The following is a 65,764-nucleotide window of genomic DNA, read 5'->3' on the forward strand; positions in this document are numbered from 1 at the left end:
TACATCTACTGTAGATCTTGTATTAATGAAATAGTGCATTGCTTACATCTACTGTAGATCTGTGTATTGATGAAGTAGTGCATTGTTTACATCTACTGTAGATCTGTACTGTGTATTGGTGTTGTACATTGCTTACATCTACTGTAGATCTGTGTATTGATGAAGTAATGCATTGCTTACATCTACAGTAGATCTGCTGTGTATTGGTGTTGTACATTGTTTACATCTACTGTAGTGTAGATCTGTGTATTGATGAAGTAGTGCATTGCTTACATCTACTGTAGATCTGTACTGTGTATTGGTGTTGTCCATTGCTTACATCTACTGTAGATCTTGTATTAATGAAATAGTGCATTGCTTACATCTACTGTAGATCTGTGTATTGATGAAGTAGTGCATTGTTTACATGTACTGTAGATCTGTACTGTGTATTGGTGTTGTACATTGCTTACATCTACAGTAACTGTAGAGTGTGTATTGAGTTGAGAATGCCCATCTGTGTAAAGTATACTATCATGCTTCATGGTATTTTCCAGCTTTTTAATGAGGGTGATCAGCAAGATTTCCATCAAATTTTAATTTTGTTATTCTTTGCTCAAAATGCTGAAGTAATATTAGTAATAACTGCCACAAAAGGTTTCTGACCATCTTAAGCCAAAATAACAAGATAATGTGAAGGAAACCACATCATGGACTATTTTGACTGTTTAATATGGAGTTCTATGGGAGACTTAATATGGGAATTATGACAGTATGTCAAAATTACTTTGTTTACCTGACAAACACATTTGATTTCATTTAAGTGTAAGTTGGAACACATGTAAACATTACAAATATGCACTCTCCAAAAAATTAACAAATTCCAAATAAAATTTGTATAAGATCGTACATTATAGCTTTAAACTTAAAACTAATTACAAACACATAATGTATTCTGTACATGGTGGCTCGGTGAGGTTTTTTTTTGTACTCAAAATTTATGTCAAATTTGATTCTAAAGTGCTGTTACATTTTAATAAGAAATAAACAGCCTTGTTTGCATATCCCCCAGATACATGTATTTAGATCATATCAATTAGCTGGTGTTACACATTGTATGAGTTGAGCATATCATCATGATTAGATGACGTTGATGGAATAACTTGTTTCATTATGCATGCATATACCATGGATGAGTAAATTGAGAAGCAATAAAATCATGATTGTGAATTTAATTTTACCAGGAAATTGTGTTGATGTGAACTCATTTGACTAATAGCATTTTATGCACAGACAGGCCTATGATTAAAATCTGTTTCATGAATAAAATCCCCAAAGTAATTGTCTGTGTTTTATTCCATTCCTCATCTGTCATGTCTGTGAAAAAGTTTTAAAACACATTCTCATTATTATTTTGGTCCTGTTAAAGGAGCATTTCGTGATCCACAGCATCACCCCCCCCCCCCACCCCCACTTTTCTCAAAAGAAGTTGAGATTTTTATACCACCGGAAACCTCTGGCTACATAATGTTTATGTACAAAAGATTTCTTGCAGACTAATTTGTTCAGCAAAAATATTGCCAAATTTGAATTATGTGTACGGAATTACAACAGTGGCCTACACATGTAATACACATAATCATGCATAGCTCGCAAACACAAAATCCAAATCAACTGAAATTTTGGAAATAAGCTTTTTTCGTGAATATCTACTGAAAATGACATAAAAAGAGGATGTTTGGTTTACGAAAAACTCCTTTCACTTTAAATTTGTAAAATCAAAGGATTTTGTACACTATCAGTAATCCCATCAAAAGTGTACAAAAATAAAATTTCAAGGCAGATAAAACCTATCAGTTTTCTTCATATTTTGTAGATATTTCTATAAAGAAAATGGTTTAAGGCGTTTTCCCGTTATATTAAACCATTGTAAAGAAAATACTTTGATTTTAACCATTATTTTACATGTTTTTATTTGGTCCTCAAGGATCTCTTGCAAGTCATTTTAAATTTCATACAAACTTATATGAGGTGGTTTGAATTCTCGGTGGATTTGGAGTATTTGCAATCAAATCAGAATCTGTTTACAATCAGATATGTATGAATGTCATATTGTCTGGTTGATAGAGAGCAGGAAATCATCAGAATAAACATGAATAGACATGACTGTCGGCTTATCTGGTGGCAAGTAACATAGCGCTTAAAAGCTCTATCGGTGATCCTAGTGTGAACGTAAATAGCAACATGTAGGTTAAAAGCTAAGTCATTAAATGTCAATAATGTGAGATTTGCATAAAGAATAGATTCTCATCTAAATGTAAGTTTTCACTGATTGTCCCTTTTAATTTCGAGCCAAACAAATGGAGGTAAAACAAAGAAAATTGCTTTTTCATTTCAGCCCGTACACTGCATGTATTAGCTCGGCGATCATATTACATGTATTATTCAGCGGAGCTTCACACACCCGGGATGTATATGTGACACAATCTGGTCCATTAGGGCCAAAGGAGGCATTTTTGAAAATTGAGTTACTGTATTATTATACATTACACATACAATAGGCTATCATTTACTGAAAACACCAAAGGTCTAGCATACTTGGTTTTAAAGTTATGAAGTTTTTTGATGTTTATTTTCTTAGGTATTTTATTGTTTTTACTCCATATTTTTACCTTTATCTCTGTTTCAAATTTGCCGCCTTTGGCCCCCATGGACCAGATCGTGTCACATATATAAGATGTACAACAAATAGCGATATGCACACAATTTATACTATACGGCAATGATTTAATGATACATGTATACTGTGCTGGCCTTCACAAGATGTGTTAGCAAGCGCTCGATCAGTGATAAAACTGGAGAGCTCCGGATTTAATATATAAAAACTAAAATTTTAACGTAATTAAGGAACTTCGGACATAGTCTTTCATATGGTATTTTAGTGCACCACTTGGCATTACAATCATGCAAAAAAGTAAAATTTCAAGAAAAATTCAGAGTGTCCCTGTTGAGCAAATCACACATTATGGCTTTAAAATTGTCATTAGGTATATTTTCAAATGAAAAAATATAAATTTTCCACCCCCCACCAAAGTATTTATGAACGTTCCCTAGAAACTCTGCTTTCTTCTAGAATCTATTTGCTATCTTCAGTAGAAAAGGTAATTGTGTTATTTTTATAGTAGATACCCTCTCTGATACCTCCATTTCATAACTATTTATTTATTTATTTATTTATTTCACAATATTTCAACAGGGTACCGTAACCTGCTCAATAAAATTGATTTTCAGCAGGGCCCTGCTTAACGTATAAAACACAGCTTTACATGTTAAGGGAGTATTTCGTGATCCTAGCATCCTCTATTTATGTCATTTTTCATTAGATATCCACGAAAAAAACCTATTCCCAAAATTTCTGTTGATTCCGATTTTTGCGTTCATGAGTTATGCATGATTATGTGTATTACACTGCTCCATAGACAATGCGTTGTAATTTCGTTCTGGTGCACCAGAACGAAATTCAAATTTCACGATATCTTTGCTAAACGAATTAATCTGCAAGAAATATTTTGTACATAAACATTATGTAGCCAGAGGTTTCCAGTGATATAAAAATCTCAACTTTTTTGAGAAAAGTGGGGGATGAGGCTGTGGATCACGAAATGCCCCTATAAAAGAAAATTAATATTTACATAAACATATAATCCATCCATAAAACCATGACGTAAAAGACATAAAAGATATGTATATACATTATTAATTATTATTTATTGCTATCTTCAGTAGATAGCAGCAAAAATAATCTCCCGCGAAAATTTAAATCCCTCTAGCTGACGAGCTGTATAATAGAATGGTGACACGCTGTATTTGCATTGGGTGTTTTCGTTTTTGACATGCGAAAGCAAACAGTGACCATTTTGACAGTTCTTGCTACGGACACTGAACTCTTTACTGTCGTGCTTTGGATGAATATTATTTGTTAAAGTATGAAGCATCTAAACAGTGGTTCAAACGACGTAAAAATATAGCCAAGTATGACTCTATGAGTATGCTTAATATCGTCAGCAGTTCGTGTGTAATTCGTTCATGTAGACATCGTAGACGTAGTACTAGTGACATGCAGATTGCAGTGCTACTGCTTGTAAACACTGAAAAGATGCATTAATAATAAGCTTACAGGCACGGAAATACAGATTGATATCACGCAGTGGTAACTCTATATACTAACTACTACGAGAAGGAGTATCATTCCAGTGCTGTAAGTATATATTTAATTCCAGTTGTGTGCATTTGGCTGAGTGGTTTTTTTTAAATGGTTACTCTGGTAATAATAATGGAGAATTTGTTTATTTTGATTACACTATACATCATGTCCATCAGAGTTTTTTTCACATTTTTGTTGACAGCACTACATTGTATGCCTGTTGTGCAGCTTTAATCAGATCAGGCCAGAACCATGCACCACCTAATAATGATCAACAATTAGAATTTATATATTGTATTTTACTTAATTAGCACCTAGTACAACATATATTAGTCATACCTAAAATATTTTCTCAATTTGAATTTTATCCTTTCTAGGTATGACTGATTGTACCGTAAAATGTGTGTCAATCCCTTATGTCATCAAACTTTCACCCGATTTTTTGGACCAATTCTGACCACAGATACATGTAGCCGTGACTATAGTCGTAGTTGTGACTATTTGCTGTCGACTAGGAAAAAAGTGATAGTTGCCCAACTCTAATGATATATGCGCCACGTTTTGTAGGGTCCGATTGCCGATTACATAGACAAATACAACTGGTAACCAGCCAAAGCCGGTTGCGTGGTGCATTGGGTGACATGTATTTTCTACGTCATTTGCCTATATGATGATCCAACCAATAAAAAAAAATCATCGTATAGATCCCTGTACTGATTAGCACCCCTTCCTATATGTATCCCATAGATAATATTTTGAATGACTGACAATTGTGTAAAGGCTAATGAAAGTCAATTTTATATGTTTCCCGTAACCCGTTCACATATGGATCATTCGGTTGCATTTGAGATGCCAAAAAATACCAAAATTCATTAATATTTTGTATAAGTATTTTGTGCATAAAATAAAGTTTTGTTTCCTCCCTCCATTTTAGTGTGATTTTCGAAGTTTTACACTAAACAAAGAATCACAAAAACATCATTGCTATTTGTACATACAATTGTATATTATGTAAATGCAAGCAGACATTCTGAATCAAGTGGGTCGATGTAAATAGAATTCCATCTTTGATCAATGATTCCTAAGTTTATTTTGGACTGCCTGCCCTACAATGTATGTGGTGCAGCATGTATTTGTATAAAATACATACATTGTACATGTACAACTGTCGGTTTACGTAAATTGGCTTATAAAAAATTGCCTGTAAATATATATTACTTAAATAAAAAAAGCTGAAATGTGGAAGCAGTTTTCTTTTTTAAAGAACACATTTAATTTGACAAAAGAAGTCTTGAAAATCAGTGATAGACGACTCGTTGACTGTTCAGATGGAAATATTAGGGTCTAGGACTTTGGGTGACATATCTAAAGGAAAAATATGGGGTCTTTGAGTGACAGAGCATGTGATGGTAATGGGGTCTTTGGGTGACAGCGATGGTGAAAAAGGAGGTCTTAATAGCCCTACATACGCGTCACGTCCAAAGTGGGAGTGCCCCAGATTTCAGCACATCATATCATAGCTCCCATTGGGCGCCCCATTCCTTTTTTAAAGGAATTTTTATTTACAAAGCCTTTTTAAAGGAAATTGGAAGTGCTTCAGGAAATGTTTGTATTGTTTATATGGTTCAATAGATCTTCTGAGAACTCATGTTCCTGCACTTTTCTGTACCCTGGATTATGTGAACTTACTTGGAAAGTATATATTCCAATATAAAACTACTCGCTAGTTCCTTATTCTCTGTAGAGAATATCTAGATTATCATGGTTATGGTTTATACTGTAGCCAGAGAAGTTGCATGGTTAGTTGGTAATAAAGCAATATTTTATTTAGATACAGAGACTCACACATAAATGGTAACATAAATGACGGAGAAAAATCAGATGACAGAGATTCTGATATGAAAACAATCAATGTATGGAAAAGAAAATGCTGACTATTCTTTCATAATAAGAAGATACATGCCTTTTCTTTCCTTTAAAATATTTAAAAATATTTTAAAGGAAAGAAATGGATACCTGGCTTGTTTTGGTGTTAGGAAAATTTCGGAATATTCATTATATTCTGTATTTTTTTACTTCAAACTTGGCATGGATTGTGTTATAATATTCCTATACGACAAGGTTAGATGTCGTTTTATGGGTTTTTTTTTACAAGAATGGAGTGTCTCATTGTCCAATATGAATGAACAAGGCATATTAGTTTTCATACATGTAGATTGCTCAGCAGAACTTTGAAACAAACCATGGTAATTACAGTGATGGTAACGTAACTAAAAGAAAAATGTTTGATAAATAATTAATAAGGTATGGTACTATTAAAAATTAAATCGCATTACTTTCGAACACATAGTTTGCACCATATCCCTCATGAGTATATTTTTATGCCTCCACCGGAGGTATTATGTTTCCTGGTTGTCCGTCCGTCCGTCCATCTGTCCGTCCGTCCGTCCGTCCGAGCTGCGGGTGCAATATCTTGTAACTGGTAAGATGTACAGTGATGCAATTTGGTGGGGGGATGGTCGTTGGCGGTCTTCAAATTCCAGTAGGTTTGGTTAGTGGGTCAAGGTCACCCAAGGTCATCTAGGGGTCATCTGAGGTCAAATTAGCAAAAACTGTTGTATGGGCATGAACCTTGGTGTACAGTGATGCAATTTGGTGGAGGGATGGTCGTTGGCGGTCTTCAAATTCCAGTAGGTTTGGTTAGTGGGTCAAGGTCACCAAGGTCATCTAGGGGTCATCTGAGGTCAAATTAGCAAAAACCGTCGTATGGGCATGAACCTTGGTGTACAGTGATGCAATTTGGTGGAGGGATGGTCGTTGGCGGTCTTCAAATTCCTGTAGGTTTGGTTAGTGGGTCAAGGTCACCCAAGGTCATCTAGGGGTCATCTTAGGTCAAATTAGCAAAAACCGTCGTATGGGCATTAACCTTGGTGGGTACTGTAAACATTTAGAATCAAATTTTTGAAGGTCATTTTGGGGTCATCTGGGGTCACACAGAGGTCATCTGAGGTCAAATAACTTAAAACTGTTGTATGGGCATGAAACTTGGTGGGTACAGTCAACATTTAGAGTCAAATTCTTGGACGGTCATTTTGGGGTCACCTAGGGGTCATCTGAGGTCAAATAATTTAAAACTGTCGTATGGGCATGAAACTTGGTGGGTACAGTCAACATTTAGAGTTAAATTCTTGGAAGGTCATTTTGGGGTCATCTGAGGTCAAATAACTTAAAACTGTCGTATGGGCATGAAACTTGGTGGATACAGTCAACATTTAAAGTTAAATTTTTGGATGGACATTTTGGGGTCATCTGGGTTCACACAGGGGTCATCTGAGGTCAAATTACTAAAAACCATCGTATGGGCATGACACTTGGTTGGGTACATTCAACATGATACGCCTCAAGGTGGAGGCATTGTGGCCGACGCTTTGCGTCGAGAACCGCGCAAGCCGAGAACCGCTCTAGTATATAATCAGTCTATCCCCACACTTACAGCATTAATGCATGTCTGTGTTGCTGCCCTAACACTCTGGCCAAATAATTATGCCATCAATAGTCACTTATAATACGGGGTAAGGACAGTGTGTGCTCTTTGGAAACACCACATCCAAAGGCAAAAGATGTCAAAAACACTCGAAAAGCAACTAATTTACATTTAAATTCTTACAATTCATTCTTTTAACAATGAACTTATAGCTTGGTGATTATCAAAGCCTAATTAATATTTGCCATTGAATGTCAAGGTTTACAAATGTATAATGATTTAGACATCTTCTAATGTTTTGCACAGATGTGAATTCTTTATGGTACCTGGTTTTATGAGGTATAGTGGAAATTAGAGTAAAGTAAAAACGACCATGTTGTGGTTTATTTTAAGACAAAATATAAACCCCAAAAATACTAATTTAAAATATCAAATTTACTAAACTTCAAACTGTAGTGAGATCTTTTAGCAGATACCAGCTGATACTATAATCTCATAAATACTGTATCATGAAAAATTCACATCCATACTCCAGGATCCATTCCATCCAAAGTAATGTATGCATCGGGGCCTGAGATTGGAATTCCAGTTTCCTTTCTCACGAAGTAAGGGCTAAGAGTAAAATTGTACAATTGTGTTTGGGAGTGGCCTTCTCTCTTTTCTCTTTTCCTAGCTATTTTCTTCCATTTCTTGCTTTGTTTATCAAAGCTATCTAGGCCAACATGCATATATTAGCCTACACTGGCTATCCAGGCTTGTGCATTTGTATGAGCTTGGAACGGTCCATGGTTTTCCATGGATTAGCATGTGTTCCTCACGGACCAACCTGGGTAAACAAACAAACATTTTTAATTCTGTCACCGGCAACCAGGTAGTTTTTTGCTTCACTGGAAACGCAGGGTAAGGATTCAATACCCACATATTTAGTGGGGAGAGCAGAAGTAAAGACAAACTTTTTGGTGACAGTTTTGAGTCACTAGCCCTTGATAATTTTATAACCACCATGTTTTTGGTTTTAAAACATTATGACCCCCTTATTTTTGGTATAAAAATTCTATAACCTCCCCATGTATATTCATACTCCCCCCCATTCTGAAGGAAATGACAGCCCCTTAGGGCCAACTTGGGACAACTAAGGAACCTAACCAGAACTGCTAGCTGCCCCCAGTAGCCATTAAGGGCTGTGCAATAATTATGAGCCCCCCCCCTCCCGGGGGTAAAATTTCCGAACGGCCCGCCAAAAATCGCTTGCCCTCCCTTTACACATGCCAAATGTTGGGGATCCCAATTTGCAAACCTTAAATGGTCTAGATGTATGTTGCGAGCAGGAAAATTTGCATGTTAGAGTGTTTCCGTACTGTTTTCCTAAGCCTTTTTAGAGCGTTTTATTAAAAAAGCGCCCCATGAATGCGTGCCAAAAATCGCTTGCCCCCCCTCTCAGCTGGCCAAAATTGCTTGCCCCCCCCCCTTCGCTGCTCGCTAATCCCCCAGGGCCATGAATGGATCCTAGGTTCTCATTTTTTTAAAATTATTTTTTATCAACCATATTTTTCAAACAACCACTCACTTTAATAATACAATTTCAATCATGTACAAATGGGAAGACAAATACTATTTGTGATGCGATCAAGCAAAATCAGTCGGAAGTAGGCCCAGGTTCAGGTTGTTACATTTTCATTTTCAGCATATTCAAAGCTCCATATTAGTGAAAACCCCATTACAACAAGTTACAATAATTTGAACAGAGATTTAGTTTAAAGTTAGCATACTTTAATTGAGTCATTTTTAGCACACCTAATATATACATGTAAATATTATAGTCAACTTAGCAAATCCACCAAGCACAAGAGCTACTGCAAAGGGTTGAATCATCTGTTGGAAAAGTAGGCCTCAAAATGAACGCTTCAAAAACTAAGTTCATGTCTTTCAACCACAATCAACAGATATCTATATACAGACAAACAATGGCACCAAACTAGAAGAGGTGAGCGACTTCAAGTATCTGGGTACATGGATTGCTAGTACGGAAAAAGATGTAAAAACACGCAAAGCAGCTGCATGGAGAGCATGTAACAGCCTCAACAAAATCTGGAGGTCAACTCTCCCAAAGAAATTCAAAACCCATTTGCTGCTACCGTCGAATCCGTTCTAACCTATGGATGTGAAGCGTGGACTATGTCTCCCAGACTATGTAAAGAACTTGATGGTTGCTACACAAGAATGCTTAGATCAGTATACAACATCAATTGGAAGCAGCACATCACGAACAGAGAACTGTATGGCGACCTACCGAAACTTTCACAGAAGATCAGAGAGAGGAGGACACGTTTCACTGGGCACGCATACAGAAGCAAAAATGAACCTGTAGCTAAGCTGATCCATTGGACACCAAAACATGGAAACAGAAAACCTGGTAGACCCCCTCTAACATGCATGTACGTGGATGTATTGAAACAGGACACTGGACTGGATGTTATGGATTTGGGAACGGCCATGCAGGACAGAAGGGTTTGGCGTGCTGTTGTAGTTCGAGGACACCACTCATCTTAAGCAAGTAAGTAAGCAACTTAGCAACGATACCTTTGGTTTAAGATATGGCTACGAAATTTGGCATAACAAAACACTAAATCCGAGCTTCTTCAATAATTGCATGATTTTTGACAATAATCGATGTTGGATGGGGGTAAAAAAAAAGTCACTTTTTTAACATTTTTCCTTTGGAATTTCATCAAAAAATATTTTCATTTGAAAGAAGAATGTTTTCCCTTCCATTTTTGCAACAAAAAAAACAAAAAAATAATTGATTTTCCCACCCCTACACACATTATTTGTCGCATATCTCAAAACTAGGATTGTCAAGTTACAACTAATTTTGCTTGATCGCATCACATGATGCAGAAGTATGAGAGAAAACTCGGCTCTCAAGAGGATAGCACAAGGTAATTATTTAAGCGTTTAATGTTTGATGTCCAATTTCTCTCAGTGCTGTTAAACTGATGGATTTAGTGACTGATGTAACACAGGAGTTATAAATATTTAAAAACACAATCTTGTATAAAGAGTGAGCAAAATAAATTGCAATACATACATTTTATAAATATTTTAAAACACGATCTTGTATAAAGAGTGAGCAAAATGATGTAATAGGACTTGCAAGTACCGTAACAGGAAAAAATAATACACTTGTACTGGCAGGTTGCAATTTAATAGCCAGGGTGTACCATAATTAGAGGTTAATAAATGAGCATCGTTTGTTTGGAGGGCATTGCGAAAAATCTAAAAATTTTGCTTTGGAACGGAGGTCCAAAGCAAAATGTTTAGATTTTTCACAATGCCCGACATATATCTGATGCAAAGTTATTGACCAAATTCATAACTATCGTTTAACTCATCGCTTCACAAAATAATAAGATTTTATTGTCTAACATTGGTAAAAATAAAAAAAATTAATCTTAACATTTTGCCCTACAAAAATCAATCAGGCTAAATGGATTTACTGCTAATGACCAATAATTGGTCAAAATCATGCAATGCGTAAATATGGTAGTTGCGCATGCGCGAGCGTGAACTGATCTGGCCAATGTCATGTCACGTACAGAAAAATTGTGAATGAAATTGAATTTTACATAAAAATTTTGTGTTTTTATGTTGGTACCCGCCTTTTTTATTTATTTATTTTTTGCTCTTCACTTTTTCAAACCATGCAAAAATTTTGGGTCAACAAATCACAAAAAATGTTTCGGTCGGTACATTTACAAGTTGTGCCCCCTCGGTTCCAAAATCCTGGCTACGCCACTGATTTATACCATTCAAAATCCACAATTTTGGTTGAAATATTGTAAGCCTTAATTTGTATGAAAAATATCCAGTGTGACTTTCAAAATGTAGGTACAATTAAAGGTAAAGTGTCCCATTTAAAGTGAATTAAGCACCACCTCTTCTCATTTTCATGCCCCAGTTACCTGTATACATAAGCTGATCACATTATTTACCTACACACAATATCTGGCCCTGATTCTTGATGCTTGTAGGATTTCTATAGTTTGATCAGCTCGCAATCGGCAGGATTTGTCAGGCTTTTACTACTACGCCGAAAAGTAAATCCACGTTAAGAGTGCTATAGCTGACTAGTCTGGTTTATCATGTGCGTATTAAAGAAAGTAGACAAAGTATAGGGCTTGAATTAAAAATTTGTGATGCTTCTGAAGAGATATCACAAGAAAAATTTCGAAATAAAGTATGCTGATATTAACCGGCGCTGTTATAAGGCTTGTCGATTACAAGCTGATCAAACTATAGCAACAAATAAGTAGGGTATATCTAACCCCTAATGGCAGTTACATTCACCCCATTCCACAATACATCATATGCTAGGTGTGCTGCCTGTAGCGCACTTTGTCCAATACAATCAAATTTTATGAAAGCTCATTTAGTGATTACTTTTAGACATGTATGATGCGTATACCTACTAGAATTTATCTCAACAAATATGCTCCAACAATGAGTCTCATAGGGAACAAACAAAACAATTGTTGAAGCCCTAGTTTCACGATGGATGGAGGCGTTAAAATGCAGTTCTACTTTTCTTGTACATACTCTTAATAAAAATTCCTTTAAAAAAGGAATGGGTGCCCAATGGGAGCTCTGATATGATCCCGGATATGATATGCTGAAATGTAACCGTTTGGATACAAGTTTCTTCTTTAAAACAATGATGTAACATTAGCATAGTAAGCAAAGAAAGATTAGGAAATGTAAAGCATATTTATTGCATGCAGTGAGAGAGGTGTAAAATCATACTACATGGAATGTAAGGGGATTGTTTGCAAATAAAAAGGAATAAAGATCAGATACTGGTACATCATTTTTTTCCGTGGGGGGGGGGGGGGTTGTTGGAGCAGAATTATTTTATTCAGAATAGAGGTTTGCATATTTAATTCTTAGGGATTGTTTTCCAAGTGAACATATGATATAACGGTCGGTTGTAATACCTGACATTACTGCATGCCTGGTTATTTATTTAATGGAAAGTCACCGCGGATATCAGGCCCGGATATCAGGTTTTAAGAGCCTTTATACTTGTTTAACATGTTTAAGAGATACAAAGGTCACGGTATATTGGGTGTTTTTATTAACCCATTCAATTTGTATTTCAAACAAAGATGACAAGCTTATACGCAAGGATTTTTAAAAGGTAAATGTATTAAATAACGCTTACAACGAATGTCAAATGCAACTCTCCAAACGTTATACAATCATGGGAATTATAATTAGGAGCAATTCTAGAAACGTCAAAAATGTATACCACGCTAGATTTTCTAGGGATATGAGACCATCCTGCTTTTACTCTTAAAAACAATGATGTAATTTTGATTTATTTCCACTTCAGGATGGAGAGGGAAGGGGCAAAGCTTAAAACTGATTTAAAAGGGCTTCATGGATATTCTGATGCACATACTCTTATTCTGTGTGGATTTGCGCAGGCCATCTTTCTGGGTACTAATTAGCATGCATTTGAACAAAAGTCCGACTTTTTCTTTGCATTAGAACTATCTTTTTAAAATTACAAGGGTGTTTTTTTTAAGCCTAAAAGCTTTTCTGACAACAAAATTATTCTTTGGATGCACTAATCTGTGTAACAAACGAAAAAGGATATACATATACAGCAATTTGAGTAATTTATTGCATTTTACATGTCACCTCAATTTATTTTCAACCAAGATTTTCCGGGAACTGCTTTCTCGTGTTCCTGTTTTCTATACCCTGGATATGCATAAGAACTTTACTTGGAGAGTTATGAGTATTTTACTCTAAAATGAAAGTAGTCCTACTTGATAGGGCCTTAATCTCTCTAGAAAATATCTATACTTATACATAGAACTACCCACCTTCAATGTTGATACAAATACAAATTGCATTAATCTACCGATTATGCGAAACACAAAAACCCTCTCACACAGAGATTTTTCTGACCTGTCCCTAAGACCGACCTATCGGCGCCCTTTGAGTTGAGCGCATCGCGCGCAATCGATCCCTGTTCAAAATTTTTGTCACCGCCAAGAAAGACGTGTTGCTTATGAGCTCCGACGGTCGTGCTTGTTGGTGAACGATTTTGTGTACTAAAACAGCCGTATTGCAATCGGAAGGATAGCAGTTATAGCGGAGAGTGTTAAGTATCATGGGGAACTTTTAAACTCATTAAACTATCGGGATGTGTCCTTTAGTCGAATTTTTCGATTCCCGCGATCGCCCAAAACATGGCGGTCGCTAATCTAAGGATACGCCCTTTGTTACCGTGTGATTGCCTAGCTTTTCGGAAGGCATTGCTAGAGCGTCCGCTGTATAGTTTAATCACACAATTTATTCTATATATGATATCCGTAACTTGTTATACTCATATAGCGTTTTCCTGTTGTTCTTGGCAGTTGTTAGAATTAGACTAGTGACAACATACCAGAGACGCATACAGTAGGTGAAAGTTGTGTGATGGTGGATTGCTACTATCAGTGAAGCTATATCGAAGTCGAAAGTGACGGGTTTTATAGTCATATTTTATAGAGATATATTCTATATAATCTCTATTTTGTGCCGTTCTCTGTGTAGATTGAATAAAATTTAATTGAAATCTAATTACCATAATAAAGATTATACCATCTTACTAGTACTTTGAAGTGACCTGTATCCTCTATATATTATATAACTGGTCTTGTTTATATATAGTGTTTGATTTGCCGGGGAGGACACCATATTATGTCTTCCCGTCGATGTGCTAAGTGCCCATCACCGGTTCCTGGCTGGGACCCTCATTTACTTTGTTATGTTCATCGTGAGTGTTCGCGTTCCGCCAGATGTACCATATGTATAGGGATTTCAGAGGAGCAGTTTAACGCTTTGGAGCGAGGTCAGCAGTTGGGAATTAGACCATCCAAGCAGAGACCTTCAAAAGGTGGTAAGTCGGGTAAGTTAGTTGAAAAACGAGTGCGTGATAGCAAAGGAGGCCCGCTACCGCTTAAGTTAGGGCGGCAAGGGGCTACCGATGCTAGGGCTCCTGCCCTTTTCTCTGGTTCAGGTTCCCCCGGGAATCCTGAATTGGGGTCTAAAGGCTCAGACACGAGTAGGGGTGCGACTGTAGTGCCACAGAAAATGTCAGAGTTGGGACCAGCAGTTAGTACAGGTGCGCAAGTGCCGGGAACACAGCTGGTCTCGATACAATGAACCCAGTTATTAGTACAGGGGAAACCCCAGGAAAGTGCAGGGTTCATCGAACTTACTCATGAGTACAGGGTCACCCCGAAAGTAGTTGGTTCCAAAGATCTACCCATTAGTACAGGGTGAATAACCCCGGAAAATAGGAGGATCTGATACTGGTTCTCTCGCTAGTAAACAGTATGTTCTGTTGAACACGGGGGGGGGGGCAGGATCTAGTGGTGCTACGAGTAAGGGAGCGATCCCGAAAGTGACAAGGGACCCACTAGGCTTAGTTCGAGTACAGGGGAAACCTCTCGAAAGAAACGGAGCCAGTGGTAGACCCAATTTCTAGTAACGGGGTCCCCGTGAACGAGACTAGATCAGTAATGAAAGGATCGGTAGATGCGGAAGGTGCTACTCGAGCCTATCATTGGCACCCCGCTACATGCAACCCGGGATATCCAGGGTAGCGTGGACATGGGCGGAGCCCCCTGATAAGTTATTATCATCAGGTATTGATCCGACTGCTCAAGTTACTCATGAGCGGTCTCAAGAGGATGTTCATCCTTTTGATAGTCGATCACCTAGGGTCATGCTTGATGGGTCGAATTATTCAATGATGAATAACTCCCCAAGTACACTACATCAAGTGTTCAATCAAGCAAGCGCTGACCTCGGATTCTCCCAATACGGTCGATAATCCTCGAGGTTATACTAGTGTTTATCAATCAACTAGTCAGCAGGGACCCAGCGGTCATTCAACTTTCCCGCAAGGTCGAGAGTTGCCAACCGCTGGCTAATCCGCCCAATCCCAACTTGTATACTACTGTACCACAGACCGGACAGTGGCAACAAGCATGGGGGTGCCAGGAGTTGGTATACCCGTTAATCAAGGGAATTTCCCCAATGCTGGGCCGTGGATGAATCCGGCAGCAATGTGGGGATGTGTTCCTCCTTGGTTTAACCCGCAGAGGTTCGGACTTGGACAGACTCAAGTTCAGAATACTCGGGTACTTCGGTAGGGAACGAGAGCACCTAGGTCGGTACCAGTGCGACAGCAGCCGAGTAGGGCGGTCGACACCGTAACGGTAACTAGCGAGCCTACGTTCCCAGTGACACCTAATGCATCGCAAGGTGCAGGCGTGTCCTCCCTTCAGTTGGCGTTATGTCGGGTCTCCTATCAGGTTACACTGAGGGATCGACCATGACAAACACTTCTGAAACACAGGAGTATGAATCACAGATCGGTGTTGGGTCGGATTCAGATACCAGTGAGGGTGAGGAAGACTCTGGCGAGGAGGGAATGTCACATGAGATGACGTCATTTCCTCAGGCCCATACTGAGGCCGCAAGTGAGTCAACGTCTAGTGGGGTAGCTTCTATACCACCCGGTTTTCCGAAGGAGACCTCGGACACGTTACGCCGTCTAGCTCGTAACTTAGACTTGACGATGGTCCTGAGGTAACGAGGAGACACCAAGCGCCCTTCTAGGAGGCTTGGGGGTAGGTAGTGGACTACACACATTATCTGGTGTCACTCTTCCTGCCGAAATACTTGGCTATTGGCAGGCTCTTGATAAGAAAGGAGATCATCGTGGATCCTTGTCTTATAGAGGGCCGGTCTACGGGAAAACGTTCCGTGTGTCTGAGAAGGACTATAACGGAATGTTCCGGTGCCCAGGTATAGAAGGGGACGTTGCTAAGTTCTTACCTCACCAAGTGAATAAGAACCACCCACAATCGTTCTCCCCATATTGGGAGGAACAATTAAAGTCGGTGGATAATTCTCTCAGAGTATCTACCAGACTTTCAGCCTTTTCTTCTTTGTTGACCTCGAGTGTAGGTCATCAAGTGAAGGAGCTGTGTGGGGAGGATTCCGATCTTTATCGGGATTGTGAGCTAGCGGCAAAGCTTTCCTCTACTATCATGGAGGAATCTATGCTACTGACTCGCAGAGCAGTCCTACTTAGGCGGGAGAACGCTTGTGCCTCGTTGAATCTCGTTTTCAACAAAGACTTGTCAGAAAAGTTGAAAGAGACTCCGGTGGCACAAGCCTCACTCTTTGGTGATGGGTTTTGTTCAGTGGTTGATACACTGCAACTAAACTCACCCAAGAGAGAGCTCTGCAGGAAAAGACTTAAGTCTTTAACCCAGAAAGGCAAGTCTAGGAAGAGGAGGTCAAGAGGTCATGCCAAAGTCAAGGTGACCAGACAAGCCTCTTCCAATGTGACGCCACAAGCTCAAGCACCTGCCCGCCGCCTCTTCCGCCCTCGGGGTAAGAAGAGAGCAGGCACAGGAGCGGGCGGCAATCCTCCAAGAGCAAAGCACGCCGCTGGGGAAAGTCGCCTCGTACCTGAGGGCACGGCGGCGGCGTGTTCACCTGTACTGGTGAACCCTCCACCAGGGGTGTCCCCACAGGTGGGCGGCCGCTTACAGACATCCGCCCGGGCATGGGAAACCATCAGCCCGGGCTCATGGGTGCTTGGGGTAGTGAGCAGGGGTTATCAGTTAGAGTTTACCACAACCCTCCGTCGCAGAACCTGCAGAGGGAGACAAGATTACCAGCTGCTCTAGTTCAGAGGCAGGTACTGCTCTCCGAAGTTTCAAATCTACTGCAGAAAAATGCCATAGTCCCAGTCTTCCCCCCTTTCAAGGGGGTTTTGGTCGAGCTTCTTTCTGGCTCCCAAAAGACTGGAGATTGGCGCCCCATCCTGAATCTCAAACCATTGAACAAATATATCAAACCACGAAGATTCAGGATGGAGACTCTGGCAACTGTTCTGACATGTCCAATCAAAGATTGTTGGGCAACGTCAATAGATTTGAAAGATGCGCACCTTCATGTACCCATCCACCCGAACGACCAGAAATGGCTCAAGTTCAGGGTGAAAGACCAGACATACATGTTTCGATGTCTTCCATTCGGTCTTTCCACAGCCCCACGGGTCTTTACTCGTATAGTAAAGACAGTGGCGGCTTATCTCAGACTTAAAGGGTGTCAATTCAGGCGTTTACCTCGACGACTGGCTGATATACAGTCGGTCGCTGGTAGAGGCTCTGCACCATATAAAATGGTTCAAGAGACCGTGACGAGTTTGGGTTTTGTGATAAATGTGAAGAAATCAAACTTCGTCCCGACACAGATCCCCCACTTTCTGGGGGCCCGTCTGCACTTATCGGAGGGCCTGGCCAGGCCCTCTCCGGAAAGACTTATGAACATAATACAATGCGCCAAGATTCTCAGTGCAGAAAGTCACGCCCAGCCACTGCTTGGCTAAGAGTGTTAGGACTCATGGCCAGTCTAGTAGACCTGGTGCCGAATTGTCGTATGCATATGAGACCAATTCAGCTGCACCTACTGGCGTTTACAGACCCAGTTGCCACTCAGTTTACAGGATGGTTCCAATGTCGGAACTGATCCGCGACAAACTCAAGTGGTGGTCCACGACGCCAACCTGAACATAGGGGTCAGATTTCCTGCCCCCCTCCTCAGCTTACCATCACGACGGACGCCGTCGAAGATGGGCTGGGGGGTCATATTCAGGATCAGACGGCTTCGGGCCTGTGGTCCCTAACGGAAGCCAAAGTCTCACATCAACTTGTTAGAACTCTGGGCGGTAGAAAGAACGATCCAGGCGTCAAGATCAGTTGATGGGTTGCAAGTTCATAGTGCAGTCGGACAACCGGACGGTGGTAGCATACATCAACAAACAAGGAGGTACAAAATCTCCCCTGTTGTGCATGCACACTCTTCGCTTGTTGAAGAAGTGTCACCATCGAGGAATGTCACTCAAGGCTATCCACATAGCCGGGTCACAAACATTCTAGCGGACGACCTCTCTCGAGGTCGAGGTGCGGGCCCGACAGAATGGGCACTGTCTCCTCAGGTGGTCCAAACCATCTTCCGAGTAATGTTTTATCCGACAGTGGATCTGTTTGCATCAGCAAGCAACCACCAACTACCAGTATATTGCTCCAGGATGCGAGATCCAAGAGCACTGGCGGTAGACGCACTACACTTGAACTGGAGAGGAATGACGGCCTACGCATTTCCTCCAATTTCACTGCTACAGAGAGTAATACAGAAAATAGCCAGCGAAGATTGCAACATAATACTCATAGCACCCTTTTGGCCAAGGCATCTATGGTTTCGGCCCATGGTGAACCTTCTCATAGGTACACCTCGGTTTCTTCCACAGTTACCAGACCTCCTGAGACAGCAGGATCTGGAGACAGTGGTGCCGACCATTCAGCTGGGTCATCTGAGGTTAACTGCATGGCCGTTATCAGGCAACGCTATGAGGAGAGCGGCTTTTCACAAAAAGCTGCTAACCTCATCGCCCACGGTAGAAAAGACTCAACACTCGGACTCTATTCTGGACGTCTTGGTCGATACTACCAGTGGTGCGAAAAGACAAATTGCTCTCCTGCCAGAGCAACTCAGTCTCAGATAGCCGACTTCCTCACGGAAGTGTTCGACTCTGGCTTACAGGTAGCCACAGTTAGCAACTATAAATCGGCTATCGCAGCGATCCATAGGGATTTGAGGACGGATCAACTCTATATAAGAATGACTACATCCGTCTTCTCCTCAATGGCATGTACAATTCTCGCCCCCTAAACGTAGAATCGCTCCTGCATGGAATCTAAGCAAAGTTTTGGAGCTTCTCAAAGGAGCACCATATGAACCGATGAAATCTGCCACGCTATACGAGGATCACTCTCAAACGGTCTTTTGGTAGCGCTTAGCAACCGCCGTCGAGGTCGGAATTGCAAGCTTTATCGCTCAAAACTCTTGTTTTTTCACGCAATGGCGCTCTCTATGACCTTTAAAGTAGGTTTCATAGCTAAAAATGAACGCCAGACGTTTCAACACGGGTCCATCTTGCTTCCGAGGATTGGCACTAAGTCATCCGTGACGAGAAGATAGACTATGGTGCCCTGTGCGGCTATCGAACACTATATTTATAGGACCAGTAATATTAGGGGATCGACTGACCAACTTTTTATAACCCATGCTAAACCTAACAAGGCAGCTTCAAACAGACACTAGCACGATGGTTGGTTTCGCTCATAGTAGATGCTAAAGCGTCGAAGGAACATGTGCCCCGCGGCACATTCTACTAGAGCAGTTTCAGGCTCGTGGGCATTTCAGAAAGGGGTCACTCTGAACGAGATTTGCGAAACTATATCTTGGAGCACCGCCTCACGTTTACTGATACATATCTGCGTAATGTCGGAGAGGAAGACTCCAGGGTCAAGTTCGCTAAAGCAGTCTTGACGAGGACTTCGACTAACAGACAATAAGGGTAAGATAACAATTAGCATTAATGTCTTAATCATTGATTGTCTAACCTTATTTGTTTTCAGGAATGACCAGGTCATAAGTGTATTGAATAACTTTACTTGTAGACATTCTTGAAATCCTATTGTCTTTTTAGTCTATGTTTTGCTTTTTAAGCAATTCTTGTTTTTGCTTTTCAAGCAATTTTCAGGGTTTTTGCTTTTAAGCAATCTTCTTGGTATCTTGCTTTTTAAGCAAAATGGGATTTTCCTGACCTCGCGTCTAAATAACAGACCGCACCTCTCTACCACCTATTAGCGGTGCTAGTCAATGTTAATGCAATTTGTATTTGTATCAACATTGAAGGTGGGTAGTTCTATGTATAAGTATGAGTAAAACAAGAGTGTTTTTTCATACTAATAATAGAAGTCTACCCACCTGAATATGTTGATCCCGCCTCCTTAAATTCCCCCTTGCGGTATGTTATTTCTCTGGGCGGTGGGGAGTGAACAGGGATCGTTACGCATGCGCTCAACTCAAAGGGCGCCGATAGGTCGGTCTTAGGGACAGGTCAGAAAAATCTCTGTGTGAGAGGGTTTTTGTGTTTCGTGATAATCGGTAGATTAATGCAATTTGTATTTGTATCAACATATTCAGGTGGGTAGACTTCTATTATTAGTATGAAAAAACACTCTTGTTTTACTCAGATTAGCATGATTATGGTTACCATAGCCTGCCAGAGATTTCTCGGATTGCACAGTTCGCAGTTGGCTTTTTGAACATTGAAAGGGAGGGGGGGGGTCAATGACCAGTGGACTCCTGACATTGAACCTATTGGCTAGATGGACTCTTGCACAGATTTTCTTTGTTTACATTTTGTGTTTACTTTTACCACACAAAGAAAATAATACATTATTTATATCTTTTAAGATTACAATAATTTCTGACCAGTACCATTTACCTGTGTTGAATTAGTTACTCAGAGTGTTTGTTGTGAATTTGCAGTTTTTTGTACAAATAATGTTAAAAGATGTGAGACTAAAATAATTAAATGCAGATGGTACAAGTGGGTGGGTGGATAGTACAGGTTAATTATTAGTTTCAACTTGATCACCAATGAGGCAATGTATGTCATCAATGATGGGTTTTACAGGTGAATGATGTATCGTACAAATTACATGTAGTTACTTATTATAGTGATAATAGTGGGTGGGCATCTTTATCATGTCTGCTTTCCTGACCTTTCTTCCAACACATCTCAGGACACCTGTTAATGATGCAGCCGACATCCACTATGATATTATTATTATTTATACTAACTAAATACTATTTTATTTAGCAAATACTTATGTTACCATCATGAAGAAAACTCCACTTATTTTAAGATGAACAAAACTTGTTTACAAATTTATTTGCACGTACTGTGATCATGTTTGTGTATTACGCTCTACAATATGCTACATATGTAACCTGCTCAGACAAAACCAGGAACAAGTCACATTTTTTACTTTTTGTGATTTGAATAAATGTAAGCACTAGACAATAAACTTTAAAATGATACCAAAATTATATAGCATCAATACTTTCCAAGATGTGGATAATTTTATAAAGGATTCCTTGATATTTTTGCTAATTGGCTATTCTGAGTAATGGACCAATTAGTTTCCTGCCTTACACAGGATTGAATAGGGATTTTCGTAGTAAGTAGTTTTTAATAAGTAGTTTCAAGGATTTGAAAGTCCACTTAGTCCCACAGTCAAATACCATGAATTTAAGAATTTCAAAATTTCATTTTTTTATGGGAATGTCATCTTGAAAGGCCTATAACTCAAAAACATGTCTGGCGACTTGTTCTGGGTTTTGTTAGGGCTGGCTACATACGTGTGCCTTGATAAGCGTGTTCCATGACAAAGCCCAAGGCCCTATCCTCTATCATGTCATAGATGCCATTCAGGAACCAATGAAATTTGGCACAAGCTAAACCATGTCCATTGACTATCCAGCAAACAAACAACGCTTTACAGAAAAGGTTTCAATGTCGGGTTATGTAAAGGGTATAAAAACATTTTAATAACATTCAAAAAACATTCTTGAAAAGGTGATGCAAAACATTCTAACATAATGTTTTTTAAGTATTGACAAAATATTTTGCAAAAATGTTTGCCCCAAATATTTTGCAATAATGTTTTTACAACATATTCATGACCTTTATATAACCCGACATTCAAATGTTCTTAAAATGTTTTGAATAACTGTTTTGAATAAACATTTTGAATAAATGTTTTAAGAACATTTATGTGTTTGCTGGGTTAATATAAAAAAATTAAGCAAATTTTACACAAAACTGCTCTCTGCTGTAGATAGCAACATGAGACTGCTTAGATTGCAATATCAGTGTGCTATCCACTGTAGAGAGCAACATCAATCAGCTATCTACTGTAGATAGCAACATCAGTTCACAGCATCAGTCTGATATATTGTATTGTAGACAGCAACATCAATCAGCTATCTACTGTAGATAGCAACATCAGTTCGCAACATCAGTCTGATATCTATTGTATTGTAGACAGCAACATCAATCAGCTATCTACTGTAGATAGCAACATCAGTTCGCAACATCAGTCTGATATCTATTGTATTGTAGACAGCAACATCAATCAGCTATCTACTGTAGATAGCAACATCAGTTAGCAACATCAGTCTGATATATATTGTATTGTAGACAGCAACATCAATCAGCTATCTACTGTAGATAGCAGCATCAGTTCGCAACATCAGTCTCATATCTATTGTATTGTAGACAGCAACATCAATCAGCTATCTACTGTAGATAGCAACATCAGTTCGCAACATCAGTCTGATATATATTGTATTGTAGACAGCAACATCAGTCAGCTATCTACTGTAGATAGCAACATCAGTCCGCAACATCAATCTGATATCTATTGTATTGTATCTACTGTAAATAGCAACATCAGTTCACAGGCCATGACAAATCACCTGTCAGGCAAGTCCAAGTAAAGCTTACAAAATATTTATGTCAAACTTGGCATGATCACAGAAGTAAAAAACAGTCAAAACCAAGTAGAAAACTTCTTGAATCAGTACTCAAATTTTTCGATGCTACGCACTGATATCCCACACCAGACTGGCAGACATTATGCTAATGAACATGATGTTACGAGACGTATTGTATTAAACTATAGTTTAGCCAAATTATTAACCTGTTTTGCGCATATATTATGACGTCAATGATATCAGCTGGCCATGTATTTACATATATGGTGGATTATGTATATACATCGAGATTGAGACATAGTGCTTGCAAAAATATGTAAATCGTGTGACTTTACTGATAAAATTTCACATACAATGCACATGCACATTATATTTTCTACAAGAAACAAACAGTAGTGAATGAAATGTTTATTTTTTAGACTGCTTTTCATGAATACTCATTTATGTATCAACCCCGGGGGGTATCAACTTAACTGAGAAAAAGTATAGGTACTGCGTAAGAATGAAACCTGCAGAATTTGGCATACTTTGATAAGTATGTGACTTTGTCAGCAATTGTTGCCAGGAATTATACTAGGCTAATTTTCGGGCAATTTCGGGCAACCAATTTTTTAATATTGCCTGCCCGAACGGGCAAACTAAAAGAATAAAATTTGTTGCGGCCTGTCAGTTTGCAACATCAGTCTGATATCTATTGTATTGTAAATAGCAACATCAATCAGCTGTCTACTGGAGATAGCAGCATCAGTTAGCAACATCAGTCTGATATCTATAGTATTGTAGACAGCAACATCAATCTACTATCTACTGGAGATAGCAACATCAGTTAGCAACATCAGTCTGATATCTATTGTATTGTATACAGCAACATATACTATAGGTAGTAACATCAGTTCTGTTCATGTAGATGACATCAGTCTGCTGCTACTGTAGATTGCAACATGAGTCTACTATCCACTTCAGATAGCAACATCAGTTTGCTGTCTACTGTAGATAGCAACATCACGTCGCAACATCAGTCTGATGTAGACAGCAACATATACTATAGGTAGTAACATCAGTTCTGTTCATGTAGATGACATCAGTCTGCTGCTACTGTAGATTGCAACATGAGTCTGCTATCTTCTTCAGATAGCAACATCGTGTGCTGTCTACGGCAGATATCAACATGAATTTGCGTAGATCACAACATCAGTCTGATAGCAATGAGCACGAACGTGGTTTAAATACATGCATAAGATGTACCATTGTTCTAGTCTTGGTCCCAGCCGATTTGTGCTCCTTTGTCACTAAACAAACCGTCTGGCGACAACCCCATCGGGCACAGTGGCGCAGCGGTACAGGCTCTACCTCACAATCGGAGGGTTGCGAGTTCGAGCCCCGGTGGTGCCATCATGTTGTGCAGTTAGGCAAGGCACTTTAACTCACTTGCCTCTCTCTACCCAGGTGTGAAATGGGGAGCTGTTAGGAATATTGTCCATTGAGCGCCGCCAAAAGGTATGAGTATGCCTTGGGCGTTGTATGGAAGCTGACATGTTCTAACGACAGCGGAATAAATGTAAAGCGCTTTGATACACGTGAAAGGCGCTGTATAAATGCCAACATTTATTTACGTCTTTTCTGATTGGCTGAACATCAACTCCCAAAATACTGGTGTTAGAATTTTGCTGTCAATCAACGCTGGGCTTCAGTGCATGCAGCAGTTGATGGACAGCTATGCGGTTGCATAAATCCACACAATGTATGTGAGTACGCGCTGCAAGTCGCGTACATGAAAGGCGATATCAGACGATCTGCGCCTCAGTGGTTGCTAAAGCTAGCGTACATTTTTCGTTCGCTGTATTTACAAAGTGGAGGGCATAATGATGTTTAGTGTCCCTTACACAAGTCACGTCCTATAGCCAATTGAAAACAGTTTTATTTGGAAATTCAATAACCAATCAGCGATCGTCATTTTGGGGTTGTCGCCAGACGGTTTATTTAGTGATGGAGGAACACAAACTGGCTGGGACCGAGACTACCATTGTTCTTGATTACCTTTAATATTTTTGGAGACAAGTAATAGCATCACTTGAACATTCAAGTCAAGATGTGTTTTGGGAATAGTTCTATTTGAATGAACCGATTTAGGATGTTATTATAAATGTATTTAACTCAGAACTGTACCCAGCAGTACACTCTAGAATACCCTAGAACCCTGTAACATACTGTACCAAAGTAGGGCAGTCTTATTTGGCTTGTGTGTCACGCAATCAAAACAAATTGAAAGCAGCAACTATTCTGGCAAGCTGTTATCACAGTACACAAGTGGCTCTCTATATCGCGGCATCTTTCAAGCTCTATTACTATATCCGTTCACCAAAGCTAAGACTATAAAGCGCTCCACAGACTCCGAGTATTGTACATACAATATTGTATGCAACATATCTACGTTATTTTATCTATTGCCATTCTATTTCCAGTAATGTTTAAGTTCTAACGAATGTTTGATGACGAAAAATCGATAATATGTTACATGTAATATCTAGTAGAAATATATTATCGATTTTACGTCATCAAACATTCGTTAGAACTTAAACATTACTGGAAATAGAATGGTAATAGATTAAACAACGTAGATATGTTGCATACAATATTGTACGTACAATAAAAAGTCTGAATACTGCTTTATGGCCTAGATAGCCGGATGCAGCAGGTGTAAATATTAACAGCTACTATATAATGACTTGATGTAGTACCGATTGGTTTGTACCTAGTAGTACCATTCTTGATCGATGATGGGTTATAAAAACACATTCAAGGAAATTGCCTTGTGTCTAATTGCTCTTCTAGACCAGTTTACAGCTGTTTCTGACTTAAATTGCTTGTACTTATTATAGAAAAACATTTTGTAAGTGGCCATACCGACTCCGAATATATTCAACATAGAATATTCGATGTAACATGTCTTCGTTATTTAATTTATTCCCATTCAATTTCCAGTAATTTCTAATGATTGTTTGATGACGTAAAATCGATAATGGTATGTTGAATGTCTGGTGGAAATATATTATCGATTTTACGTCAGCAAATATTTGTTAGATGTTAAACATTACTGGAAATAGAATGGGAATAGGTTAAATACTGTCTAGTGCGTATTTTACTTGTTTCCCCACGTCAAGTTGGTGTACCTTGCTCTTTTTCTTAACGAATACATGTTACATTGAATATTCTACATCCACTAAAAAGTCTGTAGCAACCCTACATGCTTCATATGGTTTGTTAAATATGAGAAATATATATCTGTTTTCAAAAGTTGGACATTTTGTAGTTAAAAATAATGTGCTCCTACAATACAGTTTCCTGTAACAACTTAATATCATCTGACAAGTGCCGATAAGTGGTACAACATATACTATTGATTGAACAAATTCATCAGGATCGGTAGAGTAAACTCAGTAACCAAAGTTCTTTATATCTGATCCAGAAACTGCACTTACTTTGTGTATGTTTCAGCAACACTGTTGCCTTTGTCAACACTTGATGATGAGTGATTACTCCTCCTGGAGGCTATAGAAAGAGGAGGGGCACCACCATGAACAGAGACGACAGACAGAATCAATTCTCACACATTTTTGATGAGTTTCTAGAACTGAGATCAAGAAAATCCGCAGATGGAAAAACACCTGGCAACACCAAGACTTATGCTGGATATACATTTAGCATCGGTTGCCAGGAGTAATCACTCATCATCAAGTGTTGACAAAGGCAACAGTATTGCTGAAACATACACAAAGTAAGTGCAATTTCTGGATCAGATATAAAGAACATTGGTTACTGAGAATTCTTAGTCAGTGGGAGTGGTCTAGTTTGTAGACACATTTTTGATTGGACAATCGCAAGATTTCGGGTGCCGTTTATCAGGCCGTAGACGACCCCACGTCATCATGCGTCTTGATAATGCTTTACACGCTTGTAGAGGTGCGGCGTATGTATCGCGCTGTATGCGTGAGACTAGTGCGGAATACGCGACGCGCTAGCAGTACGCGCAACAGAATACGTGAAAGTTGTAAACAAGTTTCGTTCATTTTATAATGAGGGGAGTTTTTATGGCGGTAACTTAGTTTTTGCTTTAAAAAATTGTTTACAGTTATTAAAATAATATTTAACTGACTAAGAATGAGAATAAACGATAGGAATTTTTATTTTGCCTATCCTCTACCTATGATAGACGACAGGCAGGTCCAATATTTTTATCGTAGCGCCAATAAAAGGATTAGGGATTAATCTAATGTGATAATCACAACCAGGCACATGTAGCTTCCACGAGTGCAGAGACAGAGAGAGGGGGCCCATCCAGGCTCAGTGCACCTTAAGGGCACACAACTATGAATCAACTGGCGTAACTACCTCTTTCTCTCTTTTTTTTTTTTTAAGAAAAAAAAAAAAGAGATCACTTTCCTCACAAAGTGAGGATAACACTACTAAACAACTACTACTAACAACTGACTTGCAGAAACCAATCTAACAGCTTATGTGAATGAAGACACTGTTGGTTTAGAACACTCAAAATAGGCAATGTGCCAACAGTCAATAACATCAACAGTTCAAGAGTCTTTTTGTCTGTAATGACAAACTGACATTCAACATGAATGTAAAATGGTTCAAAGTTCAAAGAAGTAAACGTCAGTTCCAGAGTTTTCTTTTAGAATTCCAAATGACATACGTAAATCAGTTCAAAGTTCAATGAAGTGACCATATAGGAGGACACCGATGATGGATTAATGTCATAGTACACAGTGACCTGTCCATTTAGTTTAACACATAGTCTTTCAGGTGCTCAGGAAGTTTGTGAGGGCGCATGAACGCCTTTTGTGTGAGCAATGGTGGCATGATCTCAGGGCCAACCATACTAGCTTGGGGGATACTTTCACTAACCTCACTGCTGTTACCGGTACATGGATTAGACTGTGCAACCAAACCGGAGGTATTGCTGGAGCTATGGCCGCTATCGTGCAAGGGATCGCGAGGATCTGACTCAGAACTGGGGTGCGAGTGATTAGCATTCCTGGGCAGGGGGTCACAAGTAGCAGGTGTGGACAACTCGCCAGGTATGAAAGGAGGCTCTGGAGGAGTACATTCAGGGACCACTTCAACAAACTCGGAATCCTCGGTGGGTGGAGACGACTTGGGAAAGGGACGAGAATCCAGGTCAGGATAATACTGGACCTTAAAGCACTCAGATTTCTTGATACGATAAGAAGTATTCGAAGCTGAGAACCCACAAATTTGCGGATGTTGCACCATGGGCCTTCGATAGTAGTGACTAAGTAGCGATCTCTAGCATGAGATTTCTTGCGATCTGAGTAGAGGTAGACAAGATCACCAACCTCCAACTCTGCTGCTGGGGAGGCAGAGGCTAATGGGGCCTTTGAATGAGCACTGTGTGGGTGGTTGGCTTTTCGCAAGGCATGCTGGGCCTGAATCATTTGACAATCAGTGAAAGGAACCTGCTCATTGGTAAACTGGTCTCGCTGAAACCACATCTCACGGGCTGAAAGACCTCGGGATCTGATGCGAGTATTAAGGGCTGCAGTAGCAATGGCAAGTGATAATGCTGTAGCCGGACCACCTGTAGAATCTTGTCTGAGCAACTCATCTTCAAGCTCACGAATGGCTTTCTCAGCAACAGGATTCTTGTTATTATTTTTAATACGACCGATCTCAACCGATAGGTGGTAACGTGTGAGGAGTTTGTCATTGGCGAGTCGAACAAACCCTGGTGCTGGGTCAGTACGAATGACTGCAGGGGGGCCATCAAGTGGACGAAGTTCAATGCACAATTGAATCAGGGCATCACGCAACGTGCCATGTTGTTCATTCTCGACAATGCAAGAAGCTGTGTAGGACGTTGAGGTTTCGCGCAGCACAAGGACTAGCTGGCGGCTACGCTTCAGGATATCAGCTGCAAAAGAAATGCCAACTGCATCGGGAGGGTCACTTGAGGACTGCTCGATCAGTGCCTTAGGGGCATTGGACAGAGAAGCACACTGGTGACAAGTTGATGTCACTTGATCAATAGCCTTGTCCATATCAAGAGCATAAAAGTAACGCTGGGTCACCAAACTGAGCTGATGTTTGGAGGGATGGTCAAGTTGGATGTGCAGGGCAGTGAGAAGACCATTTAAGACCTGTCTGGGAACAACAATACAATCGCGAGTTGGGGACAATGGTTGATCACGACGAACAACAAGTAGGCCATCTCTAGCGATAGATGCAACCTGCAAATAGCGCTTCACATCTTTGACAGAAGTAGCTTTCTTTGTTTCTTCACGGATCCATCAGTAATGATCCAAAGCTGATCATTGGGATGGGGAAGTGTGACTGCCCTAGCGGAAGACAGTGCTGCTTGAGCCTTGTGAAAAGCAGTATGCAGACTATCAGACCATGTAAGCTCTTCAGTTGATTGGTGCCCTGCAATAGCATCATCTAATGGGGCTACCAGACTGGCACAATTCTGAATGACACGGGCCAGAACCTTGTATGCACCGATGAAGGACCGCATGCCACCAACTTTGCTTGGAGGCGAGCAGCTGAAAGTGTGGCGATGCTATGGGGCTAGCACAAAGGGTTCCATTTGACCAAATCCAACCCAGAATTACTGTCTTTTGGGGGCAAATGACTGTTTTGGAAGCAGAAAGACGTAACCCAGACTTAGACAAAGCTTGCAAAACTTGACGCCAATTCTCAACAAGTTCATCCACAGTATTACCACCACAGTACAAGTCATCAGCGAGTTTTGCTACGACACCTTTCTCTAAGAGGTCACCAAGGACACGACACATCAGTTCCTCAAGGGCTGTTTCAGAACCTGGCATACCCATGGCACACACCGTGTATACACACGCACCCACCTAAAGGGAGTTGCAACACCACAGTATTTCATGGACTCATGGGATAAAGGGATTTGGTAGAAAGCACTAGTCAAGTCAGTGGCAATCAAATACTTCCATTTGGCAATTGAACGCAATGTTGAGTCCACATTGGGCATTAGAGAGGGTTGTGGCTTGCTATATCTACCGACATCAGCAAATGCAGTAACCAGACGAAAGCCTCCATTAGGCTTCTTGACAAGAAAGGACGGGTTAAGGTATTCGACACACACACCGACATCTTCAGGTCTAGCAAAGACGCCTGCTTTTTCAAGCTGATCAAACTTTGATTGCAACTCTTGGAGTTTATCCTGTGCATACAATGGGAGACGACCTTTGCGTTGGGGGGTTGGACCGGTCCCATATTAACCACAGATTTGAAAGGGCCGACAGCACCATTGTAACCTGGGAAACTAGGGTCAAAAACCTCATCGTACTCATCGAGAAGACTGCGGAAGTTGGATTGCTCACAAGTGCCAAGTATACCATCTGGGTCAAGGGCAACAGCAGCTGAGTAGTTAACCGGTGAACTGGGCTTTGGGACATTGACTGATGCTGCTGCAGCAGTGTGTGATGGCTTAGAAGTTAGTGATGGTGAAAAAACAGTGTGTATCTGGCCAAGATGTTCATGCTTTCTGATGACAAGTGGCACACCAGTATTGTTGGGAATGCGAACCCTGCCTGCAATACTTGTGATTACATCAGGCTTGGGCCAGGCTTGTTTGGGCGGTAGGAACCTACCGGCGGGGTATCAACACGGGCTCAATGGCAAAAGTAGCATCTGATTCAACGATGTCTGCAGGGAGATTTACCTCAACGTATGAGCCTGGCCATATGGTAGTGTTTTGAGAAGGTCCACGAAGTATATGGGCACGATTTAACAGTGTGCTGGGATTTGGGGCTCTTGTTGGCGCCATAAGTGATAATTGTACCATCTGTCAAGATGATTTGGTTCTTAGCAGGGCGAATTGCGACATCATTGCATTTCATGAAGGGAATACCTGCAAGGATTTCTTCGTCAAGGTCTCTAACAACTAGACCTTTAAAGACAAAGGAGTTTCTGTCACGAGTAAAGGTGAGGGTTGTTTCCCCAACTACCTTAAGAGGGGATGACCCATCAGCTTGACGGGCAGACTGCGAACTCTGATGAATGGGGCATCCTAATCGTTGGACAGTGTTTTCGCGAATGAGATTACCAGTGGATCCACTGTCAATGGTGATGCGGATCGCATGGTGCTTGTGGAATGCATCTACATAAGGAGACTGATCAACATGAATTCGCAGCGCTGTCTGAACATTGGGCTGCGCACTAAGGTCAGATTGGTCAACAAAGGCGCATGCTAAATCTGAGTCGCTGTCACAATCATCAAGGATGTTAAGCTGACGAGCGGGCCAGGTATTTTCTGTCCTTTTCAGGGAGGTACGAGCACTCGCTTAAGAAATGCGCATGGTCATGCCGACCAGCTTGCTCACACAGAGGGCAGGATTTACCAAATGATTTCTTAGCTTTCAATTTAGGCATCGGTCTCACGCTGACTACTAGTGCAGCATGCTGCGAGCAGCATCGTTTGAGCTCAGCTCATCCAGGAGCGAATCCAGAGCTTGAGAAATTTCGGCTTTGATAGAAGCCAAGGTGCGGATCTTAGCTCTGTACCGCATCGCTGCTTTACTAATCGGGCAGATCAGGGTTTATAAGACGCAACCACGTTAACACTACAAAGTTTTCGAGTGTCGGCGTAATCTCCTCATCTTCATCGATGACTTGGTCATGGTGACTGATGCCGCCTCCTTCACGCATGAGGTTGTCTTCGGTGAATGCTACTAGACGCTGGTACAAGTCCTCTGGCCGTTCATCAGGGCCAAGGGTAATATTGTTGAACTCTAGGAAGTGGCCACCTGTTGTTTGGAAGCCAAAATGGAGACGGATGGCTTGCCATATCTTTTTCAGGCTGGTGCAGTTTTTGAGTATTGTATTTCGTGAGATAATTGGACAATAGTTGGCTATTTGTCCAAGCATAAGCTCCAATGCAGCATTTTTCTGGACTGCTGTTTTCCTTTGGGCTTCCTGTATGTCCTCACCGTCGTTAGTGAGACCTCAAGAGGGAAGTTTTTGACTTTTGCCCCATACCGCTCCTTCAACCAAGTAGGGAGAAAAGCTTGGGTCTAATGACAGTGTATACTGGAGGTTATGTTTCCAGCTTTCAAATGAGTTTATTGTTTCGTTCTTTGTTAGAGGCCATTGCTTCAAGCGCACGATGTGTTGTGGCCATTGCTGATTGTTTTACACTCGTGTATGTGAACCAGAATAAAAGCTAATATGCAGCCTTGCAGGCTTAAGCTTACTGTTTTAAGCTTACTGGTCGCTCACAGTCTTGTGAAAGATCACACATTTAGGGTTCAAGATGACCACCAATTTCGTCAGGAAGGTCAGCTGAGAGACTTCAGAGATGACTGGTTTCGAATCCAAGCTGTCACCACGCCAATAAAAGGATTAGGGATTAATCTAATGTGATAAGCACAACCAGGCACATGTAGCTTCCACGAGTGCAGAGACAGAGAGAGGGGCCCATCCAGGCTCAGTGCACCTTAAGGGCACACAACTATGAATCAACTGGCGAGTGGATACGGCTGCGCCGGCATCCACTACTCAAAATATTGGACCTGCCTGTCGTCTATCACACGGTAGAGGATAGGCAAAATAAAAATTCCTATTGTTTATTCTCTAAACATATATAATCTCTTCATAGATTTGGAACACAGATTTTGTAATTCCAAAATGATCTGTTTCCATAAATTAAATCTTTTCTTTTTTCCCTTTCTATAATACTAGATTTGAATGTTATCCATCATGGCCAGTGAGAGCAGTCCACCTGCTTCCCCAGAGAACAACTGCAATGCCAACATGAAGAAGACCTTGAAAGATTCTGAACATCTGGACACGTTGATAAAGAGTTTGGACGAGAGTCGCACAGAGGGTAAATACTGCGATGCCAAGATTACCATCGGGAGGAGAACATTTACAGCTCATAAAGCGGTTCTAGCAGCATCTAGCCAATATTTTTCAGGCATGTTCAACTCAGGGTGGAGAGAAAGTAACACATCGGATATCAATATTGAGGGTGATCCAAAAATCTTTGACTTGCTCCTTGACTATATGTATAAGGGTCAGCTATGTGTAGCAGAGGATACCGTTGTGGATATACTAGCCTTATCGATATACATGCAAATTATGGGTGCAATGAAACTATGTACAAAATATTTGGAGTACTGTTATGTGAGCGATTCAATAACATGTGTGACAGCTATTGAGGTGCTACTACAGATAAGGGACAACAAACAAATGCCTGATTTAATTGAAGCTACTGTGAATTATCTAGCGCATCATCTCATGCAATTCTACATAGATGATAGAGAGGATTTTCTAGAGCATACTACCGCTGATATACTGGAAGATATCCTGAAAGATACAGCTATAGAGAGAAATGCATCAGAATATCAGGTATCTACTGATTTTGTTAATCTTTGTGTTTCATCTTGTCTGTTCCCATATGTGACACGATCAAGGGGAATGAGTCGGATGTCGCTAACATTGATTTTGAGATATTGGCAAAGAAAGTGCTAAAATTCTTATGTTTTCTATTGTTTTCAGCGATTGTTAAAGTGACATAACTTCGCAAAGAAAAGTCGTATCAACTTGGGGTTTTCAGTTTCTGAAAGCTCTAAATATCCTCTTTAGAATCATATGTAAAACTCATTTTCGACCAGGGTCGACATGTGACTCATTCCCCTTGATCATGTCACATATGTGCTAGTTTTGCACCATATCAAAGGTCATCATCAATGACATAGATTTCTTGGGGACAGGGTCTTAGGCAGGATTTGAAGGTTTGGGTGTGTAAATTCAAAAACCGGGTGTGTAAATTTAAGATTTGTGTACAGAGTATAGGCCATGTGGGCAAAAACTGGGTGTGTATTTACAAATTTAGGTGTGTAAAACACTCCTTACATGGCTGGCTGCCTAAGCCCTTGCTTGGGGATGATGGGGTTGGAAAAATTCTTAAAGTATATCCAGTACCTTTTAATGGTACAAATGTGTGGAAAAATTTGGCCATGTTGAAGCTAAAATGGTGAAACATGATGCAAAAGTGGATCAAATTTGCACAAAGAGAAAAATAATTACCACTTTTTAGGCTCAAATGGTCAAATATGAGATTTATTTGGTCAAAAACCCACATATAGGCGTCAGCATTGGGTGGATCATTGTATGGACCATCCCCCTTATCAAAATATTGGGAGGATCCAACCTCCACTTACACACCAGACCCTCTGCACCAGAAGATGGGCCAACTTAATCATAAAATGTCATACCTATTTCATAAACATTGCAAATAATTCCCTATGCTAGCCATATGATGCAAAAGTGGATCAAATTTGCACAAAGAGATAAGCAATTACCACTTTTTAGGCTCAAAATAGTCAAATGGTCAAATATGAGATTTATTTGGTGAAAAACCCACATACAGGCATCAGCATTGGGTGGATTATTGTATAGACCATCCCCCTTATCAAAATATTGGGAGGATCCATCCTCCACTTACACACCAGACCATCTGCACCAGAAGATGGGCCAATTTAATCATAAGATGTCATGCCTATTTCATAAACATTGCAAATAATTCCATACGCTAGCCACCTTTTAAATTTAAAATGTTACAGCTTTATATAAAATGTCTTATTTTGTCTTTACTACATAGAAATTTGTTCATGTATAGTCCCTTTGGCTTCCTCGAGTGAGTGATGCCAGTAATTCGTTGGAGTTACTCTCACATATATATACAGAGTTCAAAAGAAATAACTCACCCCTTAAAATTTCAAAACATTTATTTGCATAACTTGACATATTTTTTGTTGATTTGAAAAATTCAAAAAGCTGTGAATAGAGGAATCATTTTTCAACCCTCCCAGAGTTGTTTCATTTGCAAAAACAATATTTTTGGTAAAAAATAATCATATTTTCCAAAAATGATGCTTTCAGAAAAAGTTGCACTTTACCACATTATGTACAAAACCTTCTCAATATTAATGGTAAGGTTGATTTAATTCTCATTTTTTCCTTCACCTTTCTGTCTCTGATCCTTCAGGCACCCATGCAACCATCATTCAGTTCATTTAGGCGTAAAATAAGATTTTCTTTGAAGTTTTTAATCAGCAGTTGTTTCAAAATGATAAAATCACTAGGAAGTAGAAATGAGCTCTCCACGCATAAATTTGACCAAAAGGGTGAACATTTACCTGTATTGGGTCAGTTTAAGCATCTTGCATTTTGATTTAAAATGATGGCTTTCTTGGATAGAGGTGTAACGCTCATGATGTAGCCACAAGAGATTGGCTGCATGCAGTTAATTGGCTGGATGCTGACTTCCACCCTCCAATCTCTGTTGGCCATTTCTTCTTTGTCATGTAGGCCTACGCTTTTATTCAGGAGAGCCGTTGCTATAGCTCTTTGCAACTGTTTCAGTCTACCATTTGCAAGTAAATTTTTCATCTCTTCTAGCCAACGAAAGAAATACACTACAAACCTTATTTCTACTCCTATAGTGATTTTCCCATTTTTGAAACGGCGACTGAAAACCCCATTCATGTCAAAATTCATGTCAATGAATCTTTGTTTTATACTGAAAGATGATTGCATGGGTGACCGAGTAATCGGATACATGAAATTTAAGAAAATGAACTAACAATTAAATCAATCAAACCATTTATCACATTGATATCGAGAACGTTTTTGTACATTACATGTATAGGATGTTGAAAACTTTTTCTGAAAGCATCATTTTTGGAAAATGTGATAATTTTTGACCAACAAAAATGATTTTCAAAAAGAAGAAAATTGGAGGGGTAGCAAAAAAATTCCTCTATTCACAGGTTTTTAAATTTTTCAAATCAACCTAATGTATGTCAAGTTATGCAAAGAAATGTTTTGTAATTTTAGGGGGGAGTTATTTCTTTTGAACCCTGTATATTGCCTATTTGTTCGATCACGTAAACACACCAGTTCTTCGAGTCAATGTGCACTTTTTAATACTACACACACTAAGAGCATACACTGATGTCTCTCTCTTGAGGAAGCCATGTGCACTATATACTTAAAATAAAATGATCAATTTTGTGGTGAAAGGGCAATGTATATTTATATCAATATCAATTTTGTTTTTAAAATCAAGATTCTAGAATGCATCTTGAACTGGCTGACTCATGACTGGGAAAACAGACAAAGCCACTCTTACTTCCTCCTGAAGAATGTCCGACTTGGGGTGATTCCAGAAGAAGAACTTCAAAGCCTTACACAGAATAGTGTTGTGCAGAATGTCATGAATTGTAGGTACATGGTGAATGAAGTCCTTCATCTGCAGAAAACCCACCGTAACAATCTTGCAGTGCTTCTTACTGAGAAACCAGCCATGTTTGCGACAAGGAATGCCATTACAGTAAGACCTATCAACTTATTTCTTTCTTGGGACAGTAAAGTAAAAGTCAGTGTTCAAAATAGGTCAGAATCTTTGAGGGCTAAACAGGCCCTCCTCAATTTTCACGGGCCTCAAATTGTAAACTTTTAATGTCAAACTGGTCCACATTTTGCGACACTTTGAGGAAAAAAGGCGCAGTGATTTATAGTGCGCTATGCACAGGCACAATGCCTAGACATTGATCCACATGCTTCAGCACACTTTATAGGTTGTCGCAGATCACTATGGCCCAAGACTTCAGATTCGGCAAATCAACAACAAACATTGCTATTGAATTCAGCATTGAGTCTGTCTTGCTGACCCTGAGCGGTTGACATTATTTCACGGGGCCCACATTTATACATTTGTTTTCATTGTTTACACTCTTCTAGGTTGTATAAAATGAGCAATATACAAAAATGTTTATTTAGTTATTTTCAGACCAATGTTACTTTTCCTCCAAGTCTCAGTGAGTCAGGTCCTCAACAATAAAGAATGTTTCTCCATGCAGAGCGAGCTGTCTTATTTTCCATCCAAAAGAAAGAAAAAAATGAAAAACCATGCCATATCCCCTCTGACACTATAGCCTTGGTTAGTGGACTTTCGCGGTTAGTGGGGTGGCTAGGCTAGACAGTGGTCTTTACTGCAGTTTGTACTGCATTTAGTTTGTACTGTGGCCCTGTGATGTTGCTTGCTCACATGTCTTGCTTGTCTTGCTTCAATTTCAATATCATCTTGTCCCTTCGGCAAGGGATAGTGGTCCTACAGCACAGGTGTTGGTGACTTATGTAGCTTGCCTAATTGGCCTTTACACATTTGTGTCACTTGCTTGGGTTTATTTTACTCAGGGATCACTGGATCTTCTAAGGTACTGCGAGGGCTCTAATCAAGAGCTATGTAGAGCTTGTCTTTTACTTTTCATGATGTACGTTTTGTCTTTGTAACGCAACAGTTTTACCAAGATGTGACAAAGGCGTGGGACCTTTTTGTTCTCTTCCTTGTTTATGCTTACCATCCCGATGCGCACATTCAATTTCAATATCATCTCATCCAAATTTAGTCTTGATGATATGATCCACAGTTTCCACAACAATTTCACTTGGACCTTCTGGTATGCCGACCAACCGAATATTATTTCTGTGTGAGTGTCTTTCAAGTTTGTTAAGGGGATACTACACCCCTGTGGAAAATTTTTGACTATTTTTGCATTTTTCTCAAAAAATAATAACACACTGGTAATAAAAGTTATGTATATTATTGGGGCAAGGAATCCAATTACTACACTGAAATGTCAGTGACTCAAGACAAGCGGTTCAGTATATATGATAGGAAATGAGGTACATCCTAGCGGTACCTTATTTCTTATCATAAATAACAAACCGTTTGTCTTGGGTCACTGAAATTTCAGTGTAGTAATTGGATTCCTTGCCCCTATAATATACATAACTTTTGTTACCACTGTAGTATTAGTTTTTGAGAAAAATGCAAAAATAGACACACATTTATCGAGGGGTGTAGTACCCCCTTAATGCTCTCAAATAGAAATTGAGCACGGTTGGCTTGACTATTGATAGACTGCCAGGCATTGTCAGTTTTCATAGAAAGTTCTGTGAAACAAGTATTCTGCTTCTTTAAATGCGATTGTAAATCAGCTATTTCCTCTCCTTGGAATTCAACAGTTTTACCAGGGAAGTGAGATACTGGTTTTACAAATATCAGATTTGAAAGTGTCCAGCTCATTTCTGATATCATTTTGTCCCTTGATCAACTGGTTCAAAGAAGCAAGTACCATTTTTCAAAGTCCTGTTTTACTTTATTGCATACTGGTAACTCCATTGAATGGGAAGGAGATTGATACTCACTGTCACAGCTTTCACTGGCTTCAACGAGTCTCGTTGGATGAGGTGGTGATGAGCCCGTTGAATGCAGTGAACGCCTGTGTGAACGCTGTGTATGTGTATCCATACTATCCATGCTACTGTTCAAATTTGCCACTGTTTTCAAACTGTTTGTGGACAAATTTAGTATGTCAGTGTGGGTAAAAAAGGAAAAGCACAGTGATTTATACAGTGCGCTACACACAGGCATAAGCCTACACTTTATAGGAATTCACTAATGTGGCCCAAGACACCATGTAAACCTTTTAACAACAATCTGAGACTAAGAAGCACACATCCTGTAGATAACAGCAACAACAACAACAACAAAAACAGAAGCAAGCTAAATGTTTGAACTTGTTGCATTGAAAAAATAAATGGATTGATGTCCACTTATACACCACCACAAGAGCAAAAAGCTTGAGAGCATAGAAAAGGGCAGATACATACGTGGGAACAGAGTTCTCAGAAAATCTTGAGAAGTGACAGAAAAAAAATTGGGATAACTTGTAAAATGCAAGAAATTCCCAGTATTGTCATAAACATTGCCCTTGTCATTATTTTGATTTAGTACACATTATTAGTGCATCCAAAAGATGTTTGTCTACACATAAAGGCTTAATGCTCTGCATGCTAGCCATGCCCTTCAACGGAAAAAGTTCAAGTTTTGAAATATTTTCTCAAAATACCAAGAGCTATCTTAAGAACTACTGAACCAATATTAGGCTTGTTTGTACCCATTTTACTGCATTTTTCATGCTGATTCCAAATATGGTCATAAAATTTAAATTTCTGAAATGTTTTGAATTTTTAAACAAAATTTGAAACTTGTCGTCTGCAGTTGATACCCGCGTGAAGAGAGTTAAAACACTGCAGTATTGATAAAAGAAACATATCTAACTTGCAGACAATTTCTGACATTTATATTTGCTCATTAGTTCCCAGAAAGACACAATTATTTCTACGGCCTGACCTTTTATTAAATCTTTCTCACTGTTGATGGTAAATCTTGTTATTGATTCTTGAGATGGGCCCTATAAAAGCACATAAATATTGCAAAGCTGCTATCTTATGCATAAGGTAAATATCTAGCAGGTGTTTTGATTGTGTCGTCATTATTATTCATGAGTTCAAATTCTACTCCAAGATATCCATCACACAGTAATGCTCTACATGCTGGCCATAGGCTTCAACATAAAAAGTCCAAGTTTTTTTAAAATATTAAGAGCTATCTTAAGAACCACTGAACCAATACTAGGCTTGTTTGTACTCATTTTAATGCATTTTACATGCTAATTCCAAATATGTTCATGAACATTTACAATTCTGAAATTTTTGAATTTTTTAAAACAAAATTTTAACTTGTCTGCAGTCAACACCCGCGTGGAGAGAGTTAAGAGCATTGCACTGACTTTGTGATTATATGTTACATAAATATTGCATGTTTCCAATTAATCATACAGTATCCTGTGTTTTCAAGGGAAGCCTACAAATTGAGAAACTGTTACTGTTTTGTTGCATAAAGTTACGGTATAATGCATGCTTGATGATGTAGCTTGAAAATGTAGCCTGTGTGATTACAAAAAGGCTGTATCATTGGTGACCTGCTTTTTCGAAACAGCATTAATTGGAGACCTTTGAAAAGCAGTAATGTAATCTCACATGACTTAATTGTGAGCTGAATCTTTAAAAGAGTTCAGTTTCTACTTTTGATAAATAATAGTCTGATAGTCTCTATTTTCAACTGAAACTGGAATGCTCTGCCATAGGGCCTATGCTTTAACCAAGTTTGAGAGATATTTTTCAAAATATCAAGAGCTTTCTTAAGAATCACTGAACTAATACTAGGCTTGTTTGTACTCATTTTCATGCATTTTTCATGCTGATTCCAAATATGGTCATGAAAATTTGCAATTCTGAAATTGTTTAATGTTGAAACTTGTCGTCGTCTGCACATACCCTCATGGAGAAAGTTAAGTATTTATGATGAATATGCTATTTGATATGAAAATTACATCAAATTTTAAGCATTTGAATGACAAAAGCTGACAGAGCATGATTGGAAAAAGATACAAATCGCATCTGACCCTGGGAATCACTCAAAAAATGGAGTTGTAAGCACCCACATGAATAAAACTTAGATGAAGGGTTTATTGTCCACAGCATAGGCCAGCTGGCTCTGGCCTGTGTTAAGAGGTGGGGTATGAACCTTTGGACAGTATTGTGGGACATTAGAGCACATCAGACATATCAAATTGCATTCTGAATACTGAAGAATGTCTTTCTGATATCAAATAATTTTCATTTTTTGAAATTCACGATATAATACAAATTTTATGACAAATTATAAAAATTTGATATTTTTCACATTTTTGATATATAACAGTCCTCGGAGTAAATTTTATATCTAATGATATATTCTTAGTTCAAGTGTATGTAGCTTTAAAAATTCTAGCTATGGTAGTTGTTACAACTTTTGAGCCCCCCCCCCCCTGAAAAATTGACCTTATTACTGGCTTTTAATAATTACTGGCTAATAAACCACATTCAAGTTTCCTCCTTTTAATAGGCCTGTATTATTAAATTCTAAATCATATAAAAGTGTCCATTTTCTTTCTTTTTTTGTTCACAGGCTATTATAATAGTTGGAGGTCGAGATGCAGCAATCCGATACTTTGATGAACAATCTTCTGACTGGAGAGTGTCTCCCATTCCACCTGTCCCTGTCCATCCACCCAATCAACTCCGTAATCCAGCTTCCTTAGTCGTCAATGGTATACTCTATGTGGCAGGTGGGGGCGCATGTCTCTACTCAGGGGATCATGAATTCAAGTACACATTCCATCAGTACAATGCAGCAACTCAACAGTGGACCAAACTCCCAGGGATGACCGTTGCCAGGGAGCGTTGTCACCTAGTCCACGTGAACGGTTACATTTATGCAATAGGAGGCGTCAACCATTTCTCGCACAACTTTCTGAATTGCGTGGAGCGTTTTGATTTGAGCGCTAACCGCTGGGAAGCCGTCGCACCATTACCCACCAAATTCTGCCACATCTCGGCTGTAGTGTATAAGGGCCAGTTACTCATATACGGAGCTCCAGAGTACAAGGCCTCGCCCGGTAGAGTACGTCATACATTGCTTGTATATCATATAACGATGAATAGATGGGAAGTACTTCTGACTGGGTTGCATTACCTGAGTGTGGGTTGGCCTAGGTCAGCATTGGTTGTGCAGGATGGTGTATGCTATCGAGTCGTCTACGAAGCCTACATGATGAAGAACCCTGTCCCTCAGGTACACGAACTGCAGATTCAAGAGAAAGGCCCCAGAGTACAGAAGATTCTGGTTGGTGATGTACACAGACAGAACCTGATTCCCAAATTGAACAATACAGTAGGAGCATTCCGTATCAAGGAAGACATCTTTGTTAATATCACTCTAGGTAACGCAGCTTCCTACTGCCACAAAACCGGAATCACGATACCGGATGATCAGAAAACGGAAGTTGATGTCGGTATGCTGACCGATGTATGTGGTTTACGACATGATAGTAATTGGTTGAAAGACCAGGATATCATGTCTGGTAGTGTCAATAGGTTCACTTTTCATAATCTGTAAAATAGTTATCTCGTCTAAGCTCTGGTACTGTCAAACCTCCCTTATCCGGAATTCAAGATCTTGTTTAGCCGGATCGTTCTGTAATGCGGCTGTTATGAGCTTCATAGGAAAAAAACTTGTTTGTATTAATCCTTTGATATTAATTTTTTTAATTTCATGCTCTGAAACTTACCATCTGTTAGTGTTATTATTTAATTAAGGGGTACTACACCCCTGTGGTAAATTTGACTATTTTTGCATTTTCTCAAAAAATAATAACACACTGTTAACAAAAGTTATGTATATTATTGGGGCAAGGAATTCAATTACTACACTGAAATGTCAGTGTCTCAAGAAAAGCGGTTCAGTATATATGATAGGAAACGAGGTACATCCTAGTGGTACCTTATTTCTTATCATAAATAACAAACCGCTTGTCTTGGGTCACTGAAATTCCAGTGTAGTAATTGGTTTTTTGCCCCTATAATATACATAACTTTTGTTACCACTGTGTTATTAGTTTTTGAGAAAAATGCAAAAGAGACACTAATTTATCGAGGGGTGTAGTACCCCCTTGAAGTAACTTGTTGTTCAAAATTGAGCACTTTGGACATATAATGCAGAATTACACCTAATTCACTTATCTGGATTTGCCACTGAACCGGCTAATGCTTGGTATATTCGTGGCCGGATATAGAGGCTGTAAAGATACTGTATGTATTGCATGTATTTATGATACCTATTTAGTGACCGACCAAATTTTTCCAGCTGTTTTAGTGAAAACTAAATATAAATAATGGGCTGATCACATAGTACTATAGGTGACAAATCTGACTTCACACAGGTGCACCCACATGTTTCCATGGCAACATTGGGGAGTTAGGCTGGGTATAAAATGATTGCTTGCCCTAGTATAAATGTAGCTAATATTGCCATCATATCATAGTCCCATAGAGATATGTGCTAAATTTGCCTTAAGAAAATCATTTTTTCTTCGCAGGAGCGACTCAGTTCTTAGCGACAGCTACGATGGTTGAAATCAGCCCTTGGCTGATCCTTCTGGCGGGGCAAAAAAAATAGGTTGACTGTCATTATAATTTACGACTGGCCCTCAAAGTCTATGATGACTGGGATTTACATGCAAAATCATGCCAGTGTTTCCGTATAGAAAACAGAAGAAAAAGGCTGCTTACAAATATTGAAAATTACTCAATATTTCCCATCTGTTGAACACTTGCAGGATTTACGACATTACTAATCATTAACAATCCAAATTTCTGCTCATTTTAATGCTTACTTTAGGTGTAAATGATTTTTTCTGAGAATTGAAATGATGGGAGCACTGCCATCTAATACTATTTGGTGATGAGAAATCTGAAGGGAGAAACATTTTTTTTAAAGGATTATTTTACATGATCTTCAGCCTATCTCAACATTATTTTGACCATTAAAAGTTAAATAATTCAAGTTTAAGTATGATGCTGACTCAAATCAATACAGCATGTGCATTGCTAACCACATGCTATCTACTGAAGATAGCAACATTAAGATATGATAATTAGGCACGGCCTAATTCTTTGCATCTCAATCTTTTAGATGTTTTTAATTGAGCCTTGTGTAAAAGTTGAAACAAATGTTAATATATCCAGCTCAATTTTGAATTAGGCAGTAACATAATTAAGACTTACTCATGGACCCCAGCATCCCAAATCTGAACCCTAACACAACCTGACGGTCTCGTAGAAATAGTAGACCTATGGTCTCAAGATCACCTTGGGGAAAATAGTTCTCAACATCTCCCTCATGAGCAGTTTATATTTGTATATTATATCACTCATACATAAATTCTAGACAGTTCATTGGTTGATTACCATTTATCATTTTTACTATCAGCCTCTCCGTGTGATAGTTTTTACCATCATAGTGCTGCGCCAGTAGCCGCCTCATGCAAGCCGCAGGCGCTGACTCTTAGACTCGCCGATGAAGTTATGGGTGGACCCCAAAATGTGAAGTATATCACGGCAAAACATGGTGTTATGTTGATGAAAAAATGTATTCACTATCTTAAATAGTATTTTTGAGCAACAGAATTTATGTATGAGTGATATAAAACAAATATTAACTGTCTTAAATTCATGTAATGGTCAAAATATAATCACTCGGTGAAAGATGTATTGTTCCCATGCGCGTACGCAGGAATTTTTCAAGGGGGGTGTGATGATAAAAATACTAAAATAAAGAAATGGTCGCGTAGCGGTCATCCCGTCGCGCCTGCGCGACGCATGGGGGAGTCTGAGTGGGGATGTGCCCCCCTCAGAATTAGAAACTTTTGGAAAATGAAGACCTAATTGAAGCGATTTGGTGGACAATTTGTGTGTAAAATTTTAAATTGAAAAAGCCGAAAATTTGTGAAATGACGGTCCATGAAGCCTTTTGTGAACAAGTTTTTTCTTCAGTTGTAGGCCTATAAATTGTGTTAAACACAAATTGGGAAATATCGAAAGCACTGAGAATCACAAATGGCTGCTTGTTTATCCACTGTGCAGGGGAGTGTCTGAGGGGGATGTGCCCCCTCAGAATTAAGAAACTTTTGGAAAGGAAGACTTGGTGGACGCGGTTTGGTGGATAATAATGGCACTATTAGTGTGTAAAATTTTAATTGAAAAAGCCGAACATTTGTGAAATGACGGTCCATGAAGCCTTTCGTGAACAAGTTTCTCTTCAGTTGTAGGCCTATAAATTGTGTTAAACATAAATTGGTAAATGTCGAAAGCAGAATCAACTGGCTGCTTGTTTATCCACTACTACATGGGGGTGTCTGAGGGGGATGTGCCCCTTCAGAATTAAGAAACTTTTGCAAAATGAAGACCTAATTGAAGCGATTTGGTGGATCATTTTGGGACTATTATCATGATTAGTGTGTAAAATTTTAGTTTGAAAAAGCCGAAAATTGGTGAAATAACGGTACATGAAGCCTTTAGTGAACAAGAGTTTTCCCTCCTGCAGAAGTCCGAAATTGGTAAATATCGAAAGCACTGAGAATCACAAATGGCTGCTTGTTTATCCACTGTGCAGGGGAGTGTCTGAGGGGGATGTGCCCCCCTCAGAATTAAGAAACCTTTGCAAAATGAAGGCCTAATTGAAGCGATTTGGTGGATCATTTTGGGACTATTAGCATGATTAGTGTGTAAAATTTTAGTTTGAAAAAGCCGAAAATTGGTGAAATAACGGTAGGCCTATATGAAGCCTTTCGTGAAGTCCGATTGAAGCCATTTGGTGCATAATTTTTACACTATTTTTAAATCATTGCTTCAAACAGAAAAAAGGGCCCGAACTCAATTTGCACAATTAAAACCTTTGCACAATTAAAACGTATGTTGCCGGGGTAGGGTCCGGGGGTAGGGTGTGGGGTGTGATGTGGAGAGGTGTTGGTTTTAACATCATAAGGCCCTATATCCATGTCAATTAACAATTAAAACCTTCACGTACGTACGTTGCCAGGGTAAAGGTGTAATGATGTGGGGTGTTAACATGTATTGACACATTTACGCGACGCTGTCGGTCAATACCGGTATAGGCCTAGGGGTGAGATAAATGTGTGTGGGCGGGGTAGTTATGGAATATATAGGCCTATGATAATTGTAATAATATGTCCCATATGCCTTGCTCATCTCCCTCCTCTCCTCTTCCCATTCCCCCCCCCTCTCTCTCTCTCTCCTCTCTCTCTATCTCTCTCTCTCTCTGTCTCTCTCTCTTTCTTTGCCTTTTCTCCCCATTTTAATTTTTTTGGACAGATTCAAGGGGGGTGTTTCACACCCGTAACACCCCCCCTGCGTACGCCAATGATTGTTCCATTGGAACAATCCATCTTTCACCTTGTGATTATATTTCGACCATCACACTCATAGACAGTTAATATTTGTACACTATCCCATGCTTTTGACCAGTGGCCAGATTGAATATATTTATCATCCCAATAAAGCAGCTGGCTGACCATCAAAGTAGTCTGTTGATTGAGTTTACTTTCATGCCTGACTGGAAACTACTATGTTGCCATGGTGATAGATGGAGACCATACAATACAATTAAACATTCAATGGTGGACTAGATCACTGCACTGGAGCAAATATGAATCACTGTGTGCTTGATGAGCAGAGATTGAACACAAACCATGTGCATACACTTGCTTGCTTGCTTATTTCCGGTCTGTGGTACAAAAAAAATTTTTTATTAATTTTTAAAAAATAGATCAAAAAATCTAGGACCCGTTTTTTCATTTTTTTGAATTTTGACCAATTTCACCAAAAATATTTGAAATTTGGGCCAAAATCGGGCTTTTTACGATTTTTTTGAAAAATCAGCATTTTTGACCATTTTGGTGCAAATTTCTCAAAGTTGGTCGAAATTCAAAAAAATGAAAAAGCGGGTCCTAGATATTTTGATCTAGTTTTTAAAAATTAATTTAAAAAAAATTTTGGCCTAAGAATTTTTTTGTTACGATGCACTTAAAAAGAAGTGGGCCAAAAACCGTTATTTTTGGGATTTTGGGCCAAAAATGGCATTTTGGCCCAAATTTGACCTCACAGATAACTTATAAAGTCTGCCATTCTAAATATGTATACTTTTATATAAAAAAAAGTGCTTTAGACCAACAATTTAGAAGTTATGAGGCCCGAAAGTTTCCATAATTCCAGGGTTCAGACCAACCAAAGCAATTCAAGATCAGCAAAGCATGTAAAATTACACATGCAAAATTTATCGGTTTAGCATATCTTGGTTATCTCTCCATAAATATTTAATTTTTCTGTTTCAATTGGAAAAATATGTATTTAAACTTATTTTGTATGTTGAAATTGTAATTATGTGAATTTAAATGCACATTATATGCTTTGTACTAAAAATATGTAAGCAGCATGCAAGCTGTAAATAAAAACGTTTTCTATATAATTACAAAATACAGATGAAAGTTCAGTAGCATTAAACATTGATAATAGTATGGAGTAAGTACAGTATAGTACAAAGGTACTATAAATATATTGATATTTCCTGCACAGCCAATGCAATCAAATAATAGTGATATAATCCGAGGTGGGTTTTTTTCTTTGAGTTCTGCGGCTTTCAGTGAACAGCAAATTGTCATTAATGTCTAAAAATACTCTTAATTTACTTGCGGGTGTTTTGCGTAGATCTCATAGATCAATGACATGGCAATCAATGCACAACTGTTGTGGAAAGTGTAAGTCTGCCTAGCCCTATACCCCATGAGAACTACCTGCCGATTGGCCAAAAAGAAGTTTTCATTATCAATGGGACCAATCAGCAACATTGTTAGAATAATTTCACCACACAAAAAAATTTGGGTGCATTATTTACAAAGCTCCATTCTGATTGGTGATTAAAGTGAAGATATCATGTAATTGACCAATCAGAAGCAATGTTAGATCGGCAGGTAGTGCTCCGGGGTTAAATGCTCTTTGTAAATTTCAAATTGTCATGCTACTTTGTGAAATTTGAAATAACCACTGATTTGGAAAGTGAGTTGTAACTGTTGATCTGTGATTTTCAAAATAGTTACAAATTAGTAGCCGGTTTTTGAAAATTGTAAATACCAACTGCTTTGTAACTGTTCATTTGCAATTTTCAAATTAGTTAAAAATTTGAAGCAGCTTTTTGAAAATTGTAAGAACAACTGACTGCTTTTGAAAGTGAGCTTTCGAATTTGTTACTGGTCATTGTGAAATGCTAAAATGTTGGAAGGGTTTAAGCAAACATGGATGTTCATAAATGAACAAAAACCAACAAGGAAATTAATTTAAAACGAAAAAAGAAAATGATGACTCCCTTCAAGATGGGAACATAATAACCAGTGTACCACTACTATGCAAAAGTGATGTATAAGGGTACGCATGTCCCCAGGAAAGGGGCCGAGGTGTTCAGCAGAAACTAATGGTTACAGCGACCCAAATTGCAGCTTATGCTTTAGTTTTAAAGGGGGATGGCCTGGTTTAATTACATGAAGTTTTCACTTTGTATGAATCACCACCGGCGTGGTGGCCTAGTGGTTAGAGCGTCCGCTTCACGATCGGGAGGTCACAGGTTCGAATTCCGGCCGGGCCGTACCAAAGGCTTTAAAATGGTACCTACTGCCTTTTTTTGCCAGGCGTTCGCATTGAAAGAATGGAGTAGGGAAAGTTAAACACATGGCTACCAGTGGACTAACCCCCTACTGTAGCTTTTCTGCTTGCAGACATGTGGCCTAGGGTTATGAAACGGAGATAGGCGCCGCCCAATGGGCCGAAAGGCTTGGGAAGGATTTAACTTTAACTTTTATGAATCATCTGATCGACTCCTACCTGTGATGTTTCATATCTGAATTTCAATCTGTTTTAATACCAGAGCTAAACATGTGTATTTGAAAGCTCTATAGAATGATGGGTGAACAAATAACTGGGACCTTCCACGTCAAACCCCACATCAAGTCGGCCCCTGGTTACTTTTGATTTATTTCATATTTATAAAGTAAGTGTAAGAACCTTTTTTATATATCATTTGACTTCATATGATACCCAGAAGTGGAGTGAAAGTTGACTTTCATGTACATTTTGCACTGCAACTAAAAGTCAAATTTGCTGACTTGGATGGTCACAAATGAGTTGACCCACTTATTTTGACTCACAAAATCCAAACTAAGCATTTTTCGGACCTAATATTTCACATGGTCTGCAATGAGATAAATAAGGACTTTCTGCTGATGGAAAAAGGATCAAAATCACCACCTTCTTGTAAGAGCCTTACTAAACTAAATTGGTATTGGGCTATTCCATTTAAAATCCACACTACCCACCCCTGTGGAAGATTTTGGAAATATCTGCCACATGGGGAGTATGAATTTCAAAAGGAATTATCATATTAGCAGCTCCATAAAAAATTTTGAAACTCACTCTCCCTCAGGGGAAGATTCAGGTTGAATCTTTCTCAGAGGGTGTATGAAATTCAAATGGAGCTACTAATTTGTTAATTCTATTTGAAATTATACTCTCTGTGAAAGATATTTCCAAAATCTTCCACAGGGGGGGTGTGGATTTTAAATGGAATAGCCCATTGACAAGAGGTTTCCCTTGGTGAAGATGGATCCTGAAATGAAAATGTGTACAAATTTTCATAAACATGTTGTAAAAAGATCTGAAGTGTGTGCATCAGGCTGTGATCACATAGAAGTATACTGTATACGGTATACGCTATATCATATACGCTATTCGATCAGGCGAGTATAGGTCAGTTTACCAATTCTAAAACTGAACCTTCGTCTAATTAAATGCTTATAACTTAACTTCTTGAGGTCACATTGCATTCAATGAGGTGTCATAATGTGCAGTATACAGCCTTTTCAAATAGTGCCCTCTTATGTGACTCTGTACTATGAAATTACCTTGCTCGATTTAAGCTATACGCGTGCACCTGCAAAACGTGCACCGTATACGTGAATAGTATACTTCTATGTGATCGCAGCATCATGGCATCACTCTTCACAGTTATCTGCATGCACTATGGACCACAATGGCCACATCCCAATGGCATAGTTCAATAAACTCAATTAAACAATCATAGTGCAAAAATTTAGTTTTTGTACTCAAATTTTCAAAGGTCATTCAATGAATGTATAAATGCATTGGGGTTAAAGAACTGTGCCCTGATAGATGAGCATGTTGTGGATCCTAGTGATGCATGCACTGTGAATAATGATCATCAAATTATTGAAAGCCTTCCAATTTGTCAATTCCCATCCAGCCTCATAATACACACCCCATTTTTATGTCCTTGTTGATCCACATAAATTGAATTTCAGTAAGCAGGTTGTAATGGGAAAATTAACACATATATCAAGACACATGCTATATTGATAGGAATGAGACTTCCATTAAGATGCCATTAGCATGTAGCATACTGCATCTAATATTTGTATACTTAATGCATATATGTGCAATTCTTTTTATGTGCAATAGTAAACACATTCCATATATGGTTATATAAATTGATTATGATGAAAAAATTGCTTTTTGCATGTTTCACTAAAAGACTGTATGAATCATACTTAACGCATTCATGTCATGAATATCTTTCAAGAGTTTCACTTCTTTTTGTAATGGTTTAATAAATATATAATGTGATTTTTTTTGCATATGTGGTATGATCAAGCAAAATCAGTCTGAAGTCGGTCATATTCAATTTTCAATTCCTTGTAAAAATTGTAAAAATGATAAAAAGCATTGGTAAAGTTACATTTTGCAGTAAATCCCATTGAAATTGAACAACCAGTTCCAAAGATGAGCAATTAAAGAGTTTCCAAAACAAAAGGAAACAAAATGAAATATTTCCTTTACTTGGCTATTATCTCAAAATCATTATATTAGACTTCCGACTGATTTTACTTGATCACATAATGTATGATTTGTTAAGTAAAGTGTGTTATGTTATGTTTCGCTGAAAGATAATTATGTATTTGTCTAACACATTAATTTCATGAATATCTTTGAAGTTTCAAGAATATTTTGTTTGTAATGATCATTAAAAAAAGTGGTAGTATCAGAAAACATCACTGCATGTGTTTTTTTAAGATACAGGCTATACCACAGAACAAATTCAGGGTTAGTCAATTTGTATATTTCTCTCCTATGTTTATGTTTTAACTTGAGGAAGTCCAACAGAGCAGTTCTTCTGGGGTGAACCAAATCTGCCTGGTTGTCAAATTTATCAGTGACAAGGTTATCTCTGAATTTGACAGGTGCTAATTGATGTAATAACATCAAAACATCATTTAGCACATGTCAAATTCAGAGATAACCTTGTCACTGATTAATTTGATAACAAGGCAGGTTTGGTTCACCCCAGAAGAACTGCTCTGGTAGGGCTTCATCTTTAAAGTCCAACAGCCTTATCTGGATCTTTTTTATCCACAATCCTGGTGGAAATTCATTGCCACACAAGGAATTAATTCCTACCTCGGAATTTTCAGATGGTACTCCATCTTTCTTTCATTAGCGCTGATGAAAGATGGAGTACCATCTGTTTCATTGCTTGTGTTTGGATCAAAAGTTTAAATCAAAATCAAAATTATTTAACATGACTCATTCCTCGTGATCCAGTCACATTATAATGATGGAAAGTATATTTTAAACAATTTTAGGAGCCTAATATCTCTGCCTAATATAGGTCCTTGTTAGGTTCAACCCTGTACTTTTTTGACTGATAACATGATTTTGAACATAATAAAACACTGCAAATTATGAAAGCATGCCTTACTTTTAACCCTTGCTATCTTTGTTAAGTTTTGCATATTGTATTGCAGTGATTTTTTACTCCGAAAGAATTTCCCGCTTACATGCACAACATATATGTTAACAGGTATTTCTATGTATACACTGATGCTTTTGATCTTCGGAAGCACAGCAAGATGTACGCCATGGTCAAGATGGCAACTCCTGCAGATGATTTCGATTCCTCCAGATGTTGCACATTGGTATGTTTAAGGGGTGGGGTATGAACGTTTGGACAGTATTTATTGTGGGACGTTAGAGCACATCAGACATATCGAATTGCATTCTGAATACGAAGAATGTCCTTCTGATATCAACTAATTTTGATTTTTTGAAATTAGCAATGTAATACACATTTTATGGCAAATGATTAAAAATTGATATTTTTGATATTTAACAGTACTCTAAGCAAACTTTATAAATCTGATGATTTATACTTAAAGTGTATGTAGGTGGGATGAAAAGTCGACGATCAATTGAAAATTTTGACCTTTCAGTATTGAAGATTTTTTCCCAAAACACAAAAAAATTAGGTCTTTTTGGAAATCCATATCTTCAATATGAAAGGTCAAATTTTTCCATTGATCGTCGGCTCTCATGTCCCACAAAAAATACTGTCAAAACGCACATTCCAGATCCCTTAAGAGATACACAATTTCAGTTGAAAGTCAAGAGATGTATTCATGACACTTTCAAAAATGTGAAATGATTTGAAAAGCTAATCTTGTGCAGATTACCTCTAGACAAAGAAAAACTTAATTAGTTTTATATTGACTATATGAAGGAGTTTTCCCCGGATTGCCACTTAATTTTCATTCCAGCTGTATTGGAATAGCTTAAAGGTGATGGACAGGTCTATACAATTCTGAGCAGGTAAACATATTTTTCTCATAATTATGAAACATTGACACCATATCAAGCATAAAAACAAACAGTGTGTGTGTGCACAGTGAAATTATGAATCTCCATTCAATTATTGCATGTTGCTGTGATTATAGTGTCCCAATAGACTCCTACAACATTGGGCTATTCCAGTTAAAATCCACACTCCCCCTGTGGAAGATTTTGGAAATATCTGCCACAGGGGGAGTATGAATTTCAAATGGAATGAACACATTAGCAGCTCCATTTAAAACTCATCCTCCCTTTGTAGAAGATTCGGGTTGAATCTTTCTCAGAGGGTGTATGAAACTCAAATGGAGCTGCCTAATGTGTTCATTCCATTTGAAATTCATACTCCCCCTGTGGCAGATATTTCCAAAATCTTCCACAGGGGGAGTGTGGATTTTAAATGGAATAGCCCATTGACTAAATTTTCAAAATTCTTTTAAAAAAATGAAAAGAAAATCCCAAATCAAGATTTTTGATGAATTTATATGCTGATTTAGCAAATAACTGGCAGTGCTTTAAAGCCATAATGTACGATCTTGGTTTTTTTTTTTTCAAACCTGATGTTGAATGTTTGTTCCACAGACTAATACAGACTATTTTCCAACAGTCAAAGTCCCTGTCAGGGGAGTCGCTAGACCAATATGATTCGGGGGGTGTACAGCATGTTTTGCCGACGGAAATATTTTGTGAATTGTAGACCCAAATTTTTTTTAGCTAGGACGGCGCTCAAGAATCTAAAAAGTGTAGGGGGTGTAAGGGTCAAATTTGTTTTGACAAATTTATTTAAATTACTACCTATTATAACATTAACAATAGGTCTATTACGTAACAACAGCACAATTTTGTAACACATTAATCTTTCATGCCTCTTGCTATTTGCCGACAATCACATAGCTTTAACTACATTTGCCGACAATCACATGGGTTTGATGGCAACAGTGAAGTTTTGCCGACAAAATTGTGTATTGGGGGTGTCACACCCGCATACCCCCTCTAGCAACGGCCCTGGTCCCTGTGCATTGGTTGCTATGAATCGTTCAATCATGCAGTGTCTAACAATCACTTTAGCATTGCGTGCCTTCACGTATATGATAGGATAGGATAGGAAGCTTTATTTCACCACGGAGGCCCAAATCAACAAAGTTGTTCTTCCTTGGGGCCGTGGACAATATGCGATATATATGTGATAGAGTGTTGCATGTCTTTGCGTTTACGCAATAGACCATAAAAATATGCAATACGTGCATAGTCTTTATAAAAGTGCACTGAAATGATTGAGAATTTGAAAGTGGACCCGGATGTGGACCCATCAATATACTAATTTTTCAAGAAATTTGGGCCCATCGATATACCAAAAATCTAAATTCTGGCCAAATGTGGCAACTTGTCCCCAAATTTGTGGACATTGTTCCAAACATTTTGGCTACAGTGTGTGAGGCAAAATTTTCCGAACAAATTTTGAAAAAATGACCCATCCATATACCAAAATTGGCCTTGTAAAAGGGGTTATTGATATTGATATAATTATTAAAAAGTCTCATAATCATGATAATGGGACTCATGTTTGCGGCACATCCCTATATCAGTATATGATCATTTGTACCGAGTCTACCTGGTCCGATTTAGATTTTCTAAATTAGCAAATCATTGATAGTACCTTTAAAATACTAAGAATAATCGAGACACTCTTTTCGTAATTCTTATATATTTATTACATTCGCAGACGACTGTTGTGTTTGCACATGACAAGTATGTATACATGTAATATTAAGTGACAAGATGCTGAATTGATGAGACAGTCAATTGCAGTCACATGAGAGAAGCCACTGACCGATTTTGCAAAAGTAATCTTAGTATATTCAACTTAGCTGAAGGGAAACAGGGGCATGGGGGAGATAAAAGTAAGCCATTCTGTCAAAATATGATACTTCTGTGCAAACGGTCATATTTGAGGTGTTTCACTGCATACTCTGACCTTTACAATGTTGTATTTTTGGAATACATGACTTTCCTTGGGGAAACCTAAAAATACATGTTTAAAATATGGGATGTAAAAACAACAAAAACATGAAAATAAGAAAGAAGGGAAAAACCAGCATTGAAAAGAAGCTTAAAGTGAGGATGTTTATGTTACGAATCAGCATGTTTGTAAAATAGTTTAGTTCTCCAGGCAATCAAAATGTAAGAAAATAAGATGAAGCATTATCAAAGGTCAATCAAAAACAAAAATACATTGAAATTAATTGAATACATTTGATACAAACCAAATAAATTCATCTTATAAATAATTATCACAAACTTTTGCCAAGTGGAGATGAATGTAACAAAAAGTAAAATATAAGAATGTATAATTTCTGAGCTATAATTCCAGCCTTGACAGAATTGTATCATTTTGCAGACTATATTGATATTTGTGATGTGTCATGTCAAAAGGAGACACTTTTGGGCAGGATCGTAAATGGAGAAATAGCCAAATATCTGCCCGGGGGTGATTTTTTTTGGGTTTGTTGCGAATTTGTGATGTTATTAATGTTTAAAATATTGTCTGATAGTTTCAGACCGGAATATAACCGCCATCTTGTATTTTTTGAGACATTTTTCAAGTAAAGGTAATTCCTACTCTCAACATTGTCAATAATATTTTTAAACGTCCATATCTCAATTTCCAATTTTACTATAACTTACGAACTCAATATCTTTGCTTAGGAATGTCCGATTTCATTGGGGAAAACGGTGTTGTGGAGCAAAATATCTCTGTATTTAAGATATGTAAAAACCTCAAAATTGATAACATGCCCAAAAGTGTCTCACATTTGTCTTTGCATTATGTTATTTACTTGATTTGATAAGTGTGTTATTAGATGAGTAAATTTAAGTTTGAGCTAGACTAAATTGGAACATCAATGTTTTTTGTTGTAAGTATCTCTAAAAGACATCCTGAGAAGATAATTATAAAAAAAAAGAAGAAAAAAGGAAATGGGGGAAAATGCTAAATGCATAAAACATATTATGGTCACTTATGCACGGTGCTTAGACACTAGCAAGCAAAAACATCGGTGTTGCAATTTTGTCCAGGTGTACCAATTATTTTACCTAAATTGACTAGTCTTATAATGCAGTATCTATCATGTTTGGAATTTGAAAAATGCTTTTTTGTATGATGGAGTATGTAAAATGCTTTTGATAATCACCAATGCATCTTTGTGTTTGTATATATGTTCTGATCCTAAAATGGTGGAAATGTCTATAACAATTACTTTAACACTTACACTACACATGCTTGATTATTTTTTCATTACTGAAAGGTAAATTAAATTATATTGCAATGTATTGTTTACAGTTTTGCATCTTTGTGTATAAAAAATTAAAGAAAATGTATTTCTATGTAATTGCCTTTCATTGTATATATATTTCTAAAGTTGTATGCATTTACACTGACCTTCACATATAATTTTCGCTTTCATACCAGCAAACACTATCTTCCAGAATCAATTTCTTTTGCTTAAAATTTTGTGTTTTTATGCCTTTTTAAAAATAATTAGGGATTCAATCATGTTCATCACCAACAATGTGTCCGTGCTGTCTGCGTGGTTTAGCTGCCCGAGCAAAGTAAACCATGCAAACGCGCAGGACTTGAGTTGTTAAACGGCGATGTACAACAGTGAAACCCTTTCAAGTCTAATTCACATTATTATTGGTGATTTCTCTATTTATATCAGCAATAAAAGCAAGAAAATGGCAATGTTTAGCTGCCACCTCCAACTGTAAACATACAAGTTCCAGGCATGATGAATTGTACCGCCACGCTCCTGCGTAACATGTATGCACACTTCTGTTACCTTGCATTTGCATATACACTACTGGAAAAGTGTGGATTCATCGCTGATTAACAATGTTTGGCTCCTGTACAAAGGTATCTAGGAAGAGTTGTTGAATGTAAGAATGTATACTATTATTGAGACGACGATCTCCTTTAATATCAGACAAAACTTCCAACTCAATTACACAGTTTATGCATGCAATTGAGAAACTGCTCTAAGCCATTTCCCAAGCGTGATACCGGCTTTGTATGGTGTATGGTCACAAATTGTTGACATCAATATGTTGGATTAACTCACACTAGCAGGTATTTTCACATCCTTTACACGGTGTCTCAAAAATGTTATCTAGAAAAACTCAATGCAAAACTGCCTTTTCTCCATTTTGGGTCGATCCTTCATGTAATTATTTCATGTAAGCTAATCCTAACCCTATTACCCTAATCCTAACCCTAAACTAATCCCAATCCTAACCCTAATTTTGTGTATAATTACATGAAGGAGTAACCCCATTTTGAGAAAATTAATTTCATTTAAATTCTGCCCTCCAAGGCCTTTACATACTAATAAGGCCAAAAAAATAAAAGGTCTGTTTGTCCTTTCAGCTCAAAATTTATTTAAGTCGGTAGGTTGATCTTTTCTCTTCTTCTTTTTTTTTAAGATCCAAATTATTCTGTAGTATATACAGCTTGCCATAGATATTTGGTCAATGAGAATCAATATCTCTTTGTTTGTCACTTTTAGACTAATTACATGCAATTCTAAAAATATTTTACATAGGAGCCTGTGTGAAAAGGCATGGACTAGCATGTAAATGTGCTGGTTAGTCGTATTAATGAGATGAAATTACACAAAGTACATAATTATGTAGTTGCTACAATTAGTGATATCAAATTGGTACTAAATAATCATGGATTTTAGTTTTCAACTCAACATAAAAGGGGGGAAAAGTTTGTCATCAAATTGTTATGAACTTTTTCCATTGACTTTTTATGGTACCACGTCCTCACATTCATGTCCTCACATCCGCCACCCTGCAAGTTTAGTTTGTTAGCTGAATTGATCATAAAATTAATTGGCACAAATGGAAAATCCTGGTTTTGTTGTCAAATTAAAAAGAAAGAACTAAGCTTTAAACCAAGACCAATATGAAGGGTGTAAGTATTTCATCTTCCAAATATCATTCATTTTTTCAAGGAAAATGTCACGCTGTCACCCTATTAAGGTTCCCAATGTAAGACACATGGCCATAAGTCTTTTTGTTGTCACTGGTATTTTGTCCCTGAACATTTTGGTACCAAAATCTCATTGCCTGAAATGGAGATGGATGGATAACGCATTGTTGCTCTAAAACACAAAACAAGTTAGAGTCTAACAATATATAGTCCATAAGGACAGGGGAAATGAGCGATGCGCAAAAAACATCAAAAATTGCGCATTTTGGGTACAATCGCACATTTTAGGTCCGATTGCGAATTTTAAAATTTGCCGAAAATTATCATTTTTCAAGTACTCATTTTCCAAAAAGAATCCATAATGACCTGCAACGCAATCCATGTTATAAAAAGTAAAGATAATAGGCCGTCGCAAAAATTTGCAAGAAAATGTAGAAGAAAAACAGTCAATTTTTTTTAATATTGCATATATTTAAACTTTTGGGGAGAAAAATCACGCATTGTGGTAAAAAATGTGCATTTTACTCTCAAAAATAGCACATTTTGCTTATAATGATGTGTACATCCATATCAAAAGGATGCACTTGTCAGCTGCTACATGTGTCTCTTTTTTCAAGTGGAGGTCACTTCAAATCATCCCGAAGTCACATGGTTTAGGAATACAAAGAACATTTCTTAACCATGTGACTTGGGGATGATTTAAAGTCACCTCCACTTGAGATGAGTCTGGTATTTGATCCTAGCTAATTATGTGCATCCTTTTGATATGAATGTATACACCGATTACACATAGGCCCCTATACAGTATATATCAGGGGTAAATAGCAACACACACTATACCATACATACTGTGCTATCAGGTATAGATACCAATACACATTGTACAGTGCATACCATATTATCAGGGGTAGATAGCAACACACACTATATACCATACATAATGTGCTATCAGGTGTAGATACCAATACACACTGTACAGTGCATACCGTGTTATCAGGGGTAGATAGCAACACACTCTGTACCATAGGCCTACATACTGTGCTATCAGGTGTAGATACCAATACACAGTGTACAGTGCATACCGTGTTATCAGGGGTAGATAGCAACACATACTATACCATACATAATGTGCTATCAGGTGTAGATTCCAATACATTAGGAATACAGAGAACATTTCATAACCATGTGACTTCGGGATGATTTGAAGTCACCTGCACTCCGAGATGAGTCTGGTATTTGATCCTAGCTAATTATGTGCATCCTTTTGATATGAATGTATACACATAGGCCCTATACAGTATATATCAGGGGTAGATTAACACACATTACTATACCTCATAAATATTTATTAGGTAATCCAGATATCTTATTGGTTAATAACGCCAGCGTCCGAGTACGAGTATTTTGACTACTTCCCCGCGCCTGTGCAATTACGCGCACGCGGGGAAGTAGTAAAAACTTCCGCACCCTACTACCACACGGTGTCTCGACCCCGCGCGTCACCGTTCCTTCAGACGTAGCGTTATGCTACACAACGGCGATTCTGCGGATGCGTTTATCGTGAAAATGGCGTCTGCTGCAGTTATTTTGCCGAGATTATCGAGGGATAATAACACGCGAATTTGACGTTTTATGAAACAAAATGTTATTTATGGAAAATTAAAAACGAAAATTAGAATAATGTATGTCAAAATTTAAATATTAATTTAACAGAAATCCTGCAATAAAATCAGGTAAGCAAAAAATTAAGCTTATTTACCATGCCGGCCGCCACGTTGACTGGTGTGTGTTTTGACTTTTGTTTACGATTTTACCGTGATGGTGAAAATATTTATGAGGTATAGTAAAACAAATACAACATGTTTCATTTCGGGGAAGTAGTTAAAACTACTGGTCCCTCGGTGTTGATGATTTGACTACTTCCCTCCGCTGACGCCGGGAAGTAGTCAAATCATCCAACACCGAGGGACCAGTAGTTTTAACTACTTCCCCTCAAAACATGTTGTATTTGTATACTATACCATACATACTGTGCTATCAGGTGTAGGTATAGTTACCAATACACACTGTACAGTGCATACCATGGGTAGATATCAGGGGTAGATAGCACAGTATGTATGGTATAGTGTGTGTTGCTATCAGGTGTAGATACCAATACACACTGTACAGTGCATACCGTGTTATCAGGGGTAGATAGCAATACATACTATACCATACATACTGTGCTATCAGGTACGTGTAGATACCAATACACACTGTACAGTGTATACTGTGTTATCAGGGTAGATATAGCAACACACAGTATACCATATGGTAGATAGGTAGATAGCAACACACACTACCATACATACTGTGCTATCAGATGTGACCAATAAGCTCCAATACACACTGTACAGTGCATACCATGTTATCAGGGGTAGATAGCAACACACACTATACCATGCATAATGTGCTATCAGGTGTAGATACCAATACACACTGTACAGTGCATACCATGTTATCAGGGGTAGATAGCAACACACACTATACCATACATGTGCTATCAGGTGTAGATACCAATACACACTGTACAGTGCATACCATGTTATCAGGGGTAGATACCAACACACAATACACACTGTACAGTGCATACCATGTTATCAGGGGTAGATAGCAACACACACTATACCATACATGTGCTATCAGGTGTAGATACCAATACACACTGTACAGTGCATATTATATCACTCATACATAAATTCTAGACAGTTCATTGGTTGATTACCATTTGCCATTTTTACTATCACCCTCTCCGTGTGATAGTCTTTACCATCATGTGCTCTGGCGTAGTGCGCCTGCGCCAAGCCGTGCGCTGACTCTTGGACTCGCCGATTTAGTTTATAGGGTGGACCCCAAAGTGTGAAATATATCACGGCAAAACATGGTGTTATGTTGATGAAAAAATGTATTTCCTACCTTAAATAGTATTTTAGTAATAGAATTTATGCATGAGTGATATAAAACAAATATTAACTGTCTTAAATTAGGTAATGGTGAAATATAATCACTGGTGAAAGATGCATTGTTCCATTCCACTCGCCGTTCGCTCGTGGAATGGAACAATCCATCTTTCACCGTGATTATATTTTCACCATCACACTCATAGACAGTTAATATTTGTATACCATGTTATCAGGGGTAGATACCAACACACAATACACACTGTACAGTGCATACCATGTTATCAGGGGTAGATAACACAACACACACTATACCATACATACTGTGCTATCAGCCCGGTCCCCGCACTCCGTGCATCCATGGGTATTCATGCTCGTCGAAAATTTCGCGAAATAGGGGGTGTTTCCAGATGAAGAAATGCGATTCGCGAAACACACAAAAAGGGTGTTTTTTCAAACCACGTGTTCGCTGAAATTGAAAAAAAAGGTATTTTCATGGAGCAGCCTACGTGTTTCTGTCAGAAAAGGGTATGTTAGAAATATCGTTCGCGTTTTAGCGAAAATAGGGGTATTGTCGAAGGGCAAACAATTCGCAAAATCGCTAAAAAAAAGGGGTGTTTTTCCCCTAAAAACTTCGGGAATGAGATGCAAAAGGGGGTGTTTTGAAAGTTCACCGACAAGCATGAATACCCGCGGATGCACGGAGTGCGGGGACCGGGGCTATCAGGTGTAGATACCAATACACACTGTACAGTGCATACCGTGTTATCAGGGGTAGATAGCAACACACACTATACCATACCTACTGTGCTATCAGGTGTAGATTCCAATACACACTGTACAGTGTATACTGTGCTATCAGGTGTAGATACCAATGCACACTGTACAGTGTAGGCCTATACCATGTTATCAGGGGTAGATAGCAACACACACTATACCATACATACTGTGCTGTCAGGTGTAAGTGCATACTATGTTATCATGGTTATCAGGGTAGATAGCAACACACACTATACCATACATACTGTGCTGTCAGGTGCAGTAGATACCAATAATACACACTGTACAGTAGATACCACTACACACTGTACAGTGTATATACTGTGTTATTAGGGGTAGATAGCAACACACACTATACCATACATGTGCTATCAGGTGTAGTAGATACCAATACACACTGTACAGTGCATACCATGTTATCAGGGGTAGATAGCAACACACACCCCACCATACATACTGGGCTATCAGGTGTAGATACCAATACACACTGTACAGTGCATACTGTGTTATCAGGGGTAGATAGCAACACACACTATACCATATACATAATGTGCAATTAGGTGTAGATTCAAATACACACTGTACAGTTGTGTGAAAGTGTTCTTAAACAAATCCAAATAAAGGTGATGTTAACATACCTCAATGATGTTTCGTGCTGTGCTTTCTCAAATTGAATGACCAGCTTTGACTTTTGACGTCGGCTGCTTCCTACTGGTAGCTGACGTAGATGGCGCTGTCAATAACTGATCATAGATATGCGGAAGGAAGTATAGTTGCCACAATCCCTGTTGAGTGTATTAGTCTGCCCCCTCTTTCTTATCCAGATTGATTCCTTAATGTGTCTCCTTGTTTCAATGTCTCTTATTTTGGCTTCTTTCTGGCCTATCACATGATTGTCCTCAGCGACATGGTCCGTGAGAGCTGATTTCCTAGGGGCACTTTCAACAGATGATTTTCTTTGGGCCCTAGTAAATGGTTTTTCTGATGCCAAATCAGATTCCGTTTTATGTTCTTTCATTCGAAGAAAATCATCTATATAAAACTACGACACTCGAAAGGCCATATCTCTGGAATGAAACGTCCGATTAAGATTATTTAAACGCCAAAATGTTTCTTTCATCAATTCCCAGCCAATAAGTTAGGTCTAAATCAATTTAAAAGTTCTTCAATTTTTAGTGGACATGCCTAATAATAGATGTGCTAACATAGCCTGCTAGTGGTTAAGCTGAATGTCATGTATTAAACATAATAGGATATTTTATGTGAACTGTTATTATTTTACCTTAGTAATAAAGTAGAGACACTAGCCACATGTATGCTGTATAATAAATGGAGCTTCAACTATATTAATACTGCTGGTTTCCTTATTTTTTGCCAATTTTTTTTTTTCATTTCATTAACTCCTAATGATAATTTTAATTACTTCTCTTTTATTTTTAAGCAATTTATACACAATTTTAATTTTTTACACCTTTACTTGGGTCACCGAATGGGCCTTTAAATAAATAAAACTCCCATTTAATTTAGTATTATTATGCACTGCAGGCAGATGTCTTGTTAAGTTATCATAAAAATTGATTGCAATTACAAAACTTAATCTTGTGTAAAAGATTTGATATCTTGTAGCTAGTTTAATATTGTGAGAAATTTGATGATGTTTATACATCACGCTAAGGTTGTCATACCGGAAATAATAAATGCACGGGAGAAATGTGATATGTAGCTACTGTCTGTTCAATTAGCTTAGATTCTTGAATTTTCAAGATATTTGAAAAAATAAAAACTTGTGGCCAAAGTCATCAAAGAAAAGTGTTAGCACAGCCTTAGACCTAACGTGATTTATACTTTTCAAATTCCCAAGTTCAATTTAAAACCCCATTTCTTTTCAATTTTGCCTCATTTTGGGCAGTTACTTGGGTCCACCGAAAGGGTTCGCGACCTTTTTCTTTTCGAGTGGGACGGTCCATTCTCAACTTAGGGCATAGACCCTATCCAATTTAGCAAAACAATCTGTCCACCAATCTGTCCTGCCATTTCAATTGTTATACCGTTCGGGTTATTGGATAGGTTCTATAGGTGATGATGGTCCACCTGTTTTTGTTACACGAAATTATATCCATGGCGCAAGTACGTTTTATGCATAACATTATTCTGAGCATTATTGTTTCCTAAACAAGGACATTAAAATTATGGATTTCGTTCTCATTTCAACTGGTTAACAATGTAAATTGAGTTTTGTTTAATACCGCCATTCCTTCCCAAGAATATCAGCATTCGCTTGACATTTTCAGATATAGTAACTTTACAAGAAATTTTTTTAAATAATATTTTCGTGTATAAAAGTTCTTTTGTTTCACAGTTTTTTCAGTTTGTATTCAACAAACAAAACGAAACTAGAGGCAAATGATGGTCATAGACCACAAACCTAGCTGGGGCATGTTGGTGTTGTGGAGGTATCTGACCCCTGCAAAATGTTCCAAAAATGTTCCCCTGTCATGAGGTTTGTTGTCACCGAGTTTTGAGTCCTTACAGATGTCCAGAAAATGCAATTCTAAGATTTGACCCCAGATGACCTTTGACCTGATCCCTACAAGATGTTCCATAATTCCCCCCTGGTCATGAAGTTTGTTGTCACCGAGTTTGAGCCCTGTACCTCTTACAGATGTCCAGATAACGCAATTCTAAGATTTGGCCCCAGAATGATGTCCTTTGACCTGACCCCTGCAAAATGTTCCAACATGTTCCCCTGAGGTTGTCACCGAAATTGAGCCCCGTACCCCTTACAGATTTCTAGATATTGAAATTCAAAGATTCGACCCCAACTGACCTTTGACCTGACCCCTGCAAAATGTTCCAACATGTTTCCCTGCCCAGCAAACACAAAACGTTTTCGACATCATTCGTAAAAGGTTATAAAAGGTTGTCAGAAAACGTTTAAATGTTGGGTTATATAAAGGGTATATTAAGAGTATAAAACGTTTTCATACCCTTAAAACACATTTTTTGATAATCTACTGCTTAGGAAACAAAAATGTTTTACAGAAAACGTTTAAATGTCGGGTTATATAAAAGGTATAAAAACGTTTTAATAACATTCCAAAAACATTCTTGAAAACTTGATACAAAACATTCTAAACAGAATGTTATTTTGGGGTTGAAAAAATATTTTGCGAAAAATGTTTGCCCAAAATATTTTCAATAACGTTTTAATAACGTTTTCATGACCTTTATATAACCCGACATTTAAATGTTATTAAAAGGTTTTGAAAAAACATTTTAACAACATTTATGTGTTTGCTGAGTTTAAATATTTTAACATAATGTTATTTAAGTATTGACACAATATTTGGCAAAATGTTTGCAAAAATAGTTTACAATAACATTTTTGAAAACATTTAAAAATATTGTTGTAGTGTGTTTTCATACAAAACGTTTTGAAACGTTACCATGACCTTTGTATAACCCGACATTTTAATGTTATTAAAACGTTTTTACCTAAACCAAAAGCCAAAATATAACTTATTTAAAACGTTTTTATAACGTTTTTGTGTTTGCTGGGTGGTCATGAGGTTGTCGCCGAGATTGAGCCCGTACCCCTGACAGACGTCCAGATATTGAAATTGAAGATTTGACCCCAGCTGACCTTTGACCTGATCCCTGCAAAATATTCCAAAATGTTACTCTTGTCATCAAGTTTATTGTCACTGAGTTTGAGCCCCGTACCCCTTAGATATGGCCAGAAAATGCAGCATTTCTAAGATTTGACCTCTGCATGATCTTTGACCTGACCCCTGCAAAATGTTCCTCTGGTTGTGAGGTTTGTTGTCACTGAGTTTGAGCCCATAGGGGCTATCGTTGTCTTCGGGAGGGGGGTCCCAAATATACAGGGGGGTCATAAATTTTCGGAAAGAAAAGTACGGAGGGCGCATAAAAATTTTGATGACCAAAATGTAGGGAGTCACAAGATGGTGAACGGTGATGATAAACATGGTGTCTTGGACTAAAACATGAATAAATAGGAATTATTATTATTACCCAGGTATAATTCTGGTTTACCCTGTGTTTAGGGTTAGGGTTTGGTTAGGAGATGTCATTTTCTTTTTTCTTGGGGGTCATGAATTTGTCGGTGACCGGAGGAACAAATTTTATGACCCCCTATCGCTGGGCAAATTTTTTTACTACCACCCCTATCTTGGGTGAAAATTTTATGACCCCCACCTACACAGACTCAAGACAAGCATTATATAAGTTAAAACGAAAGATTGTATGCACATTTTGATTGTTAAATTAAAGAATGCGCAAGAAAAGTAAAAATTTTGAGTCACCAGCCCTTAATAATTCTATAACCCCCTATTTTGGGTGTTGAAAATTATAACCCCCTATATTTGGTCTAAAAATTCTATGACCCCCAGTATATTCACGACCTTCCTTCGAAGAAAATGACAGCCCTTATAATTTAAATTAGGGTTAGGATTAGGGTTAGGTTTATAAACAGTGAGGATTAGGGTTAGGGGGTATAATTGGGGTTGCTTAGGGTTAGGGTTATACTTGTCTTGCAGGGTAGGCCTATACCAGAATTCTTCCAATACCCATGAATAGTCCTGTAACTATCAAACTTACTTAGAATTACATTAATATACTATGATCAGTCTTACCTTGTTAGTATTTCTCATTGAAGATCATCATGATCACAGAAAACAGCAAATGGGTGATAACAATAAAATGTACTGGTACCATTAAACTGTAGATATTTATAAACATTTATCATACCCGGTTATCATACCACGATGCACTGA

The 65,764-nt window shown here is 38.4% G+C and overlaps 2 protein-coding genes across 2 annotated transcripts; both read left to right on the forward strand.

Moving 5' to 3' along the window:
* Positions 1-4,069: 4,069 nt before the first annotated feature.
* LOC140151919 (kelch-like protein 36) lies at positions 4,070-42,223 on the forward strand. Its single transcript, XM_072174229.1, has 4 exons — positions 4,070-4,237; positions 32,898-33,566; positions 36,292-36,555; positions 41,083-42,223. The coding sequence occupies exons 2-4, from the start codon at positions 32,904-32,906 to the stop codon at positions 42,070-42,072; spliced, it is 1,917 nt and encodes a 638-aa protein (XP_072030330.1). The 5' UTR covers positions 4,070-4,237; positions 32,898-32,903; the 3' UTR covers positions 42,073-42,223.
* On the forward strand, positions 17,614-18,132 carry LOC140152310 (uncharacterized). Its single transcript, XM_072174612.1, has one exon. The coding sequence runs from the start codon at positions 17,614-17,616 to the stop codon at positions 18,130-18,132; it is 519 nt and encodes a 172-aa protein (XP_072030713.1).
* Positions 42,224-65,764: the final 23,541 nt, after the last annotated feature.

Source organism: Amphiura filiformis, chromosome 5 (assembly GCF_039555335.1).
Source record: "Amphiura filiformis chromosome 5, Afil_fr2py, whole genome shotgun sequence".
NCBI classification, from domain to species: Eukaryota; Metazoa; Echinodermata; class Ophiuroidea; order Amphilepidida; family Amphiuridae; genus Amphiura; species Amphiura filiformis.

Excerpts from the sequence above, each read along its gene's own strand:
- LOC140152310 (XM_072174612.1), top strand. The coding sequence starts at position 17,614 with ATGGAGACTCTGGCAACTGTTCTGACATGTCCAATCAAAGATTGTTGG.
- LOC140151919 (XM_072174229.1), top strand. The coding sequence starts at position 32,904 with ATGTTATCCATCATGGCCAGTGAGAGCAGTCCACCTGCTTCCCCAGAG. Across the intron at positions 33,567-36,291 it reads GAAATGCATCAGAATATCAG|ATTCTAGAATGCATCTTGAA; the intron begins GTATCTACTGAT and ends TTTAAAATCAAG. Across the intron at positions 36,556-41,082 it reads CGACAAGGAATGCCATTACA|GCTATTATAATAGTTGGAGG; the intron begins GTAAGACCTATC and ends TTTTGTTCACAG.